At 35.3% G+C, this 72,089-nt stretch overlaps 1 protein-coding gene and 4 long non-coding RNA genes across 8 annotated transcripts; all 5 read right to left on the bottom strand.

The window, feature by feature from the left end:
- Positions 1 to 3,811: 3,811 nt before the first annotated feature.
- On the bottom strand, positions 3,812 to 5,577 carry LOC139858031 (uncharacterized). Its single transcript, XR_011762790.1, has 4 exons — positions 5,479 to 5,577; positions 5,346 to 5,401; positions 5,200 to 5,254; positions 3,812 to 5,061 (listed from the first exon to the last, which is right to left on the bottom strand). It is a non-coding gene; the product is annotated as an uncharacterized lncRNA (long non-coding RNA).
- Positions 5,578 to 18,077: 12,500 nt separating this feature from the next.
- Positions 18,078 to 18,943, bottom strand: LOC139858023 (uncharacterized). Its single transcript, XR_011762785.1, has 3 exons — positions 18,825 to 18,943; positions 18,406 to 18,507; positions 18,078 to 18,300 (listed from the first exon to the last, which is right to left on the bottom strand). It is a non-coding gene; the product is annotated as an uncharacterized lncRNA (long non-coding RNA).
- Positions 18,944 to 20,182: 1,239 nt separating this feature from the next.
- LOC139858017 (uncharacterized) lies at positions 20,183 to 22,556 on the bottom strand. The gene is made up of 6 exons (XR_011762784.1): positions 22,418 to 22,556; positions 22,260 to 22,320; positions 21,886 to 22,168; positions 21,333 to 21,599; positions 21,064 to 21,200; positions 20,183 to 20,865 (listed from the first exon to the last, which is right to left on the bottom strand). It is a non-coding gene; the product is annotated as an uncharacterized lncRNA (long non-coding RNA).
- A 363-nt stretch (positions 22,557 to 22,919) lies between these two features.
- On the bottom strand, positions 22,920 to 23,970 carry LOC139858010 (uncharacterized). Its single transcript, XR_011762777.1, has 4 exons — positions 23,825 to 23,970; positions 23,658 to 23,699; positions 23,453 to 23,511; positions 22,920 to 23,355 (listed from the first exon to the last, which is right to left on the bottom strand). It is a non-coding gene; the product is annotated as an uncharacterized lncRNA (long non-coding RNA).
- A 1,268-nt stretch (positions 23,971 to 25,238) lies between these two features.
- LOC139857984 (uncharacterized) lies at positions 25,239 to 33,622 on the bottom strand. Of its 4 annotated transcripts, none has more exons than XM_071846844.1 (7): positions 33,386 to 33,622; positions 33,089 to 33,269; positions 32,938 to 32,968; positions 31,475 to 31,534; positions 31,269 to 31,382; positions 30,691 to 30,785; positions 25,239 to 25,543 (listed from the first exon to the last, which is right to left on the bottom strand). In XM_071846844.1, exons 4-7 carry the CDS (start codon positions 31,526 to 31,528, stop codon positions 25,456 to 25,458), a joined length of 351 nt encoding a protein of 116 aa, XP_071702945.1. In that variant the 5' UTR covers positions 31,529 to 31,534; positions 32,938 to 32,968; positions 33,089 to 33,269; positions 33,386 to 33,622; the 3' UTR covers positions 25,239 to 25,455. The 4 variants fall into 4 exon arrangements, with proteins under 4 accessions (XP_071702945.1, XP_071702961.1, XP_071702953.1 ...); XM_071846860.1 differs by having other exon boundaries at positions 33,089 to 33,306; positions 33,401 to 33,622; XM_071846852.1 differs by having other exon boundaries at positions 33,401 to 33,622.
- Positions 33,623 to 72,089: the final 38,467 nt, after the last annotated feature.

The following is a 72,089-nucleotide window of genomic DNA, read 5'->3' as shown; positions in this document are numbered from 1 at the left end:
TCTTTCGACATCAAAACCGCTAAGCTTCAACCCGATCTCCAGTTACTAACTTGGGCCATTCGGTTTCTTGCACCACCATCTTCTTACACAAGAAGATCAATTGAAGTATGCAACTCTTCAATTATAGGATTATTCATGAGATTACACCGCCTCACTGATCACTCTAGACATGTCCAATCCCGAACCCACATGTCAATGATCACCCTCGTACAGAATTTCCCGTCTATCTATGATTTCCTTTTACCAGAAATCAAAAAATTCAACAGACGTCTTTGTTGACTCTTCATCAAGGCTCCAGTGAGAACAACCTCGAAATCTACCACCTTTTTAACTTTCCGCTTTCTCACTGGTACACTGACCTCCTCATAGCTATGAATATCACAAACCCCATCTTGGGATCAAACCCCATCTTCTCATCCCAAGCACGCTCCCACTGTACGAGTAAGAAATAAAACCATGGCTATCTGAGAAGAATCTGGTTTGTTCCACCGGTCAGTTGCAAATCTATTTGCCATTCGAGGGTATGTTTGCAGCATCCAAGTACCCTAGTGTTATACACACTAATCATGTGAATACTAGAGACCCACGTTGCATAATAGTCTCCATAACTCCCATTAGTCGTCAAACTCCCACTAGCCCGGTACTTTCGTCGAATAACACACTCACATCGAGTTCTCGACACCCTCTTGAAAGCTCAAGTTCCAGGACTTACAAGATTAGCCACTTCTAACATCACCTAAAGATTCCTAATTTGCCACCCCGAAGAAAACCGCTCGCTTTGTTGAACAAATCATTAACCAAACCCGAGCCACAGTCGAACGTGTCCTTTCCGACAACTTCAAACCAATTTCTTTAGTGAGAGAAGCTCTAACCCTGCCCACATACTCCATATACTATAGAATATCCGACTAAATACATTAGTCGACCCGTTCAATAATCTGATGTTGGACTTTGGTTTGCGCCATAACAAACCTCCCCTCAAACCCAAGTTCAACTCGGCATCCCTTCAATGATAGTCAAGATACAACCTTCTTTAGTACCTACCGCAACCACGAAACACAACTTGAATGGGACCACATCAAGTCTACTTACGTACAAGGCTCCAAGATCAACTCATCCACCGAGGGTGCACAACCGCGTGTGCCAACCAAGGGGTTAAGCCAACCGTTGACATGCTGCAAATGTCACGTTGCGCTATCCACACATCGAGACTACAACCTGCGAGTATCCAACCTTCTCGATAACTCCTACTTTCGATTTGTCCCAGTGTTTGCTACCTTACCGCAAAAACTAGAGAGAAATCACCTTTTAAGCACACATTTGTTTCTACCTCATATCCGATGTATGACTTTGGTTTGTACCCAAGACAAACCTCCCCTCAAAACCCAAATCCATATGGGTCTCCCTTTCAACGATAGTTCGGAACCAATCTTTACCGCCGCCATACGGAACTCTCAACTGTCTGTGTGCGGACCAGTGAGATTTCGATACAAGACTTCATGATCAACTCAACGTTACCAAGAGAACGCACGCACGCTGAGAGGTGCGCCCACGACGCCATCCATCACATCCGGAATATATTTTGGCTCTTGTAACAAGCCTACTTCTCTAAAAAACACAGCCTTTATCGCCCGAAGATTCGCAAAACAAAACGTCTCGCCACTCACTTTATCAAAAAACCGGAACTCTCCCATAAAAAACTGCCGCCACTTAAAAAATCGTATCTCAAGATCCAACGGTCCGATCATCACCAAAATTTTACCACACTTAGATCATTACTTCTGAAACGTACAGTCCAAGTTTCAAGTCGATCCAATGGTAGATGAACAGCTCTAAACCTAAACGACTGCAACTTCGAAAAAACATAACTCAATATCTAACGGTCCGATCACTGTCAAATTTTGACCACGACTATATCTATGAGTCTAACATCTAAAGTAAAATATTCAAGGCGATCAAACGGTTAACGAACCCGTAGGAATTTTTCTCCTCTAACAACTCTGTAACTAAACCTTGAACAGAAGCATTCGAAAAATCATATCTTGAAATCTAAAGGTCCGATCTTCCTCAAATTTTTACAGCTACTAGATCTATGACTCCAGCACCTTCGGTAAAAATTTCAAGCCGATCCAACGGCTAACGAACCCGCAGTAATTTTTCTTCTCCAGTTGCGCATTAGAATCCGAATTTTGAAAAGTTCATCATTCCCTCGAACGGGACCGCAAGGAATGATAACTTAGATCCGATACCCGGATCTTCCCAAAAATCTCTTCTTTGTCTTCAGCAACAAATCTTCGATATCTCGACACAAGTTGCAAGACACAAAACCCTGTCGTTTAATCTAACCTTGATGAACACCCGAATCATCAAACATTTCGAATATCTTGCTTTCAAATCGCCATCGTGCTCGTCTTCGAACCTTGAAGCTCTGATACCACTTGTTAAAAATTCGGTAGGCCCTAACAAGACAGGTGATTCATCAAACCACCAAACCCACAAACGACAAACGATTAATAAAGCTAGAACGATAAATAAAAACAATAAACGACACAGGGTATTTAACGTGGTTATATCCCAACTCCAAAACACGGAGAAGAGTTTACTCCACGGGCGCAAACCGAAGATTTTCTTGTATTATTTTTGTGCACACATTACAATGAGGCTAGGAGTTACAATTTATAGGAAGAGTTAAACATGTCCACCAAGTTAAACTTGTCCTTCAAGCAAAAGACATTTCATAAATATCTATTACTTGCTCCATACTAGAAGATTTAATTAAGGCAACAAAATCTCTACGACTTGTTCACCAAGTTAAGCTCCCTAAGACTTGTTCACCAAGTCAAGCGCCTTGTTCATCAAGTCACGTCTTGTTCCTTTGATCAAATTCTTCACACCTTCAACATAATTATCATTCAAAATTAACTTGAACATGAGTTTGTTCCTGGACAAATAGATTTTACTAACACACTCAATCAACTGAGGTTGATAATAATAGTAACTTTTTCACTTGAGTGTATAAACAATCTCATAAGATTCACTTTTCACTTTTGATGTCAACTAGTGGAGCCCTCGCTTCGCGTCGGGGGCTCTGTTTTGAATGCGAGTTAAAAGGAAAAGTCTTGATCTATTTTTCAAATAGAATCTTTTTCGACATCTAACATTGAAGGGTTGTTCCTTTTGTGAAAGTTGCTTCTTTTAGCGTTGGTTTTTTTTTTTAGAAAGTTAATTGATCTATTTTGTAAAAAAGAATGTTTTTCGACATCTTTTGGTAGCATTGAAGGGTTGTTCCTTTTATGAAAGTTGCCACTTTTATCGTTGAAGAGGGGAAAAAAAAAGTTAGTTGATTTTTTTGTAAAAAAGAAATTTTTTTCGACATCTTTTTGGTAACATTGAAGGGTTGGTTCTTTTATGAAAGTTGCTTCTTTTATCGTTGGAGACAAAAAAAAAAGGTGAAATGACAAAAATACCCCTGATTACTATTGGTGAATAGTGCTACAGTATTTTTTCTATTAGATATATAGATAATTAGATTTAAGAGCCCGTGCGTTGCACGAGGACACTTCCGCTATTAATCTTGAATATTAAAGTGACATATCAATTAACGATATTATACTGAACTTTTGTGGATGAATTCGTTAAGTATTTTTTTTTAAACAAAACACATCACTAAGAGTTGGATAACTTAAACTTTGTTTTAGACATAATCACTTCCATTGCAACACGCACGAGTTGTAACAATCCTTCAATGTCTTGAAAGTGGAAATCAAGATCCGGTTTAATTACTCTCATTATTTGATACATGATTCTGCAAAAATTAGCCAAGTTTACACCTTTCATCACAAATAAATAAACATGGCAGCTAAAATAGTCTTTAAGATTAAAACTTATAGTTACCTCTTACGTTTGAAAATAAACATACCCACTTTCTGCGCTCCGCTGCTAGCGTTTGAAAATTTTTTAAAAGCATAATGTATCAACAGTGCATACTCCCTATATAAACATGAAATCATACATACGTAACAGCCATGTAAAAAAACATATTACAGCTACAATTAAACATCTTAACATGAAGATAACTACAATTTTTTTTTTTTTGTATACCATCACCATTTCACCATAAACTTTAATTTAACTTTGCATATTAAAACATCTTTCAATCAATAATTCTTAAAAGTTTAAATACATTCTTAAAGATTAAATAAACTCATGATAGACAACCCACCTTAGCAACAAAGTTACTAAGAAGACACCCATCATAAACAATCCACGTTGGTCCTTATTATCCTGTAATTATTTATCGAATTAAGTTTGCGACATAAGAATAAATACTACATTGATAACTAAAGATGAATCTCCAATGCTAAATGGGCCCATATTTCTACAGTAGCATGAGTATCACTACATAATACAGACACAGTTGAGATATTAATACTAAACAAGTCAGCATTGACACACAGGCAAATCAAAACTTAAAAATAATGACCAACATGATTCGAATATCTATTCTAAACTTATATTTAACTGTCTATATTTAAACTGACGGAGTTCATTTTTTACTTTAGGGAAGCTAAAAAGGAAAGCAATGGAATTCAAAACTTATAGTTACCTCTTACGGTAGATTAGCAACATATGAAACGGGTCAAATGGGCTGAACAAATCTTCTTTAGCTGCATAAAACCTCCTTAGCATTTTAATAAAAAGTCATATCATTATGGTAATCATATCTAACATAGTTATGATGTAAAACAGAAAGTATAAGTTATGGAGAAATATTGTATCTTGGGTCAACCCAATATAGAAGTTTACTCGTTATGACTTAAACTGACATATCCATATCCATTCATCCACCTCTAAACTAAATTCAGAAGAAGCTTGAGGTATTCATGTAGCTCGTACTAAATCTATTCTTTTATGATTACTAAAAGTTTTATTAACTCTAACAACGATTACATATCTTCTTCTTCTGATGAGATGAACTGATAGTTTGATATATCATATAGGTGCCCCATTTATAATCGATTCCTGGATAGACGTTACTGCAACTATTTCCATCTGCAAGATCTGCTATATAAAAAGTAAATGTATGACCTTACACATATTTAATGTTTTGGTTAACCTCCCAACCCACCCATTATGTCTACTCTACCATTTATTGAAAGTAAATTTTACTTTAACTGCAAGTAAAACAGTAGTACCCACCTCCTTCTCTTCACATGATTATGCGGTATCTTGATTGCCTCTATCACTATCAATCCTTCAATAATAGGCTAATAGCATTGATTGTTTCCATTGTATCACAAAACATTCTACCCTCATCTTTGAAATTGTAATTGTCAAAAACTTACCTTAGAACAAACATAGAGGCTTTGTTCTTGATGGAAGTTTTACACAATATGTCATTCTGCAAAATTGTTAACAAAAACATAAAGCTTACATTCCTTGGTTAATATATTGAGAAAAGCAAGTCGTATTGTGTACCATGGATTTAATATAGAAGCACAAACCACAGGCTTTTTATTTTGATTGCTACATAAAAGAAGCAGGTCATTCTAATTCACAGAACAACACGCTGCACATCTCAACATAAAATTATAATTTTAAGGAACTAACATAACCATTCCAGCATCATAAAAACAAACTCTAAAAATAAAAACCCAGACCTGATATCTTTGTTTGCTTATTGCTATTGCATTTTGCATACTGATATTTGATCTCAAATGCTGTGTGGTCAAATTTGGATGAAAAATGTTTTAGTTATGTAAGTCACAATTGGGTTGAAAAACTTCTGTGTACCTGTGTAAGTCATTGGGTCCTTCTTGGATGTCATCTTCATGTAGTGTTTCTACACTTTCCTTTAAATCAATACTAGTTAAAGACCCGCGATTTCGCGGGATTTTTTAAAGATGAAATTATTTATTAATATCATATTATATTATATTGTATTTGTTATTTTGCTTTGAATTTGGTTATACAAACAATCTAACAATAGAAGATGATTAATATGAAGTTGATGTTTCCATAACAATACTATTTGTAATATATTTATATTGGTAATTTTTTTGTAATATACAGAAGAATAAAATTATACAAACATAAGATCACACATTTTAGTTGTTTAGTTACAACTTGTGTTTAATGATAAGATCTGTAGCATATCAAAATTACCATCATTCATCAATTGACATATCATAAAGTTCAATTACATGGTTACTAAGCTACCATAAGTTATATCTTAAAGTGTTTAATAATTAAATGTCTAAGCATCAAAATAGAAAGAAACTAAATCCATATTCATTAACACTTCTACACAAACTAACGGACATCCTGCAGAATCAAAAGACTTTGATACCGAAACAAACTGTTACACCGGGTGAGTTCCATCTAGGACCATGTTGAACCCGGGTTCGTCACGCAAGAACACAATTAAACACTTGTCGTCCGGAACATACCCATTTACAGTTAAGAACTTTAGTCACCCTTTAGAAACATACTTTTTCTTTGATCTTTTTTCTTGCTTGAAACCCCATATATGAGTTTTGTTGTTTAGATCGACACACTCATAGTCACAATTACTTTGTAGTTCAGGTAGTTTTTGAAGCTCTTCCGGCAGCCGCTAAATCACATTCATATTTTAATCGTTAAACAGTCCATAAACATTTGCAATTGTTCATCTATATCATTCATGCTTTTTTGATTATAATTAAAAGTTTGTTTATTTGATGATCTTTCGATAGTTAATAAATACGAATTCTCGTTAAACTTTGTAAGACCCGAATATTTATCTTGCTTGTTTGTGTATTAAGACGTTCGAGATTGGGTTTCGCGGATTATTTATATAAAGTTTAAAATGCAAAAGAATCTGTTTCAGTTAGGTCGCGCGCCGCGCGGGGATTCGGCGCGCCGCGCCGTTTGCTGCTGACAGAATCCCTTGTTTTTAATTGGTTTAAATGAAGGGCAAATGGGTAATTTCACTTGAGGCCGGATTTGTGAGGCTTATGAGCTAGTTTGGATCAGTTTTGGATCCCATTCACATCCACTCATCATCTTCATCCATTTTAGAGAGAGAGTAAGAGTTTAGAGAGAGATTGGAGGTTTTGGTGAGGAAGAAGCTCGAATCGTTCTAAGTCTCGGGTTTTAAAGTTGTTCCTTTCGTTCTCGGCTACACGGTGATAGTATTGGTAAGCTCAAACTCCGAATTTCAATTATTTAATTTGATATTCAAGTTAGGGTTTTGAGTTAATTAGTTGTAAAACCCTTTTATGTGATGAAATGGATTTATGGTGACTAGTTATTCTTGTCACTTGGCGGGTTTTGGGTTGATTGACGATTTGGCCTTGATTAGGCTTTAATCTTGGGATTTATCACTTGGATTAGTGATTATGGAAGTGTTGAAACCTATTTAGGGTTAATTGATTGACTAACTTTGACTTTGGGTCAAATTAGGGTTTGGTGGTGATTATGACCCATTTGGTGACTTAATGAGGTTTACGAACTTAAAATGGATTAAGTTGAAGTATAAGTCCGAGTTAAATGTGTTTTGGTGTCAAAACTTATAAAGGACGAGATTTTGACCTTTATGGGTCAAAATTAGGGTTTAAGTGTCTAAATGGGTATGACACGTGTTTGACACTTGAGTTCGGGTTTAATTGGCTTATTAGGACCATTCTCACTTGTGTTAGTGATTATTGGTTAGTTCGGGCACGGTTTGTGCTTGGAAGTGCAATTGGGTCGAAATTGCACTAAGTGTTGAATTGGGTTGGTTTGTAAATCCATCCTAATTGTATTGTTGTAATTGTGATAATGGAATAGGTATTTTCCATTGGCGAGTTGCGGATTACTTGGAAGCTTTCTTCAAGACTTCAAGGTGAGTGATATTATCCTATGTGCATATGTATGTGTAGGATGGGTGCGGGTCGGGTGAAGTGATTTTCGGCTATAGAGCTCACTTCACATGTAGGTGGACTTGATGGACTTTTGTATAAGTCCAATTGGCACGGTTGTGCGTTTTGGTTGACCATCTTTGGCGAAGTACACGTTCGTGTGTACATTATCACACGTGATTGTGATTTGGATGTTGTGGCCCCGATGTGGTGGATTATATAATCCCGTGACCGTGGGTTTGAGTTGGAGAAGTGAATCGCGTGTGGTTTCGGATTCACGATGACGCGTGTAGTTTCGGTCATCTTATCGAATGAATCTCGTGTAGTTCGGATTCATGGTGACTCGTGTAGTTCGGTTATCTTATTGAGGTAGTAATCTCGTGTGGTTTCGGATTACTAAGGCTCGTGTAGTTCGGCCAACCTCGATGTTGTGAAGATAGTAATCTCGTGTGGTTTCGGATTACTAAGGCTCGTGTAGTTCGGCCAATCTTCATTGTGGTATTTGGTTCTCGGTATTGGGTTAAGGTGTTAACCTTGTTCGTTTATATTGTTATATATTAATGTATTGTTGTGTTGTAGCTAACCCTCCGGGTGTAGCTAATTGGCGTTGTTCACATCGTCGTTGGTGAACTTATATTGTTATTGTATCTTTAGCTCGTTGCTTAGAGATCGTACGGTATGCTTAGTGTAGTTGCTTTATATTTGGATGCTACGGTATGCGGTATTTGTTTGTGTGGCGTATTCATTTTATACATATATATGTATGTAGTATATTATCATTCACTAAGCATTAGCTTACCCTCTCGTTGTTGACTCTTTTTATAGATTGCATGCGGATGGTGGCTCGGGTAAGCGCGAGGATTAGAGGACTTGCATAGTTTGCGTAGAAGGCTTGCTTTTGGATTTATTAGGATTGGGTAGTGTATCCCCAATCGCCATGCTCGGCTTTGTTTTGTATTAAGAGTCTTATGGTTTAAAATTGTATTTTTATACTTAAGGGGTAATTTGGGCACGTGTGGGCCCCACTTTGTAAAACTCGCTCAAACCTTAGTTATGTGCTAGTTTTACATATATTAATGTACGGTTAAAAGCGTTTTGGCTAAATGTGTCGGGAACTAGTCAAACATTTTCGTTAAATTGACTTCCGGGGACAGCGGGCTGTCCAGGTGATTTGGCGCGCCGCGCGCCCACCTGGCGCGCCGCGCGGATGAACTGCACCAGAAATTTTTTTTATGTTGTAAAAATTAACGGGGTTTTGACGTGGTTTGGTTCGGGTTGTTACAAGTGGTATCAGAGCATGGTCTAAGGGATTTAGGTGACTTGAGATAGGTGCCTAGACTTAGACTTTTGTGTGTGCTTAATTTGTTGCGGGACTTGTAGGATTACGGGTCGGAATGGGTTTAGTTAGTGCCTTGTTTATAGGTTGACTAACGTTTATATTAGTAATGCGGGTATTATTAATATGCTCTTGTGTTGTGATGGTAATTCTCGCGTGTGTTTGTACCGCGTAGAATTTTGGTTGTGTTTGTTTATATCATCGAGCGAGGCGGTCGTTGTACTAACAAGTCGATGCGGCGTGTGTGCGTAATAAGAACTTGCAGACCTTATTACGGGTGCAAATCGTGTCTAACGAGTGATGTACGACGAGTGCTTAGCAAGATGGGTCGGTGTTGTGCGCGTTTACTTATACGTTCGTGATCTAATCGCTTTGCATTCCTTAGAATGGCGACGGGAAGTGGGATCGATACGAACAACGCGGAGGTTAACGCTAGAGTTGCAGCCGCCGTTGCGGAGCAAATGGGTGCGTTGGAAGAAAGAATGGAAAGGAAGTATTCCGAACTTCAAAGTAGTGGTGAAATGGAGCGTTATCTTAAGAGCTTCATGAGGACTAAACCCCCGATGTACGACGGAAAACCGGATCCTTTGGTGAGCACAACATGGATTTCGGATGTCGAAGGGTGTTTTCGTACTATTGATTGCCCTCCCGAGAGGAAGACGAGACTCGCTACAAGTTTGTTGCGGGGTAGGGCAAGGGATTGGTTGGATGGTAAGATTGATCTTGTCGGTGGTGAGACGTTTATGGCCTTATCATGGGACGAGTTTAAGGAAGAATTCTTTGAGGAGTTCCGGACTTCGGCCGATTTGTGGGAATTGCGTAATGAGTTGCGAAATTTGCGACAAGGATCTATGGATTTGAGTACTCTTAAGACGACCTTTATGGCGAAGGCTCGTTTTTGTCCGGAGTATTTGGGGAATGATCGTTTGTTGATGGGGGATTTCTATCGGACCTTGAATGATGACTTGAAAAGTAGGATTAGTCGGGGTCAAGCGAAATCGTTTTCGGAATTATTCGACTTGGCTAGAGGTTTCGAGTCGTATTCACGATCGAAGAGGGGTGAATCTTCAAGTGAGAAAAGAGTTGTTTCTTATGGTGCTCCGAGTAAGAGGACTAAGGGTCCGAGTGTGAGCACGGGTGGTACGCGAACGGGTATATCGGATTCTAGTACGGCTAGATGTTACAATTGTGGCGTAAGGGGTCACAAGTCTTGGGAATGTTCGGTACCAAAGGGTGGTAGTATGGTGTGCTTCAATTGCCAAAAGGAAGGACATCGTAAGTCGGAATGTCCCAAGTTAGCGGGGACGGGTGCGGCGAGGAGACGTTAAGGTACGTTTAATTTTGATAAATATGTCTTTTGATTATTTATTAAATGCCGTTTGAGTTTGAGTTGCATGCCTTTGTTGTGTATGTTATGCTATGGGTGACGTTCCTAATGGAAGTACCCTAAGGTGATGTTTGATTGTCGGGCGAAGGGCGTAAGACTTGGTGCAACCAAGCATTCCTTAGTATTTGGGGTATGTTTCTACCAAGCCACGGAAATGGTTTTGGTGTTCGATTGTTAAGTGCGTGTTCGCTTGTGTGTTGAAGTTGATGAACCACGAGGTTCGTCGGGTGATTGGAACCTTTGAGATCGAGTGTTTAAAATCTTGATGTGTGTTGGTAATGGAGTCTTTATGACGCGACATTAGGTGCCTCTTTTATACCTACTAGCGTGGTGTCGACTCCGATTGTGTTGTAGTTACATTGTACTTAGGGTACCGGGAGGAACCCTTAAGTACACGAGTGACTCGGTGAAATTGACAACTATGGTAATTGGATGATTGCGAGGGTGTAGTTTGTGTAATGCGTGGTACACTTTTCGTTCGAAACGTTTAAGGATTGTTTGAAATCCTTCGTATGCTCAAGGTTGGAGCAAGATGTGGTAATGGGTCGTGTGTACCCAATCGTTGGTAAAGTCTACCTTTGGTAGCATTGTACGGTTGTACGAGTGTGATATAGGAACGTGGTTCCAAGAGGGGGAGTCGCATTTCCGCACGAGGAAGTTTTAGTATGAGATTTCGGATGATGTTTTTGGTAGATCCGGAAATTTCGTTGAGACCTAGTTTTGGTCAACTTGTGGTAGAGTACAATTTTGGTTAAATTGTACTTATGATATTGGATTGGAATTACCACTGAGGTGGTAATGTGGTAAATCTCGTTGAGAGATAATGGACGTGTTTGGTGAGCAAGGTGAAATCCTTCGGTTAAGGGAGGTGTGTGTCGGATTCTCTTTTGGGGAATCATTGTTTGGTACCTATGTTTGATATAGGTGGTTCTTGCTCGATTGTGGGGATGGTTAGTGGTATCCGTTAGGATTCACTATAGTGTAGCAGGGCGCGATGTTGCACTACTCGTTGTTTGAGGCCGAAAGTGCGTATGTGATCGATGAAGCATGATCTTTAGGGTCCGCTGACTTCATCGTGGTATTGATGATTAATGAAGCATGATCTTCGGGTCCGCTGACTTCATTATGGTACGGTTGAGTGATGGAGCATGATCTTTAGGGTCCGCTGACTTCATCACGGGAGTACGTGATCGGTGAAGCATGATCTTCGGGTCCGCTGACTTTATCCGGTGTTGAGATTTGGTGAAGCATGATCTTCGGGTCCGCTGACTTCGCCATAGTAGTGGATCGCGTGTGGTTTCGGATTCACGATGACGCGTGTGGTTTCGGTCATCATATTGTGGAAGTGGATCGCGTGTGGTTTCGGATTCACAAATGACTCGTGTGGTTTCGGTCATTGTATTGAGGAGTGAGTCTCGTGTAGTTCGGATTCACAATTGACTCGTGTAGTTCGGTCATTCCTCCGGGATAGTGACTCTCGTGTAGTTCGGATTCACTATGGCGCGTGTAGTTCGGCCATTCCCGATTGTTGTTGTGTTGAAGGTAGTGAGTCGCGTGTAGTTCGGATTCACTAAGGCGCGTGTGTTTTCGGCCAGCCTTCGTGTGTTGTGTGATCCATTGGTTGTTTGATACACCGATGGTGGGGTCGTAAGGACCGTGTTGTTTGATCTATCGGTTGTTTGATACACCGATGGTGGGGTCGTGAGGACCATGTTGTGTGATTAGTGATGCGATAGCCGTGTTTCGCTTACATGTTGTTACGGGTGTGACGAAAGTCGATTTTGTACACCTTGGTTTAGCGTTGCCATCATCGTTTTGGACGCTATCGGTTTTAGCCGTTTGTTATGATGTTACGGTAGTTGCGCTTTGGTCGTATTGCGCACTACAAGGGATGTTAGTGGTTGGTGTTGTCCGTAAGGATTCGTTTGGTTCGGTCTTCATCGTTTCGGGTTGTTGACCTTAGGTTGAGACTTGGTTGCTTTTAGCGTTGTACTCGGTAATAGTACGCTAAGGGATTTATATCTCGGTACGAGATTGGTTGAGTTTTCCTGATGTTAGGGAATGAGCATGGTTTTAGTGCTCGGATTGTGGTTTTGATAAATCGCGGGTGACGATTTAGTTGTGGAAGGCGATTCGTTGGAAAGGAATTGCTTAGGAAAGTCGGATTGGGACTTATGTCGAGGACCGTAGGGGGAGGTCCACTTGGTTAAGTGATGAGGATCACGAGGACGTGATCGAGTTTAAGTGGGGGAGAGTTGTAAGACCCGAATATTTATCTTGCTTGTTTGTGTATTAAGACGTTCGAGATTGGGTTTCGCGGATTATTTATATAAAGTTTAAAATGCAAAAGAATCTGTTTCAGTTAGGTCGCGCGCCGCGCGGGGATTCGGCGCGCCGCGCCGTTTGCTGCTGACAGAATCCCTTGTTTTTAATTGGTTTAAATGAAGGGCAAATGGGTAATTTCACTTGAGGCCGGATTTGTGAGGCTTATGAGCTAGTTTGGATCAGTTTTGGATCCCATTCACATCCACTCATCATCTTCATCCATTTTAGAGAGAGAGTAAGAGTTTAGAGAGAGATTGGAGGTTTTGGTGAGGAAGAAGCTCGAATCGTTCTAAGTCTCGGGTTTTAAAGTTGTTCCTTTCGTTCTCGGCTACACGGTGATAGTATTGGTAAGCTCAAACTCCGAATTTCAATTATTTAATTTGATATTCAAGTTAGGGTTTTGAGTTAATTAGTTGTAAAACCCTTTTATGTGATGAAATGGATTTATGGTGACTAGTTATTCTTGTCACTTGGCGGGTTTTGGGTTGATTGACGATTTGGCCTTGATTAGGCTTTAATCTTGGGATTTATCACTTGGATTAGTGATTATGGAAGTGTTGAAACCTATTTAGGGTTAATTGATTGACTAACTTTGACTTTGGGTCAAATTAGGGTTTGGTGGTGATTATGACCCATTTGGTGACTTAATGAGGTTTACGAACTTAAAATGGATTAAGTTGAAGTATAAGTCCGAGTTAAATGTGTTTTGGTGTCAAAACTTATAAAGGACGAGATTTTGACCTTTATGGGTCAAAATTAGGGTTTAAGTGTCTAAATGGGTATGACACGTGTTTGACACTTGAGTTCGGGTTTAATTGGCTTATTAGGACCATTCTCACTTGTGTTAGTGATTATTGGTTAGTTCGGGCACGGTTTGTGCTTGGAAGTGCAATTGGGTCGAAATTGCACTAAGTGTTGAATTGGGTTGGTTTGTAAATCCATCCTAATTGTATTGTTGTAATTGTGATAATGGAATAGGTATTTTCCATTGGCGAGTTGCGGATTACTTGGAAGCTTTCTTCAAGACTTCAAGGTGAGTGATATTATCCTATGTGCATATGTATGTGTAGGATGGGTGCGGGTCGGGTGAAGTGATTTTCGGCTATAGAGCTCACTTCACATGTAGGTGGACTTGATGGACTTTTGTATAAGTCCAATTGGCACGGTTGTGCGTTTTGGTTGACCATCTTTGGTGAAGTACACGTTCGTGTGTACATTATCACACGTGATTGTGATTTGGATGTTGTGGCCCCGATGTGGTGGATTATATAATCCCGTGACCGTGGGTTTGAGTTGGAGAAGTGAATCGCGTGTGGTTTCGGATTCACGATGACGCGTGTAGTTTCGGTCATCTTATCGAATGAATCTCGTGTAGTTCGGATTCATGGTGACTCGTGTAGTTCGGTTATCTTATTGAGGTAGTAATCTCGTGTGGTTTCGGATTACTAAGGCTCGTGTAGTTCGGCCAACCTCGATGTTGTGAAGATAGTAATCTCGTGTGGTTTCGGATTACTAAGGCTCGTGTAGTTCGGCCAATCTTCATTGTGGTATTTGGTTCTCGGTATTGGGTTAAGGTGTTAACCTTGTTCGTTTATATTGTTATATATTAATGTATTGTTGTGTTGTAGCTAACCCTCCGGGTGTAGCTAATTGGCGTTGTTCACATCGTCGTTGGTGAACTTATATTGTTATTGTATCTTTAGCTCGTTGCTTAGAGATCGTACGGTATGCTTAGTGTAGTTGCTTTATATTTGGATGCTACGGTATGCGGTATTTGTTTGTGTGGCGTATTCATTTTATACATATATATGTATGTAGTATATTATCATTCACTAAGCATTAGCTTACCCTCTCGTTGTTGACTCTTTTTATAGATTGCATGCGGATGGTGGCTCGGGTAAGCGCGAGGATTAGAGGACTTGCATAGTTTGCGTAGAAGGCTTGCTTTTGGATTTATTAGGATTGGGTAGTGTATCCCCAATCGCCATGCTCGGCTTTGTTTTGTATTAAGAGTCTTATGGTTTAAAATTGTATTTTTATACTTAAGGGGTAATTTGGGCACGTGTGGGCCCCACTTTGTAAAACTCGCTCAAACCTTAGTTATGTGCTAGTTTTACATATATTAATGTACGGTTAAAAGCGTTTTGGCTAAATGTGTCGGGAACTAGTCAAACATTTTCGTTAAATTGACTTCCGGGGACAGCGGGCTGTCCAGGTGATTTGGCGCGCCGCGCGCCCACCTGGCGCGCCGCGCGGATGAACTGCACCAGAAATTTTTTTTATGTTGTAAAAATTAACGGGGTTTTGACGTGGTTTGGTTCGGGTTGTTACAAACTTAGAATTCGTAAAATACTTTTCATTGAAATTGAAAAGGCTGCGTACCCACGTATGTCCGCCTGGTACAGGAAAGACAACTTATCGGTCGTAGAGATCATTGTTGGGCTGTGCAGGTCGGTTTTCTTCATTTATTTACTGTGTATCATATTCAGGATCCAATTCTTCATCACTTTGATGTCTCAAGTAAATTAAACCTGAGTTGCTGTCATTTTCATTATTTTCATCATTAGTGATAGGATTATTCTGATACTCGTAATGGACATCAATGTTGGTTTGGCTAGTGTGATCACCCGGACTTCCCAAGTTTCTAAAAGTGAAATAAAAACATGTATAGTAATATTAACATTAACATAATATTTAACGAAACATTGTAATTAGATATGATGTGTGTAGACTAAAGAAAATACCAGTTGATGCATATCAGTATCCGTAATGTGTTTGATGCAAGATTGAAAACGCATGTGTGGTGTCATTGTAAGTCGTTTAAGGTGGGTTGATGTATTATTTATATGTGTTACTTCATCTTCAAACTTGGTTAAGCACATTTCTACATCATAAATCGTTAAATACCAATAAGCTTATTGTATTACAGTGAATCAAATGAAATTACCATGTTTTAAATTTAATTGCTACATTATTGAAGGTCAGCCAATGCTTATGAATCCTATCTCACATTTTTACGTATTTTTAACTTTTAATTCAACACCGTTACAGTTGATATAGGCTTCCTCTTTTTCACTGTTTTCTTAAACTGTTGTTAGACAAAATGTTTGGGAAGTTGTTGTAGATTAATCATTCAACAAAATAACATTGATCAATATGTAAACTTTGAAGTTGAAGTACTATAAACAAATGTATTAAGTGATAATTGTATTAAGTTTACAGAAATACCGTTTGTTCTTTTTTGTGTGAACGATATGAACAATTAAACATGATAGAGGGGTTACAGTTTAGACCATATTGTCAAATTAATTGGGATTCGGTCAATCGGGTTACGTTTTTATCTAATATGGGTTGATTGGAGAAGTTTTAATCTTAAATTAGTTTAATGGGTCGATTGGAACATACGAGTTAAAAACATGAAACAAATGGGTCAAAAGATAACCCAAATTGTACTTTTACTTTCAGCTTCATCAACATATCTCGCTCCTTAAACACTAAACCCTAAACCTAAACTCTAAATCTAAACCTTAAACATACTAAACCCAAAACTCTAAACCCTAAACGCTAATCAATAAACCCTAAACCCTAAAACCTAAACCACATAACCTAAACCCTAAATTATAAATTCTAAAATCTAAACCCTAAACCCTAACCCGTAAATAATAAACCCTAAACACTAAATCACAAACCCTATACACAAAACCCTAAACCCTATATCTAAACCCTAAACTCTAAAACCTAAACCAACTCTAAACTCTAAACCACCAACGCTATACCCTACACACTAAACCCTAAACCCTATACACTAAACTCTAAACCCTAAACCATAAATCCTAAACCCTAAACACTTAACCCTAAACACTAACCCTAAACCCTAAACATTAAACCCTAAACTCTAGACTCTAAACCCCAAACACTAAACCCTAAACACAAAACACTAAACCATACACACTAAACCCTAAATACTAAACTCTAAACCCTAAACACTACACACTAAACCCTAGACCCTAAACCCTAAACCATATACACTAAACTTTAAACCCTAAACCCTATATGTAAACCCTAAACCCAAAATGAACCCTAAACCCTTAACCACCAACCCTGAACTTTACGCACTAAACCCTAAACCCTATACCTTAAACACTATACCCTAAACCATAAATTCTAAAATCTAAACCCTAAACTCTATGCTCTAAAACCTATACCCTATAAACTAAACCCTATACATTAAACCATAAACCCTAAACCCTATATGTAAATCCTAAACACTAAACCATATACCATAAGCCAAAAAACCCTGAACCCTAAACTTTATACCCTAAATTCTAAAGCCTAAACTCTAAACCTTAAACCCTAAACACTAAACCGTAAATCCTATACACAAAATCCTAAACCCTAAAGCATAAATTTCAAAATCTTAACCCTAAACCCTAAATCGTAAACTGTAAACCATAAACCGTAAACCCTAAATAGCAATTCTTTAACCTTAAACCATTAACTCTCAATGTGAATCCTTTTATCCGTTAAGCTTATATTAGTTGTCAAAATGAATCTAGTTTGTACTATAAGTATATATAATTAGAGTTGTAAGAAAAATACATTCTTGACCCATGTGGTAGTTAAAGACTCGCGGTTTTGCGTTTTTTATAGTATGATGATAATGTAACTTTTTGATGTTTCTCAATTCTACTAATGGTTTCCCACAAATTCGTTAATGTCATTAATGTTTTTGAGCTGTTCATGGATTATAAATAAATCCATAGCTTGTTGTCTTCGGGTGAGTATCTTTTCAATCTCCAACAAAGCTTTGGCACGTAACTCGCGAGCCTTTAAAAATCGGAACATTATATTTCTTAAAAATGTGTATATTATATTTCATTAACATTAAGGCATTATCGAGCGATAGCATAAGGACATCACGAAACATATTCTCGTCATTAACATCGTCTATTTCCATCGATGGAGCAGATAACGACGTAAAAAATAGCAACCGAACAGAAAACGCTAGTGATGTCAAAGCCGTCTTAAACTGATTAGTAGTTGTCACCTAACAATAGAAAGTGAGAAAGGTGAGTGAAATCGGTCACACAAGACATAAATGAACGATTAGGTACCAAAACTAACAATATTGGTAGCATTTTCAGCCCGTTTACATAAAATGGGGTTGGTTTTTGTTGTATTCTATCTCCAATAGTAAACTATAAGCAAATAGATAATTGCTACAACACTATATGTTGTAAGATGTTATTAAATTTAATACATTAATAATTAAACGATATCAAATGATGGACAAAGAAATGTTGGCAAGTTGGCCCAACACAACCCGATCCTGATTCAATCTGCTGCCCAGACAGAATTCAATCTGTCCATTCCTAAATCGATAAAGCATCATATTATAAATTTAACAATTTAATAAATTACATATAAAGCAAATTTAAAGAAGATAATAATGTCATACAGAGGATCAAAAATCTTACTCTTTCTCTTGTTGTAAAAGTTTCTGAAGTGCATAAGCCAAATGTGACAAAAACCTCTCTAGTGAATACGTCCATCGACCGCCATTAGAAGAGTGGTAATATCTGCACGAAGTATCCAACATGTAAATGATACACATCCTAACAACACAACACAACACATCAAATAATGCAAGGAACGAAATCTAGAATCTAGAATGAGTTGGAAGTTGTCCAAAGTTTATTTTTAAAGCATACAACCTCCTAAATCACTAAGATTTAGATCATTATTGCATCTATTAGTTGTAACTAAAAAATTATTAATTGAACAAATTCATTTGTAACTGTATCTATCATGACCTATTACCCGACCCATCCATCTTGTCACCTCTAGAATTAGTAATTGTGGTCTTACAAGACTATGAACTACATATTAAACTTACAATTGATTTTGCAATGGCTTTAGACGGAGTTTTTGATCTATTCGTAAAAAAAAATCTTGTATTTCTCAGGACATAAATAGAAAACGGGTACGATCCACCTCCACTTGCCACATGCACCTAGGGATGGCAATGAATCGGATATGGATCGGATGAGGCCATATCCACATCCATATCCATTTAATTTTTCCTCATCCATATCCATATCCATATCCATTTAATTTCAGTTCATCCGTCCATATCCATATTCGATGGATTGAGCGGGTTAATGGATATCCGTTGAATATCATATAATGTGTTAATCTAACGATGAATTTATCAACTTAATATGGATTATAACAAATGTAAATATTTAATCTTTATGTTTTTTATTTGTTACGCATGTTTTGATTGTAATTTGTCGCTGATTGTGAATTCAATTGAGCAAAATACGTTATAATGTAAGTAAATATACGTTAAAACTAATGTAACTTTGAATATTTTTGGTAACCATTTAATAATTGTGACTACCCCAACCCTTATTTTCGTTAATAATTTAGTAATTTATAGGTTATAGGTTATATGTATATCGATATGTAGATGTATATGCATATATTTCAATACGTATATATGTATGTATAAATATATTTCGAGTGATAATGGATATATCCGTGGATGATAAATTGTCATCTATATCCGATCCACGAAATATTTAAATCATCCATATCCATATCCGTATCCGTTAATCGTCCATTTACATCATCCATATCCATTATAAATGGATCGGATCGGGTGAATGTCTATGGATGGAACATCCATTGCCATCCCTGCATGCACCTGCACAAGTAATACAACTTGCAACATTTTGCCTATACTGTTGCTAAGATATTACTACATTTTATTATATTATTATATGTTGTAAGTACCTCAAACATATTCATAAATAGACTAAATATCTCGTCAAAAAGATCTTCAGATTGATAATTCTTTATAACACGAGCCATTATTGCTGCCCATTGGCTATTCCAAAACTGACAATTCGCTATTATAGAACTGACCGATTGTACTATTAAAGAAATAACATAACACAATCCAATTTATTAAGAGGATCAAAGTTGTCACATTTTATAAGATAGTTGAATAATTATAACCCTTTAAGTGTAAAAGGAGATGATTTCCATGTAAAGCTGGAAGAGATTTGCAAAACTTCAGCTCAAAGTCATGTTGGTAGATTTTATAAATACGTTTGTAGTCAATGTCAAGTTTTAATAATAATAAATTAGATATAAAATATGTAACGTTTGTATAAAAATTCTGAATTTTTATATAATGAATCCATACCTGTTTCATACACATCGTTTCTCAATCGAAACACGTCGACATTCACTCGTAATCCTAGATGATATCATAACACAATCTGTGCTTCCATCCATTGGTGTCATGAAAATATTAGAAGAATTTGTGGATTAGTGTAATTTGGCTAAATAATAAATGAATTAAAAGGATAAAAGATAATACACTGATTGAATGAATGTAATATCTAAAACCACCCATTGATTAATGTTCTCATCGATTAACAGCTATGCAGCGATATCGTTTTCCTTGATTGTATTTGTCAAAAGCTATGCAATACGTAATAAGTTATCTCTTTTAAGGTAAAGAGGAATCAAATCCCTCAGTTCGAACTAAACCAAATGATCGATTGATATGCAGGACATTTGTATGTCGTGCAAAGAATTCTATGAAGAGTATGTTAAAAAACAGTTATACATTTCGAGTGTCCGAGTTAGTTCTTCATAAATAGCATGTGAAAAGAATTCTACGAAGAGTATGTTAAACAACAACCAACACCTGAAGACGTCAGACTTCATTTAAACTGCGAGCGCAAACAAATTTATAAGCAGAGCAATTTGTACCCCTGTTCCTACAGCAAACTACTTTTCCCAAGCTTAACAAATCTTAAAAGTACTATTTAAAAGAAGCCCTCACAAATTTAAAGGTAAAGCAATGCGTACCACTATTCATGCAGTGCATGTCACCCAAAACCATCTCTTCATTCATCACCCTGTACAAAGACGATTATATCCTTACATTACAAAATATATTGCTATATTGTTAAAAAGAACTATTTGAATGCTGTGTTATTTAATATCCTTTTCAAAAGTGTTGATCAAGTAATTTTATCATAAAAAGATAGTAGCAAGGAATATAAAAGTACTGTATTCTATTAGAGTGTAAACGTTTTATAACAACAAAATAATACCATGGGATTTTGCATCTGGTTGATAAATCTGGCATGAGTCTGATCTCACCGGTCCCAGTCAGATTGGTCTCATCACCTGGACTATCCGTTGCTGAACTCATGCCCATAGCGGCACAGGTTAGACCTAACCCATTTTCCTTCACAATATTATTGAACCGTTTTTGTGGGACCACCTGAGACCAAATGTATTCAAATTCTCAAAGGCTTTAGGATTACGTACGGCTAAATAAATAAATAACAACTTAATCTGCAAAAGAGAAACTACATACACGGCACCTATGTTGTCCAGGAGCGTCTACCCATAGAACGCGAACAAGCACAACATCTTGTTGGGTAAAGTTAAACTCTTCTTTCGCGTGATTATCCAACTTTGATAACGTATCAAAAACATGTGTAGCTGTCACAATGCTATCGATTTTGTATAACGCTTTTGCATTTTCAGCAAAGATGTCTTTAACAGCTTCAAGAGCTTCGGGAATTGATAAATCACCCTCATTACATGCATCGCGTAGAACAGAAAATACTTCCCGTGCTCTCTTAGCACCTGCCGAAGTAATTATAATGAGAGTAAATATTAAACCTATCCACTTTGTAATCTTAGTCACTAAATAATTAGTGTGCCAAATATGATTTCACTTGGTAATCTTCTTAGTCATTAAAATAAAATTAAAAAGGTTTTATCTTTTCGAATCGTTCAAGTCATCGGAATGATATATGAGTTAAGGTATCACCCTTTTGACCTTTTAGAGATATAGACCTTTTAGCTATATTCGTATGTATGTACAAGTCATGGGGAAAACACATAATTCGGGTTTCACAAACCTAAGTAAAATGCTTCAGGAAATCCAACGCATCTGATCTGAACATCACCTGCGCATACAATGTCCAAAATACAGATTAGCTTAATATATTATTACAATACTCACAAGCTTATTCAAAGTACATCAAACACAATCTTATACAATACACAGAAACTAAGCTAATACAAATCTTTTGTTGATGAGATCACCTTTTTTAGTGGTGTGAGATCCAAAAGTTCTTTTAATGATGGTGTCATGCCATGGACACTGAGTTTTGGAATAGCAAGACCAAAATCAAGGTACACCTGTAATTAAAACAAATCTTAAAATATATAAACATAAACAATACATCAATAGAAACACAATCAGAAACGGAATGAGATGAAGATTGTTAACCTAGATTTAATACCGAAACAGGTTTATTTGGATCTGCAGATATCAAACATATCCCACGAACCTGTTAATTCAGATGAACAAACCAATTAATTTAAGTACCAATTCGATAAACCTGAAAAACTAAAACCTAAATAAAGAATGAGATGAGAATTAAATACAAAGTGAGTTGTATGATCGCTTTGTTTGTAACATAATAATCTCGCATCGGTTTAAGATTGACGCTTGAATTATGCGGCGACAATAGATATGAGCGATGATTAAGAGTAAAATTAGAAGACCGATTTTTTCTCATTAATCAGGGATTGAAATCAGGGGTTTAGGGGTAATTCATGAGTCGGCAAGATTTTGTTTAGGTGGCTGGATGTTATTGATAGCAGCTTGAATCTGAATCTTACGGAGTAATTATTATTAGTAAAGGGTATTTTAGAGATGGAGTGCATGTAAAATTGATTTATTAGTTAATATTTTCAGTGAATGATTATGAACTATTGTAATGTAATTTTCTAATCTAACGGTGATTAAAGGGTTTTTGAAAATATTTATTAGCTAATCGAGACTCTCTTTTAATGTATATAGTGAATAGTGATAGTGATAGTGATGTCAGCTTATTTAAAAAAAAAAAAAAAAAAACTCCGGATAAAAATCTGAGGTTACCTCTCACATTTGAAGATCCAATTGATGAACAAACATGTTGTTCACAACTACCAAACATAACAGAATTTAAACACCCAGTTTTTTTTTTTTTTTTTTACAAATAAAACTAATAGTCATAGCTGGACAACACAAATTGAACTGCCGATTTAAGCAATATGTTGTAATATAAGTGAGTCATGAAAAGGCAGGTAATTAGACAAATGTATACAACAATACCACGAAAGCAAATTAAAAAATTGTGTCAAAGAATACATGACCCCTAGAATGCCAAAAAGTTAAGCTCTTTTGAAAGCCTGACAATAAAACTTGATCATGAAAAGATATGAGGAGATTATAAGTTAAAAAGGAAAAGTAAGAAAGCAACAATATACTCGTTAACCTCTAAATACACCCACTGCATATGTTCAGGGTTATCTGGATCAATAGTTTTTTCACTATGCACCTGAAAGGGTTAGCTTAATAATGAATATAGAACAAAAAACATTAATGAAAAGGTTAAAGAACAAAAAATAATAATAATGAATTGCATTGTAGAGTACCTCATCCCATTTAATTAGGTGGGCATACTCTTAGCAATGAGCTGCGGTTCTTGGAGTGTCTGCTAGTGTACATAAAGGGAACTTTAAAGTTCACAGTCAAATGAAAATCTATAAAACCCAAAAGCATATTGATCTGGATTATGCTTTTGTTAAGGACAATTCAAATGATAACCTGTAGAACTGAAAATAAAGAAAAAAAACTCACCGGGAATCGTATGCGTTATTTCATCGAACACCTTGAGGGCACCTAAAAATCATTTCATAAGTAGTGTATAACTCAAGAAAACCCCATGGAATTTAGCACTTCACACATGTTAATACAAAAACTAAATAGAATACGCTAAAATATCTTCCATTTGATTGCATGATTACCTCGAAGAACTCTATTGAAGGTGGTTACATTCATCTTTGGAGAACCTACTATGTGTAATGTAGCAAAGTTTGGCCTGAATATTATAACACAATCATTAGACGTCATAAAGCAATTGATAATGAATATAGTTATAATCGCAAACGCATCATCACCACATCATAATATAATTACTCCATTAGATCAAGAACGTACCTGAAATGTTAACAAAGTAGCAGAATTGGTTGTTCCAATAACATACTATTAAACTTCTATACTATGAATACATAAAATATTAAAGTGATATAAGCATTACATTTGATCAAACAAAATTTATTCAATAGATGTTTAGAACGGGCTAATAAAATATCATCAACTTCAGGCTACAATTACAGATTATGCATTATTTATTGCTGTCAATACATATTATTCATAAAATTCAAATATATCAAAATACCATGATAAAATAAATAACAGGGATATTGAGTTACATATTACCATCAAGATGTCTAATGTCAAGGAATAGGTTCATCTTCCTTTGAATTTCATACGATAATGTGAAATGCTGATGAACAACCTTTCCTGAAACAAATTTATTATCCACTGAATCATTAACCTAACCTTAAACACGAATTGTGGAGTTTCACAATACCGCGTTGTACTGAAAAAAGAAGTTGATAATGTTTTCAAGAAAGTGGAAGTTGACAATGAATTTCAGAAATCTTTAGGCTTCGTGTACAGATTATAATAAATTTTATGTGTAAGAAAATTCAAAAAGACAACAATATCGACAAAACAATACAAACAATAATAATTTAAAACCAAATCAAAACACAAATTGATTCATCTATACGTTTGTCAATCAATTGAATATTAAGACACACATTTAATTACATACCTGCTTACCCAGATTCGCTGATTGAAATTCTGTAGAAGAGAGACGATGAGCTGTAGAAATACGGGATTAGTTATTTGGGTTATCAATCGTATTTGATTGATTCAGAATCAGATATTAACTGTGTTTTGCGGCTCTATCGACTGATTTATTAGGTTTGAAGCAGATCGATCAAATGGGTTTTAATCATTTGACGGGCTTAATGTACTGGACACGTGGCGTTCAGAGATAATTAGGGATAATTAAGCAAGATTAATTAGAAAATTCTGTGGGACAATGGGAGTAGGACACGTCGGATTTATGTTACTGATTTAGTGATATATATATAATATATAATATATAATATATAATATATATATATATATATATATATATATATATATATATATATATATATATATATACTAGCCTTTAAGAGCCCGTGCGTTGCACGGTGAGCCCTAATAAGACTAAGTATAAAATCAAAACGAACTTATCAACATTATCGAAGCCACATAAATATAAGACATCACACTTGATAATAAAACAAACTATGTTTTTCATTCAACCAAGAGACCACATATCACGTTTTTCATTCAACCATCAACTACGTTTGTCATCATGCGTGTTAATGACAGTTATGTGCATATTTAAAAAGAGACCACATAAATATGATAAATCTTACAAATAGGATCTTAGAGTATTTAATGGTTACCATCATCAAAGTTAATTGTCATCACCAACTTATCAAGAAACACTTCAATAGGCCAAAAAATAATGTTAATCCAATGACGTATTGTAATTAGAAGTGACATGGAAATGGGAGATTGACTTTATAGCACCAAGAGCAAAGAAGAGGCATGATAATCTGAAACAACAATATCAACCGTCGTAAGGGTGAAAAGGCTAGGTATTTTTCACGTGGTAAGGGTATTGATTCTGCGATAAATATTGATCGGGGTAAAACCAAGCGGGTGAGTCGAACGAATTCTTCAAAAAAGGACTGCTGTTTCTCGAAGTTACAAGATGGAAAACCTCATCGCGACTTATGAACTCAAAGAGGGCTGCCAAGATTGATCATCAGAAGAACGAGTTTCTTAAATCTACCAGCTCTTCGTGCGCTAAGCAACCTAATTCTGCAGTTTCCAGGAGATCAACATCAAACACAAGGCAGGTATCCAATTCGAATAATTCATCTTTTTCAATTTCCAATAGTGGTTTAAGAGACTTTGGTGATCAATTAGGTCTCAGGTGGGTGGAAAAAGCCACCCATTAAATCCCTGATCCTAATCTTCTCGTTATATTTATATGTTTTATGAAGTTCCTGTCATTAAATATTAGAGGGTTTCGAGTTGGTAAAGAATGTAAACTCGGTTGGCTTAAAAGTATTTGTCGTTCTGAAAAACCTAACTTTGTGATTCTACAAGAAACAAAACTTCACTCTGTCGATTTACAATGGATTTGTAGTTTGTGGGGGAACCATAATGTTAATTATATTCAAAAGGAAATGGTTGGCAAGTCGGGTGGGCAATTGATTATATGGGATAGTAATGATTTTATTGTTTCTGATTCGTTTGTTTCAATTTTTTTTATTGGTGTTCGAGGTGTATGGAAGAGTTCCGGAAAGCAATTTAATGTGATCAATGTTTATGGTCCACATGATGATCAAAGTAAACAACTCTTTTGGGATCAATTACAAAGAAAAATCTCAAATGAACCAAATGTTCCATGGGTGATTTGTGGGGATTTTAATGAAGTTAGATCCGAAGATGAAAGACTTAATTGCCATTTCATTGAAAATAGAGCTACTAGTTTTAATGATTTTATCAACGTTTCCAAGTTAATTGATATTCCGTTAGGGGGTAGATTGTTCACTCGTATTAGTGACGATGGCACCAAATTTAGCAAATTAGACCGCTTCTTAGTCAATGATAGTTTTAACAATTTATGGAGTTGTCTTTCGGTGGTTGCTCTAGATCGTGGTAAATCGGATCATTGTCCTATCATTCTTAAGGATGATATCAAAAATTTCGGGCCAAAACCTATTAAAGTTTTTGATGAATGGCTAGACATTGCAAATATCGATCATGTTATAAATGAAGCTTGGGCCGAAGATGGTGGGGGTGGAGCCCGTAAAGATTGTTGCTTACGAAACAAATTAAAAAAGACTAAACTCGCGCTAAAATCAAAAAGTTTTCAAAAGTTTGGTAATTTAGAGGGTGAAATTGAAATATTGAAATCCATTGCAAGTAACCTCGAACATAAAGCCGAATTGGGTCTCATAAATGATGATGAAAGAAAACAATGGCTAGATGCGAGAAAAGAATGGTTCCAAAAGGAGAAAATTAATGTTAACATGCTAAAACAAAAAGCTCGAGTTCTTTGGATTCTAGAAGGTGATGAGAATACTAAATATTTCCATTCGGTGATTAAAAGAGGATACAACAAAAATAATATCCGAGGGTTATCCATTAATGGGGTATGGTGTGAAGATCCAAGTGATATCAAAGAGGCGGCTTTTCAACATTTTAAGAGCCGTTTTGAAGAACAACAGGGTGTTAGACCTAGTCTTATTAACCTTACTTATCCCACTCTATCATTCGAGGAGGCATCGGGGCTTGAATCTCCCATTAGTGAGTCGGAAGTTTTTGAAGCAATACATGATTGTGGTAGTTCGAAAGCCCCCGGACCCGACGGTTTTAATCTTAGATTTTTTAAGAAGTTTTGGGATATTATTAAGGAAGATGTTCTTAATGCTATTACATGGTTTTGGGAAAAAGGTGAATTTTCGAAGGGATGTAATGCTTCTTTTGTTACCTTAATCCCTAAGAAAAGTGATCCTATTACCCTTAGTGATTACCGACCCATTAGTCTCATTGGTAGCTTTTATAAAATTGTAGCAAAGATTCTTTCTAATAGACTAAGAAAAGTTATACCAAAATTAATCGGGTCGGAACAAAGTGCCTTTCTAAAAGAAAGATATATCCTTGATGGTGTGTTGGTCGCCAATGAATCTATTGAATATTTGAAGAACCAAAAGAAAAAAGGACTTGTTTTTAAGGTTGATTTCGAGAAAGCATTTGATAGTCTTAATTGGGACTTTCTAATGGAGGTGATGACATGTATGGGATTTGGTAGTAAATGGTGTAAATGGATCCTTGCTTGTCTAAAATCGGCTAGCATATCTATTCTTATTAACGGATCTCCCACTCGTGAATTTTCCATTGGTAGAGGTGTAAGACAAGGTGATCCGTTATCCCCTTTCTTGTTCATTCTTGCAGGGGAAGGCCTCAACATCCTAACTAAAGCCGCGGTTGATCGAGGTTTATTCAAGGGGGTGGAGATAGGAAAAGATAAAGTCATGATATCACACCTACAGTATGCGGACGATACGATGTTTCTAGGTGATTGGTCAAGTTGTAATGCGCGTAATCTTATCAATATATTGAAGTGTTTTGAACTTGCTTCGGGTTTAAAGGTTAATTTTCATAAAAGTTGCCTTTACGGTGTTGGTGTTAGTGCGGGGGATGTGGAGAACTTAGCAAGGCGTATGGGTTGCAAAGCCGGCAAATTCCCCTTTATTTACCTTGGTTTACCAATTGGTGCTAAAATGAAGAAAATTAGTGATTGGTCCCCGGTTATTGAAAAGTTCAAAAAACGACTATCGGAATGGAAAATGAGAACGATGTCTTTTGGGGGTAGATTAGTTCTTCTTAAATCGGTGCTTAATAGTCTTCCGTTGTATTACTTCGCGCTTTTTCGTGCCCCGCCTTGTGTGCTTAAATTTCTTGAGAGTGTGAGACGTATTTTCTTTTAGGGCGGGGATTTTTCGGGCTCAAAAATTTCTTGGGTAAAATGGACCCATACATGTTTACCTTACGGGGCGGGGGGTCTTAACATTGGGTCATTAAAAGCCAAAAATCTTGCTCTTTTGGGCAAGTGGTGGTGGAGGTTCAAAAACGAATCCAATTGTCTTTGGACTAACATCATTCGAAGTATTTATGGAATTGACGGTGGCTTGAGGTCGGGAGATGGGCATGCCCGTCAATCGGCCTCGGGTATTTGGAAAAATATTATTTTTGCAGGAAATGCAATTGAAGATTGTCATGTTGCTTTCAAGAATTCTTTCAAAAAGTCAATCGGAGATGGCAAATCTACTTCATTTTGGAAGGATATTTGGTGCGGGGCAGTATATTTTAAGGACATGTTCCCGAGACTTTATATGCTCGATTCAAACAAGGAAGCTATGGTTAGTGATCGTGTTGCAATACGTACTGCTGTTGTTTCTTCATCAACAACACGCCTGAATTCTGCTGTTGCTGCTTCTGTTTTGGATCAGAATCAGGCAATTCTGAGTGCCGATGCTGCTGTTAATGTGCCTCAACATCTGGGCCGTGACCCTACTGCTTCTCATCGTTCTAGTCCAGCCTCAAATCATCAGAAAGTTGCTCAAATCCCATGTTTAGCCGCTGATCAGAATTTTTTGGTCTCTGCTGTTTCTACGTCTGTCCATTCAGGCTCGCTTCCATTTTGCTTTCCAACTTGGAATTGGATCCGGCCTCCCACAGGTAGAACACTTAATGAATTGATAGAAATCGAGAACCTTATCAAGTCTTTTCATTTTGATTTAAATGCTCGTGAAGTTTGGAAGTGGAATCTCACGTCTAATGGCATATTCACTGTCAAGAAATTAACGTCCTTGATTGATAGTCATATCCTTGGTAATACTCCCGGTATGAAAAAATCCTTGAAAAACAACCTTGTGCCTAAAAAGATAGAAATTTTCGTGTGGAGAACGTTGAAGAAAAGAATCCCTGTTCGGATAGAACTCGACAAAAGGGGCATTGACCTTCATAGTGTTCGATGCCCCGTTTGCGATGATGATCTTGAATCGGTCGAACACTCAATTGTTAATTGCAATTTCGCTTCGGATATATGGTCTCGGATGTTTAAATGGTGGAATTTAGGTCCGTGTTCCCTCTCAAATGTTGACATTCTTGAAGGTTCTTTGGTTCATTCATCTTCCGACCTTGGTAAAAAAATTTGGCAAAGTGTTGTTTGGGTGTGTGCATATTACATATGGAAAAATCGCAATATGAAAGTCTTTCGCAATGATTCGTGGTCCCCTTCGGTTTTAGTAAGCGAAATCCAAGTAAAAGCTTTCGAATGGATATCGGGTCGACTTAAGGGGGCATCCATCGATTGGCTAATGTGGCTTACAAGTCCTCAATCTTATCTTGTTTTGTAACCTTTGTTTTGTTTTTTTTAGGGTGGTGCTTATTTGCACAATTCATATAATCGTTTGCATTTTTGGGTTGGTCATTCGTTTGTGACCGGCGCCGTGCCTTGTTCATTCTTCGAGTTTTTATTTAATCATCTTGCTTTTCAAAAAAAAAAAAAAACAATAAGACAATGAGAGTTAAAAAAAAAAAATAATCACTTCCACTCATATGCCGAGACCACTTAATCATTACCAAAGGTGGCAATTTTGACCCATTTTCTCATAGAAGGATCAATTTGGGTTTCCTTTTATCTCTAACAGTTGATCAGCCAAAAGAGGACCATGCTGAAAGTTGGCTGAAGTCTATTTTATCTATAACGCTTTAAACAGTTATTCTAAGATTCATATAGCATTAATTTATATAATGAAAAATATTAATAATATGTATTGTTGGATCAAATTGCTTAAAACCTTAATTCATAAAATTCTGAAGCTTTACATTTTGCACCATAAACCTTTTTTGTGCAAACCCATTAACGTAACTCATTACCTATCCTTAAGGATAGTAGCAACAATGAAGGACCATTAATTGGTGGATTTGAGTACATGGGCCTTATCACAAGATGAGGTATCAAATAACTCAATATCATCTAAAACCCACCTGATATGCAATATCAAAAAAGGTAAGTCTTTTGGATCTAATTAAACTATAGTGTGTAAAGCATGAATCAAAAACTATGGTAACTGATATTTAATATCATATATACACAAATATATTTCCAAATCAATGTTACCTGTTGACAATACTGTTTGCAGAGTTATTGTCACTTTGATCTTTTCTTATACTGTCATTAGGCTTCGTCTCCTTATCGTCACTCTCCTGAACCACCTAAGTTACTGACGAAAAATAATTAGGATGAAATATACATTTTCAAAGTTGAAAAACATACAACAAAAATCGAGCCAGACAAATAATGACAATGAATGTACGCTATATCAGCACGAAGTTCTTCAAGCTACACAAAACAAAATTTGTTTTCATTTTCTTTGTACTAATTAATAGTTAAAATCACAATGCTTTATTGGTAGTGGTAGCAATTTTGGCCCATTTAAGGAATTTTTAAATTGGTTCTGTTTCCTTCAAATTGATCATAACAGTAGGGACAAATGGGTCGCTCAGGCATTCATACAACTTTCTAAGTCATTTTATTAAAAGGTTTAGACAATTAATGTCAAAATATTGTATTTGCAATCATTATTAACATGAAATATATATAAAACAAATCTAAAAAATGACAAAAAGGTGCTTAATGATACCCAGACATGTGTCGACCCGTACTGGGAAGCGACCCGTTTTGACACGTAGTATTACCTGTTCATCTCGTTCACCCATTAACTCTAATGCAGCTGAGTGCCTGACTTTTAGTGAGTCTAGCTCTGCCTTAATTCTAGGCAGAAGAGCAACTTCAGACCGTAGTTTTTCACACTGCAACAATAATACATGAGCTGTTATAAACAAAATAAGAAAATAAATAAATAAAAAAAAATATGGGTCAATCTGGGTGATGATTTACATACCTCCTCAGTCATTTTAACCAACTCCTCAGATAGAGAGTCGCGAATCGATTCCATGGATGCCTAAACAATTAACAAAGCGAAAAAAAAAAAATTGAGTTACACACAAGGATGAGGATCGAGGACCTAACTTCGACTCGTTTCCTAATATATGGGTCAATCTGGGTTATGATTTCATTAACGGGTCAAGCAGGTACAAAAAAATTAAAAAAATTAAAAAGAAACATGTCAAACTGGGACAATCCATTTTTCCTCAATAATTCTACCAGAAACTAATGAATTATTATTGAATTTTAAATACTTTCTAATTATATCTGATACACTAATTATCAAAAGGAAAGAACTTGGACAAAAAACGTGTTTCAGGTCACCCCGCCCATTTCGACCTACAAAAAAATGGGAATTCCATTATGACCTGAACCATGTTTAAATCATTAACCAACATTATTCTATCAGTTCTTCACGTCACTTTGTTCATAGTATAATTTTGCATTCCATCAGGAATCCTACATCCACCCACACCTAGATCCACTCAATCAAGCGAGTTAATCATATTAATTATCTTTCATTAACATATGAAGAACCAATGGTAACGAATATTGATGTATTAATATTTATCCTTAGTGTGACAAAAGTTGACCAAATGTGAACCGTGCAAATCCATGAAGTAGAAGAAGGGCTGATGTCTTTTAGATTCTAACAAATTTATTTTCGCCTGAAAAAGACAACACGGCTGAAACATCGTCGGTGCCAATGGCCTTATTCAATCAAATGTAGTAGAAGAAGGGCTCATTTGATTCCAAATTTTTAGTATAATTAGCAACTGAAAATCGTATTCGAAGACTAATATGTGATCTATCCCATTCCCCAACTCTTGTAGGTATTATATGAAAATAACCAATCAAAGAGAGTCAATAAAGAAAATCTATACGAATCATGGATATGCATTACATAACTTATTATTTCGGTTGAGTTCATTGCGAGTTTAATTGCTATTATTAGTTTAACATTAGACATGTTCTAACCCAAACCATTATGAGTTAATACGTACCCAGTATTTTCCCAGGGTCTGGGAACCTACATTTTTCAAAATAGATATCTAAAATCAATAACATGAAAACCAAAGACATGTTGATATCTATCGAAATATCATGCTTTCCCCATCACTGCATATTCCATTCACAGAAGAAAGGTAGCAGTTTAATAAACAAAAGTATCATGAGAACAAATTGAGGTTGTTGAACAAATTATAGTTAGTTTCAGAACATGTTGAGCAATAATTTGTTAATAACTTTTTTGCATATGACTGATGGTGATAATAGGAATATTTCTAAACCTAATGCACGAACTATACAAATCACCAAATATAGTATGAAACTGAATGATAAAGATCTTACAAATTAAGAACCACGACAACAGTTTATTCAACCCGACCTAATTAATCGAACAAAAAGAATAGGTATTACCTCCAAACTCAAGCTAGAATTTTTTAACAGCCTGCAAAAAAAATCGATAAACAAATAATACATTATTACACCACAAACATTACTTTCCTTTACAACAACAAATAAAAAAAGAGAACTTTAAAAAGGATGTAACATGAACAATAGTACTTACCCAACATATAATTATGAATATCGAACACTTTTTCTTGTTGTAAACGTAAAAAAAAAAAAAAAAACACAAAATCCCCAAAGTAGCATGAAATTACCAGAGAAAACGCAGCAAATAGAAAACGACGGGAATAAAATCTAGCGAAACTTACTTGATGAAATCCAATCGCAAAATTCAATTATTCCTACAATACAATTTCGACTCAATCAGTTGATCAGGACCTGCTGTAAAGTAATCATGAACAATCACACAACCCTAATCGTGAAAGAAAATCACATATTCAAAATAATATAAGTATACCGTAAAAGTTAATACATGAAATTGGATCGGGTTGAATGATTAGAAGAAAAGAAATTAGGGTACTGACAACGAAGAACCCTAATGCAGCGTAGGTATTGTTGATTTGGATAGCTGAAAGTCAATAATGGATTGTAGATTGGGCGATTTCGTAACTGATTTGTAGATAGAATGAAGAACCCTAGTTGATTGTGTTGTTGTTTTGGATCTCTGGAAGAAGATGAAGAGTACGGGTTCTGTGGAAAGTGTGATGACTCAGAAATTTCGACGATTCGCTGTATGATTAACATTTCCGACTTAATCGTTGTATGATTAACATTTCCGACACGATAAGCAAAGTCTGTAAAACTGAATCTCAAAATTTTTGAATTACTTTTATATATTTAAATACCTTTCGATTGTTTTCGACGATTCGCGAACAATTATATGTAAATAGATACATATATACTATAACATGAAAAGGTAACAATGTATTAATTGTTTGATACCGTACATTAAACTTATTGGTTTAAATATCTATTTGAATGTATATGATAAGTTGAAATATTTATTATTAAAATTTATTTATAAATAACTTCCAATGTGTATTTAAAAACTGATTTATGTATATTAAAAAGATATATACATATATATAATAAACGATAGTAACATTCGTTTATTGATTCAATTGATATTTAGATAAGTTAACTAAAGCGTTTAAGATGAACCAGTTAAACACTAATTTGCTACAGTGTTTTCAAATTGCCACATTACTCAAAATGCTACAGTGTTTCGAAAATCACTATTTGCTACAGTGAAATTGACTTTGCTACGGTGAATTACTACAGTAAAATTTGACTTTGCTACAGTAAAACACTATTTCAAAATGAAAATGTATATATTATATATATATTAACAAATAGCGAGACGATGATTTATAGAAGTAAATGACCAAAACATTTGAAAGTTTAAGTTATACTATGAGTGGTATAGTTTATGAATAATTTAAGGCTATATTTTGACACGAAACGTAAAATGCAAGTGTTCTAAAGGTACGAAAGGACATTCGAAAAACCGGAACCGGGACATAAGTCGAGTGATGACGTACGACTTATCGGAACAAAAATTACAAGTCAACTATGCACGTGAATTTAATATAATATATAATTAATTATATAAATTATATAAATTATATTTATATTAATTTAATATTATGTCGGCTGTGATGACCCGGAAATTTCTGACCAAATTTAAACTTAATCTTTGTATGATTAACATTTTCGACACGATAAGCAAAGTCTGTAAAACTGAATCTCAAAATTTTTGAACTACTTTCATATATTCAAATACCTTTCGGTTATTCTTGACGATTCGCGAACAATTATATGTATATAGATACATATATATATATATATATATATATATATATATATATATATATATATATATATATATATATATATACTATAACTTGAAAACGTAACAATGTATTAATTGTTTGATACTGTACATTAAACTTATTGGATTAAATATTTATTTGAATATATATGATAAGTTGGAATATTAATTATATGAATAACTTGCGACGTATATTTAAAACGTGTTTATGAATGTTGAAAATATATATTAACTTGGTCATAAAACGATTTGTTATTATATATATATTAACAAATAGCGAGACAACGATTTATAGAAGTAAACGACCAAAACACTCGAAAGTTTAAGATATACTTTGAATGATATAGTTTATTGATAATTTAAGACTATATTTTGACAAAGGTACGAGTCACAAAACGTAAATTGCGAGTTTTCTAAACGTACAAAAATGCGTTCGAGAAACCGGAACCGGGACATAAGTCGAGTGACAACGTACGAGTCATCGAAACGAAAATTACAAGTCAACTATGCACATGAATTTAATATAATATATAATTAATTATTTAAATTATATATATTATAAAATATTATGTCAACAAACAAGAAGTTAAAAATTTGTGAGCTGTCCCAGGGTGTCATGCGATCGCATGGCCTTGAAGCACAAATCCCATGCGATCGCATGGGGTACTTTTTCAGAAAAGGTTCTATAAATTCAAATGATTTCATTTCAATCACACACATATTTATTTATGTTACTTCCTCCGTATTTAAATTATTATTATTATTATTATTATTATTATTATTATTATTATTATTATTATTATTATTATTATTATTATTAAGATTAATATTATTATTAATCTTATTAATTATTAGTATTATTAATTATTAATTAGTAATATACATAAAATACTACGACGAGGTTATGAGCGTGTCACTTTCAAAAATGGGTTTTTGAGCGGGATAAAGTTAAAGAAATTATGAGTTATAGCTATGGAGGTTATGGGTAATGTTCATGGGTATTATTTACAAGTCAAACCTACTGTTATCATCTATGTTGTGTCTACATACTTTTCTGCAATATTGAATCACAATATTGATACGTAAGCATTTATATTTTATCTTTTATACATTAATTGTGTATCCATGTCTAGTGCTCGAGTATATATATTTATACATGTTTGTATGCTAAATTTCGTCGTTAAACAGTTTATAATGAATCACGAATTAAATACATATATTACTGGTAAAAGGTATATGATATACATGTTTTCGGAAAGCTGGCGAAAAATCAATAACTTTTCATTTAGACACCGAATAGTTTCGATGAACGGATTAAAAGATATGATCAACTGAATTATGATTGACGTTAATTGAAATTGCTTTTGAATCTGCAATTAAGATTTAAACAACTTGTTTACGAGATTGATAAAGTGAACTTTTAAATATTACCAACCGAGTAAATGACTCCTTATATAAGGTATGTCTCGTTTTGTTGAACTATTGTCAAAATTGACTTTTTGAAACGACTTTGGATAACTTTTGTATGTCGATCTCGAGCATTAGGATTATGATGCACTATGACCTGACCTAGCTTGATAGACATTTATTGACCAGTATATGTTCTCTAGGTTGAGATCTACGGTTATTTGGTAATCCGAGTTTCAGTCACATTTTGGTGAACGACTTTATATGCTGCTAAGGTGAGTTTCATTGATCCCTTTTTAATTGTTTTTGCAATATATATTTTTGGGCTGAGAATACATGCACTTTATTTTAAACGCAATGGATACAAGTACATACTAAATTCTACACTGAGTTTGAACCGAAAATCCCTTAGCTTTGGTAACTGTTAACTGCCAGTTATAAGAACTGGTGGGCGCGAGTAGTAGTATATGGATCCATAGGGCTTGATATCCCCGTCCGAGCTAGAGCACTAGCCTTTTAACGGACGTATGCTATTTGAGAAGCGTACACGTTGGTTTGTGTGTATTTATTAAGATGATTATACAAAGGGTACAAATTATATATACGTTAAGTTTAGTTACCAGGGTGCTCAATTTCGTAGAATATTTTGATAAACGTTTTTAGATGAAACAACTGAAATCTTGTGATCCACCTTTATGTACAGATTATGCAAAACATTAAAACTATGAACTCACCAACCTTTGTGTTGACACTTGTTAGCATGTTTATTCTCAGGTTCCCTAGAAGTCTTCCGCTGTTTGCTTACATGATATACAAGCTATGTGCATGAAGTCTTGCATGCTTTATTCAAGAAAACGTTGCATTCACAAAACCATCATCATATATCTATTTTGACTGCATTGTCAACGGAAGTATTATTGTAAACTATTATTTACGGTGATTGTCTATATGTAGAAATCATCAGATGTCGAAAACCTTGGAATTAAATATTCATTTATGGTATGCCTTTTCAAAAGAATGCAATGTTTACAGAACGTATCATATAGAGGTCAAATACCTCGCAATGAAATCAATGAATGATGTGTTCGTCCATATGGATTTGGAGCGATCGTCACAGTTGGTATCAGAGCGTTGGTCCTAGCGAACCAGGCTTGCATGAGTGTGTCTAACTGATAGTTGTTAGGATGCATTAGTAAGTCTGGACTTCGACCGTGTCTGCATGTCAAAAGTTTTGCTTATCATTTTTTGTAGGAAATTACCTGCTTATCATTCCTAGTCTAGACACGTTTTACTGCATTGATTGCATGAATAATGTATAGACAAAATTCATATCTTAGCGTATCTGTTACTGTAAACTTTTCCTGACATCTTCCGAAAATTTCTCCGTGATTTATGGAATTTGGTATTATATATACATATGTAAATTATGTATTGAAGAATACCAAACTAAATTTTATAATCTATTTCATATCAAAAATCATCCCTCTAATTATACAAGATGGATCATGTATCAAGTTCAAATTCCTTAAACTCCGACAGCTATTCCGATATGGATATTCACCTGAATTTCGAAGACAGTGTAACCGGAATGGATCAACCAATCAGCCATCACCTATTCTGGATGAATTGGGGATGGGTTCGTAGCCTGCTTAGTCATTGGAGACAAGAAGAAGGTGATCCCTTCCATCCACCACATTGCCCTCTTGACGAAGAACCTGAAGCACTTACCGGCGAACCTGTTCGAGACACCATTTTCTCTCTCATTTCCAGAGTGTCTCGTCACGATTATATATTATCTCAAATTCTAGATCTTATTCGTCCACTCGTCCGAACCGACAATCACCCCGGTGTAATAGAAGAAGTCAACGAGCTTCGCGCTCGGGTAGTGGCTTTGGAGAATGTGGTGCAAAGGTTACAAGCACCAGCAGCAGCACCGACTGCAATAGTACCACCATCAGCAACACCAACAGTACCATCACCACCACCAACAACAACATCCGCATCCCACATCTTAACATCACAATCTGTACCTCGAACATCAACGTCATACGCACCATAGATACCAAGGAATACCAACAACAACAAACGATGAAGTATTGATTCATAACTTCATCGAAGAAATATTCTGCAGAGAATATGTAGTTTCTAAAAGTTTTAGAGATTATATATTCTAGTCCTAGTCGAAAACCAGATGAGAATAATATTATGTTAACTCATTTAAATCATGATTACATCTAACGAAAATATATATGTAGGTGTATTTTCATAAAGAATGTAATTAAAAAAACTCTTTTGTACAAACTGTTAATGGTGAGAATATTTTAACGGGTAGGTAATACCCGAGAGATATATAAATTCACTATTAATATGTTACATTCTTCGATTCTGATTCAACAAATCATCAACTATACTCACTACTTTCACAACAATATATATTCTTTTATAAAAATCAAAACAACCATCCTCATCCAAATTTGATTACATATTTTGATTTTGACAAATCAAAATCCAAAGTCAAGATTTAATAAAAGACATCATTCTTAGATTCCTACATCTTTCGAAGCTATACTTTGACCTCAAAACTGTGCAAGATCCTTTAGCGTTGTTTTTACCGAAAATAACCTTGCAATCCCTTTTCAAAGTATCCAGTATTATCAACCATTCAACCAGTCAACGACAACCTTTCAGACTTGAAACTTTGGTATATACGTTTTTGTTACTGGGGAACCTTTTATGTTCCACCACATTAGCAGTAAATTTACCAACAAATTCATTGATCTTTGACCTTCTGAAAAATCCTTATACTCATTGAAACTGTATCATGTACTCATCCACATCTTGTAACAATAATTGCCATATCAACTACTGGGAATTAGCAATCAGTATTTCGAATATCGCAGCAATTCTACGTCAACAGTTATATATACATATAATGTCTATCTTCTAGACTTACATACTTCGAATGTGAAGTTTCTAAAAAAAACATCCCAAACTATGAACTAGTTCTCTGAAATTGGAACAATGCTGATGAAGCAGCAAAAACTGTAAACGACCTTAACAGTCAAAAGTTTAATGATAAAGAATAGTATGGTGGTAAAGCTGAGAAAAAGAGAAGGTTTGGAACTGGAAAACGGATTGAACAAAGTATGAAGGAGGCTGTGGATAAATCACAAAGACTGAACCTGCCTTCAAAGAATCCAATTGATTCAGTGTCTGCTGAAATCCTTAGTAAATACCTTTCTCTTTACTCTAAAACCTTTGCAGACAATATTCTTCATCATCATCATTATCTTAAATATTCTAAGATATCATCGTACCTTTCATTATAAATATCCTCGATAATTCTTGAGGTATCTTCATAACTATTCTTATCTGAAATCATTCATCTTTTCGCGCTATCTGTGTTACATCATAAAAGAAACTATTTTAGTTTCTAAATTCTGAAACCTTCAAGTTTAAAATATGAATGTTTTGAAGTAGTGTTGGGAACTGAAGCATGAATTAGTATAATATAATGACACTTGATCAACGTGATTATATTACAGTAAGTCATGCTAAGTTTCTAATGGAACGTGATAAAGGTTCACAGATCCCACCCTCATCATGAACCATGTTACATAACTCTTTCATTCTATTTAACCTCTAAACATATCAAGAAAATATTTTTCTTGATGATTCGGTTTTTTCGAGGTATTCTGGTAATTTGACAAGTCAGATTGTGCCATTACCGTTTCTTTCTTAGAATATTAATTATGTTCATTCCGAAATTCATACCTACGAATTCTGGACCATTATTCGCTTGACTTAAAGTCGAGAAGAGAAAACGAAAGCATGAAGCTCCGATATATAATGGAAAATATAAAGCCCGAAAACAACCCCGGAATTACAAACCGTGTATATCAATGCGTATAGCAATATAAAGACACGGGAGAATGAAAAACAATATAACCCCAAGGTAATAGTAGAAGAAAATAACCTCCTCTGGTGGCAGATGAAAAAGAAGAATGAATGATATGATAGCCAAGAAAATATCAAGAATCAGAACTGGATGAAGCATTTTCATAAATCTTTTGTAAGTATGAAATAAGGAAGAAGATTATAGGAGTGGTGAAAATAAATGAAACGGAAAAGGTCAATTTATAGCAAAATATCAGACATAGCAATCGAGGCAGATTACGCATTTAATCAAAGGAAATCCTAATTTCTTTAAATTCCGAAGAATCAAATCTTATTTAAATTATGAAGATTTTCTATTCCTTAAATTCCGAAAATCAATCGTTACTACGTCAAGAGATAAGACGAATCTCTATTCTCCATTTCACTCTATTACGATAACTTCCCTTATACGCTTCGAGTAATTGGATTTTTTTTATCTATATTATTCAACGGTGATAAAAATTCTATTTATCAACACATAATTGTCATGAAAACATTTTTATTGTTAGCCATGACGACCTCACTCAAATTTCGGGACGAAATTTCTTTAACGGGTAGGTACTGTGATGACCCGGAAATTTCTGACCAAATTTAAACTTAATCTTTGTATGATTAACATTTTTGACACGATAAGCAAAGTCTGTAAAACTGAATCTCAAAATTTTTGAACTACTTTCATATATTCAAATACCTTTCGGTTATTCTTGACGATTCGCGAACAATTATATGTATATAGATACATATATATATACTATAACTTGAAAACGTAACAATGTATTAATTGTTTGATACTGTACATTAAACTTATTGGATTAAATATTTATTTGAATATATATGATAAGTTGGAATATTAATTATATGAATAACTTGCGACGTATATTTAAAACGTGTTTATGAATGTTGAAAATATATATTAACTTGGTCATAAAACGATTTGTTATTATATATATATTAACAAATAGCGAGACAACGATTTATAGAAGTAAACGACCAAAACACTCGAAAGTTTAAGATATACTTTGAATGATATAGTTTATTGATAATTTAAGACTATATTTTGACAAAGGTACGAGTCACAAAACGTAAATTGCGAGTTTTCTAAGCGTACAAAAATGCATTCGAGAAACCGGAACCGGGACATAAGTCGAGTGACAACGTACCAGTCATCGAAACGAAAATTACAAGTCAACTATGCACATGAATTTAATATAATATATAATTAATTATTTAAATTATATATATTATAAAATATTATGTTGACAAACAAGAAGTTAAAAATTTGTGAGCTGTCCCAGGGTGCCATGCGATCGCATGGCCTTGAAGCACAAATCCCATGCGATCGCATGGGGTACTTTTTCAGAAAAGGTTCTATAAATTCAAACGATTTCATTTCAATCACACATATTTATTTATGTTACTTCCTCCGTATTTAAATTATTATTATTATTATTATTATTATTATTATTATTATTATTATTATTATTATTATTATTATTATTATTATTATTATTATTATTATTATTATTAAGATTAATATTATTATTAATCTTATTAATTATTAGTATTATTAATTATTAATTAGTAATATACATAAAATACTACGACGAGGTTATGAGCGTGTCACTTTCAAAAATGGGTTTTTGAGCGGGATAAAGTTAAGGAAATTATGGGTTATAACTATGGAGGTTATGGGTAATGTTCATGGGTATTATTTACAAGTCAAACCTACTGTTATCATCTATGTTGTGTCTACGTACTTTTCTGCAATATTGAATCACAATATTGATACGTAAGCATTTTTATATTTTATCCTTTATACATTAATTGTGTATCCATGTCTAGTGCTCGAGTATATTTATTTATACATGTTTGTATGCTAAATTTCGTCGTTAAACAGTTTATAATGAATCACGAATTAAATACATATATTACTGGTAAAAGGTATATGATATACATGTTTTCGGAAAGCTGGCGAAAAATCAATAACTTTTCATTTAGACACCGAATAGTTTCGATGAACAGATTAAAAGATATGATCAACTGAATTATGATTGACGTTAATTGAAATTGCTTTTGAATCTGCAATTAAGATTTAAACAACTTGTTTACGAGATTGATAAAGTGAACTTTTAAATATTACCAACCGAGTAAATGACTCCTTATATAAGGTATGTCTCGTTTTGTTGAACTATTGTCAAAATTGACTTTTTGAAACGACTTTGGATAACTTTTGTATGTCGATCTCGAGCATTAGGATTATGATACACTATGACCTGACCTAGCTTGATAGACATTTATTGACCAGCATATGTTCTCTAGGTTGAGATCTACGGTTATTTGGTAATCCGAGTTTCAGTCACATTTTGGTGAACGACTTTATATGCTGCTAAGGTGAGTTTCATTGATCCCTTTTTAATTGCTTTTGCAATATATATTTTTGGGCTGAGAATACATGCACTTTATTTTAAACGCAATGGATACAAGTACATACTAAATTCTACACTGAGTTTGAACCGAAAATCCCTTAGCTTTGGTAACTGTTAACTGCCAGTTATAAGAACTGGTGGGCGCGAGTAGTAGTATATGGATCCATAGGGCTTGATATCCCCGTCCGAGCTAGAGCACTAGCCTTTTAACGGACGTATGCTATTTGAGAAGCGTACACGTTGGTTTGCGTGTATTTATTAAGATGATTATACAAAGGGTACAAATTATATATACATTAAGTTTAGTTACCAGGGTGCTCAATTTCGTAGAATATTTTGATAAACATTTCTGGATGAAACAACTGAAATCTTGTGATCCACCTTTATGTACAGATTATGCAAAACATTAAAACTATGAACTCACCAACCTTTGTGTTGACACTTGTTAGCATGTTTATTCTCAGGTTCCCTAGAAGTCTTCCGCTGTTTGCTTACATGATATACAAGCTATGTGCATGGAGTCTTGCATGCTTTATTCAAGAAAACGTTGCATTCACAAAACCATCATCATGTATCTATTTTGACTGCATTGTCAACGGAAGTATTATTGTAAACTATTATTTACGGTGATTGTCTATATGTAGAAATCATCAGATGTCGAAAACCTTGGAATTAAATATTCATTTATGGTATGCCTTTTCAAAAGAATGCAATGTTTACAAAACATATCATATAGAGGTCAAATACCTCGCAATGAAATCAATGAATGACGTGTTCGTCCATATAGATTTGGAGCGATCGTCACAGTTGGTATCAGAGCGTTGGTCCTAGCGAACCAGGCTTGCATGAGTGTGTCTAACTGATAGTTGTTAGGATGCATTAGTAAGTCTGGACTTCGACCGTGTCTGCATGTCAAAAGTTTTGCTTATCATTTTTTGTCGGAAATTACCTGCTTATCATTCCTAGTCTAGACACGTTTTACTGCATTGATTGCATGAATAGTGTATAGAAAAAATTCATATCTTAGCGTATCTGTTACTGTAAACTTTTCCTGACATCTTCCGAAAATTTCTCCGTGATTTATGGAATTTGGTGTTATATATACATATGTAAATTATGTATTGAAGAATACCTAACTAAATTCTATAATCTATTTCATATCAAAAATCATCCCTCTAATTATACAAGATGGATCATGTATCAAGTTCAAATTCCTTAAACTCCGACAGCTATTCCGATATGGATATTCACCTGAATTTCGAAGACAGTGTAATCGGAATGGATCAACCAATCAGCCATCACCTATTCTGGATGAATTGGGGATGGGTTCGTAGCCTGCTTAGTCATTGGAGACAAGAAGAAGGTGATCCCTTCCATCCACCACATTGCCCTCTTGGCGAAGAACCTGAAGCACTTACCGGCGAACCTGTTCGAGACACCATTTTCTCTCTCATTTCCAGAGTGTCTCGTCACGATTATATATTATCTCAAATTCTAGATCTTATTCGTCCACTCGTCCAAACCGACAATCACCCCGATGTAATAGAAGAAGTCAACGAGCTTCGCGCTCGGGTAGTGGCTTTGGAGAATGTGGTGCAAAGGTTACAAGCACCAGCAGCAGCACCGACAGCAACAGTACCACCATCAGCAACACCAACAGTACCATCACCACCACCAACAACAACATCCGCATCCCACACTGTCATAACCCGTCCTTAACCATAAGAACGCGTTAGATAACGTATGATTTCATTGCGAGGTATTGACCTCTATATGAGACATTTTTAAAAGAAAAACTGCATATATTATACATTACAAACCACAACCATTATTTTTGTTACAAGCTTAAGACAATAAAAAGAAGATTAACGTTTAGCGATAATCTTCGACTTACAAACTTTACAAATGATGACAACAACACGGTTTCTAGCATATTTTACAATACAACATCTCGGATATGCAGTTTTATTTTTGACACAAACATGCGTACGCAAGATCCTGGTTAGATCCAACATGATGCAGCGGAAACTTCTAATTATCACCTGAGAATAAACATGTTTAAAACGTCAACATAAAGTTGGTGAGATATAGGTTTAGTGCCGGCAGCAATATATATATAGACCACAAGATTTCATATATAAACAGTTTAATAAAAATATTCTAAGTGGTTGAGCACTTGGTAACCATACTTAACATTTAATCACGTCGCATATTCCCTTTATTATGAAATCTTACTACACCGTACCAAATGTAGTCACGAAACGAAGTACTGTGCAACCGTTGAATACTGGTCGTCCAGTCCGGTTGGGGTTGTCAGGCCCGATAGATCTATCAACAGGATTCGCGTTTACAATACCGCTGTAAATATTAGTTACCAAGCTACAGGGAAGTATGCCAGTGGTACAACTCAACGTAGAATATATTTTTCAGTTACTTGTGTCCATAATGTAAGACATAAAATACATGTATTCTCATCCCGAAATATTTAGAGTTTAAAAGTGGGACTATATACTCACTCTTGTCTTGATGATATATATAATTTGACTCGGTCTTCCGGTTGATATCACGAACCTATCCATATATAATATATCAATATGTTTTCATTTTAAAACAAACGTTATATATATATACTTGTTATACTTTTAATACTTAGAATAATTCCTTAGTCCGTAGTTAGCATTTCTTTGTTAGTAACTCAATTTTAATGGTTCATTTTTAGATGTTTAATATACCCGCAATGAAATAAACCAAACCCCCAACGAAATAAATAAAACCCCAACGTATATGAATTGGTCGAGATTAATCTTGACCCACGGTACCGGTGTTGTCAAATGACGTATTGCGTACATAAAGTACCGGTGTTATCAAATGACGTGTTGCGTACAAACATGGGATCTTATGATTAATCTTCTCGTGTTGCTTACGGGTGATCCTGAACCATATGAAATTGAATTATGAGTACATATATATAAAATATCATGTTATCTTATAAAGATGTGATTTTATGTAAATTTTTCCAATGAATCCCGAAGTCAATTAAGTCTTGGATAACCAATTTTGTTTCGGTCATAGTTTCTTCGTTACAAGTCCGTTTTCGTTGATTCAAATTGCCATCTTCTTGGATCGAGTTCTTCTTTAAGACTATGAACTGTAAATACCTTGGTTTGTATTCAAAATCATACGGCATAGGTGAAAGTTTAGTGAAACATATGAAGTTAAACATTTTTGTTACAACAAAATCATTTAATGACCATTTTTCCAAAAATACTTATACTTTGAAAAACCAAGTTTTACCTTGTTAAATTAACATATAAATAAGTTATGTTACATGTCTTGAAGTATTTTAAAAGTTAAGTTAGAAGGATCTATTTAGTTTGCAAACAAGTTTGAAAACATTCAAACTATGTTCTTGTTGTTAAACTTTTGTACCACAAAATAAGATAGCTATATATATATGAATTGAATAAGGTTATGAACATAGATTCTACCTCAAGTTCCTTGGATAAGTTTGCTGTAAAAGAGGAGTAAGAAAGAGTGTGTGTTTTTGATAAGAAAATGGTAGTAAAAATGGATCAAAATGAGCATGTATATATACACCAAAAAAACGTGTATCATGGTGTATATGGACAAAATTTTCAAGTTATAATTTTATGTATCTAGTCCTAATTGCTTCCAAATTCAATTACCTAGCCCTCATGGCATGAACAATGGCTGGTTAGGTGGTGATTTTGATGTGTATTTACTATTAGTAAATACGTATAGGAGCTGGGTATGATACGGTACATATACCGTAGATATACGTATAGAAATTTTGTGAAAAATGGAATGAGGATTCAAATATAGCTATCTTTTGTGAATACACTTATATGGTTTTATGTATTTAAGTCTTTAAAAGTGATTAAATACATTACTTATACAATATATGTATAACATTATAAGTCTTAAGTATTTATGTCAAATAACGTTACGTATAGTTATCGTTTTGAAAACTTAAGTTAGTAGTTTCAAAATATACTTGTAACTTATTGTTATTAATACAAAATGAGATATTAAAACCTTCTTTAATCATGTTAAATATGTATATATACATATATATACACAAACGTATAATTATCATATATTGTATAGTTCGTGATATCATCGGTCAAACTAGACGGTCAAACGTTGTGTAAAACTCTTTTCGGAAACATAAGTCTCAACAATTTGGATTGCTTATCAAGTTGGTAATGTTTAATTTATGTAAATATCAATCTTATAAGTATAGAACGATCGAAAAAGTGCGGGTCGTTACATTACCTCCCCGTTAAATAAATTTCGTCCCGAAATTTTAAAATTGTACCTATTTTGCGTTATCGAGAAACAAGTGTGGATACTTTTGTTTCATTTGATCCTCTCGTTCCCACGTAAACTCGGGACCTCTTCTAGCATTCCAACGAACCTTAACAATCGGTATATTGCTCTGTTTGAGCTGTTTAACTTCACGGTCCATGATTTCGATTGGTTCTTCGACGAATTGTAGTTTCTCGTCGACATGGATTTCTTCAAGAGGAATGGTGAGGTCTTCCTTTGCAAGACACTTCTTCAGGTTTGAGACGTGAAAGGTATTATGTACTCCAGCGAGTTGTTGCGGTAACTCGAGCCGATAAGCTACCGGTCCAATGCGTTCGTTGATCTTAAACGGGCCTACGTACCTTGGGTTCAGTTTACCCCTTTTTCCAAAACGTATCACACCTTTCCAAGGTGACACCTTTAGCATAACCATGTCCCCAATCTGAAACTCTAATGGTTTCCTTCGGACATCGGCGTAGCTCTTTTGGCGACTTCGGGCTGTTTTCAATCTCTCCTTGATTTGTACTATCTTCTCAGTCGTTTCGTGTATGATCTCGGGACCAGTTAATTGTCGATCTCCTACTTCATTCCAACAGATAGGAGATCTACACTTCCTTCCATACAATGCTTCGAATGGTGCAGCTTTAATGCTTGCATGATAACTATTATTATACGAAAATTCTGCTAACGGTAGATACTTATCCCATCCGTTTCCAAAATCGATCACACATGCCCTGAGCATGTCTTCAAGAGTCTGAATTGTTCTTTCACTCTGCCCGTCCGTTTGCGGATGATATGCGGTACTCATATCCAAACGAGTTCCTAGTGCCTCCTGTAGTGATTGCCAGAACTTTGAGGTAAATCTACTATCACGATCAGATATAATGGAAATAGGTATTCCATGCCTTGAAACTATTTCCTTTATATATAATCGTAATAATTTCTCCATTCTATCTGTTTCCTTTATAGGCAAGAAATGTGCAGATTTGGTAAGACGATCAACAATTACCCAAATGGTGTCGTATCCCCAGGCAGTCTTTGGTAACTTCGTGATGAAATCCATGGTAATACCGTCCCATTTCCATTCTGGAATTTCTGGTTGTTGAAGTAACCCTGACGGCTTCTGGTGTTCTGCTTTGACTTTGGAACAAGTTAAACATTCCCCAACATATGTTGCAACGTCTGTCTTCAAATTAGGCCACCAATAATGCGTCTTAAGATCTTGGTACATCTTTCCAACTCCAGGATGTATCGAATATCTTGTCTTATGTGCCTCGTTCAATATCAACTTCCTTAATCCACCCAACTTCGGTACCCAAATACGATTTGCAAAATATCGAATTCCATCTTCCCGCATAACGAGTTGCTTCTCATACTTCTTCATTATTTCATTTCCTATATTTTCTTTAGTAAGTGCTTCTCGTTGAACTTCTTTGATTTGTGAGTTGAGATTCATGCGAATTTTTATGTTCATCGCTCGTACTCGAATTGGTTCTCGTTCCTTTCTGCTTAAAGCATCGGCCACCACGTTCGCCTTCCCAGGATGATAACGAATTTCACAATCATAGTCGTTTATTAACTCGACCCACCTACGTTGTCTCATGTTCAGTTGTTTCTGATCAAAAATATGTTGAAGGCTTTTATGATCAGTAAACACAGTGCATTTAACCCCATACAAGTAGTGTCTCCATATCTTCAATGCAAACACGACTGCTCCCAGTTCTAGATCATGCGTCGTATAATTCCGCTCGTGAATCTTCAATTGTCGGGATGCGTATGCAATAACTTTCTTTCGTTGCATAAGAACGCAACCAAAACCTTGTCGCGAAGCGTCACAATATATTTCAAAATCATCGTTCCCTTCAGGTAACGATAAAATAGGCGCCGTAGTTAACTTCTTCTTCAGTAATTGAAATGCGTTCTCCTGCTCCGAGGTCCATTCGTATTTCTTCCCTTTTTGCGTTAATGCTGTCAACGGCTTAGCTATTAGGGAAAAATCTTGAATAAACCTTCTATAATAACCGGCTAAACCCAAAAATTGGCGTATCTGCATTGGTGTTTTAGGAGTCTCCCATTTTTCAATGGCTTCAATTTTTGCTGGATCAACCTGAATTCCTTTGCTACTAACAACGTGGCCAAGAAATTGCACTTCTTTCAACCAAAAAGCACACTTAGAAAATTTAGCATATAGCTGTTCTTTTCTTAACAACTCCAATATCAACCTTAAATGCTCTTCATGCTCTTGCTCACTCTTGGAATAGATAAGAATATCATCAATGAAAACGATAACAAACTTATCTAAATACGGACTACTAACTCGATTCATGAGGTCCATGAATACAGCTGGCGCATTTGTCAATCCAAACGGCATGACCAAAAATTCGTAATGACCATAACGTGTCCGAAAAGCAGTTTTCGGAATGTCCTCTTCTTTGACGCGTAGTTGATGATAGCCCGATCTTAAGTCGATTTTCGAATACACACATGATCCTTGCAATTGATCAAATAAGTCATCAATTCTCGGTAGTGGATACCGATTCTTGATAGTTAACTTATTTAATTCACGATAATCTATACACATCCTGAAAGATCCATCTTTCTTCTTAACAAACAAAATTGGAGCTCCCCACGGTGAAGTACTCGGTCGTATGAATCCACGGTCCAGTAATTCTTTTAACTGACTTTGAAGTTCTTTTAACTCGGACGGTGCAAGTCTATATGGAGCACGAGCCACTGGTGCAGCTCCTGGTACTAAATCTATTTGAAATTCTACCGATCTAAATGGAGGTAATCCCGGCAATTCTTCCGGAAAAACTTCAGGAAAATCTCTTGCCACAGGCACGTCGTTGATGCACTTTTCTTTCTTTTCGACTTTATTAACATGTGCTAAAATAGCGTAACATCCCTTTTCTAAACACTTCTTGGCTTTCAAACAGCTAATGAGTTTTAGCTTTGAATTACCCTTCTCTCCATAAATCATCACCGGTATTTTATCCTTACCAGGAATACGAATTGCCTTCTTAGCACAAACAACTTCCGCTCCTATTTTGGACATCCAGTCCATGCCGACTATTACATAAAAACCTCCTAATTCTACGGGTATTAAGTCGATTTTAAACGTTTCTCCGGCTAGATTTATTTCACAACCACGACAAATTTTATCGGCTTTAATTAGTTTACCATTAGCTAACTCAATCAAGTACTTAGCATCTAGAGGTAATGATGAACAATTCAATTTAGTGTAAAAATTTCTACACACATAACTTCTATCGGCGCCAGTATCAAATAAAATAGATGCTGATAAGTTATTAATGGTAAACGTACCCGTAACAAGCTCCGGGTCTTCTCGTGCCTCTCTAGCATTAATAACAAACGCTCTTCCACGTGCAGGTCCGCCATTCTGATTCGGGCACTGGCTCTTATAATGACCTTGTTTTCCACACCCAAAACAAGTAATGTTAGCCAAAGCAGTTCTATTTGCGTTGGTGGCAGGAGTCTTGTTACCATTTGCATTTGTAACGAGAGCCTTACAATCTTCAGCAAGATGTCCCTGTCGATTGCATTTGGTGCACAACACACTACAGTAACCAAAGTGATGTTTGTGACAACGGTTGCATAAAGGACTTTGTCCTTTGTAACCGAAACCTGAACCACTACCCGCACCTTTCAGGGTTTCTTGTTTCTTAAAAGTTTGTTGTTGATTACCTCGATCATAGCTTCCATTCCACTTTCTCTTGTTACCTGATACCTTCACATCAGTATTGAATGCCTTCTTATCTAAAATGACCTGATCTATTAGCTCGTTTGCCATGGTTATAGCTTCATGAATTGTCTTAGGTTTCGATGCTGTAACATTTGCCTTGACCTTTTTGGGCAAACCATCTTTGTACATTTCAATCTTCCGTTCTTCGGTTGGAACCAATTCAGGACATAGCAAAACTAATTCCATGAATCGCTGATTGTAGTTGGTGATTTCAGTACCAATAACCTTCAGACTTCGTAACTCATCTTCCAACTTCCTAACCTCGTTCCTTGGACAATATTCGTTGATTAACATTGTTTTGAATTCTTCCCACGGAGTATCATAAGCTGCATCTCCTCCTACAGCCTTCACATAATTTTTCCACCACGTGAGTGCACTATCTTGTAAAGTGCACGATGCATACTTGGTCATGTCCTTTTCAACACAACCACTGATTTTAAACACAGTCTCCATCTTTTCTATCCACCGGGTTAAACCGATTGGTCCTTCTGTTCCACTGAATGATGAGGGCTTGCAAGCTTGAAAAGTTTTGTAAGTGCACCCCACACGAGGATTTGGGTTAACTGCAGCACCTCTTGCAGCCTCGACCCATAACATTCTGTCGTTCACTCGTTGATTGATGAGTTCTTGGATTTCTTGTTCCGTCATTCGGTTCAATCGCGCCATATTCTTCTATAAGAATGAAAAGAAAATAATTATTCACATGGAATATTATAGATGTAGTGTATATTTACAGTACATTATAGCTTATTAATAATATGAACCAGGTATTATTATAAAAGCCTTTTCTTCTTATTAGCGTTTTATAATTATATCTAGGGTAGTACCTACCCGTTAATGTCCATACTTAATAGCTTAGTACAGAATCAATTACTACCATCTAAATAATACTTAACCATGGAAAATTATTGCATTTCACACTTCACTATTTTACATATGCTTATCTTACATCGAACATTAAACAAACCACACTAATAATATTATACAAAACATTATATGATCCCATGGTTTAATACGGCAGCGCATCGTTTGGTCTATTTTCTAGGACGTTTAGGTTCAAAGAATCGCTTAACGCTTATCCTGGCTGTCTGCCTATATTTTGGCTGTGGAACTAAAGAACTGGATGCCGGGATAGAACGAATAGGAATAGCGGGAATAGGGGTGGTAGTGTCTAGTGGAGTTGGTCCCACATCATCCTTACTAAACTCGGGATTTGAATTTTCTAATTCATTAGCCTTTCGTTTCTTTCCTAGTTCGAACTCGACTTTTGTAATTTCCTGTATTTCTTCCTCGGGTTCACTTTCCTCCTCGGGTTCACTTTCCTCCTCGGGTTCACTTTCCGGGTTCTCTATAGTCGGTTCATCCGGAATTTGTGAGTCTTCCCCAAAGATATTATTTTCGTCATCGGATAGGTTAATGACTGGAACTCCATCTGAAGATTCTGGTTCGGAGTCGCTGAACGTGATGATAAGTTTTGAGCCCGACATCTATCACACAACAACTAACCCATTAGTACTACATAATATTTACATATAAATTTTAACCAACAATGATAAGCAATGGTTTTTAAATCAAACCCGGTCAAAGTCCAGACTTACTAATGTATCCTAACGACTTATCAGTTAGACACACTAATGCAAACCTGGTTCGCTAAGACCACCGCTCTGATACCACATGTCATAACCCGTCCTTAACCATAAGAACGCGTTAGATAACGTATGATTTCATTGCGAGGTATTGACCTCTATATGAGACATTTTTAAAAGAAAAACTGCATATATTATACATTACAAACCACAACCATTATTTTTGTTACAAGCTTAAGACAATAAAAAGAAGATTAACGTTTAGCGATAATCTTCGACTTACAAACTTTACAAATGATGACAACAACACGGTTTCTAGCATATTTTACAATACAACATCTCGGATATGCAGTTTTATTTTTGACACAAACATGCGTACGCAAGATCCTGGTTAGATCCAACATGATGCAGCGGAAACTTCTAATTATCACCTGAGAATAAACATGTTTAAAACGTCAACATAAAGTTGGTGAGATATAGGTTTAGTGCCGGCAGCAATATATATATAGACCACAAGATTTCATATATAAACAGTTTAATAAAAATATTCTAAGTGGTTGAGCACTTGGTAACCATACTTAACATTTAATCACGTCGCATATTCCCTTTATTATGAAATCTTACTACACCGTACCAAATGTAGTCACGAAACGAAGTACTGTGCAACCGTTGAATACTGGTCGTCCAGTCCGGTTGGGGTTGTCAGGCCCGATAGATCTATCAACAGGATTCGCGTTTACAATACCGCTGTAAATATTAGTTACCAAGCTACAGGGAAGTATGCCAGTGGTACAACTCAACGTAGAATATATTTTTCAGTTACTTGTGTCCATAATGTAAGACATAAAATACATGTATTCTCATCCCGAAATATTTAGAGTTTAAAAGTGGGACTATATACTCACTCTTGTCTTGATGATATATATAATTTGACTCGGTCTTCCGGTTGATATCACGAACCTATCCATATATAATATATCAATATGTTTTCATTTTAAAACAAACGTTATATATATATACTTGTTATACTTTTAATACTTAGAATAATTCCTTAGTCCGTAGTTAGCATTTCTTTGTTAGTAACTCAATTTTAATGGTTCATTTTTAGATGTTTAATATACCCGCAATGAAATAAACCAAACCCCCAACGAAATAAATAAAACCCCAACGTATATGAATTGGTCGAGATTAATCTTGACCCACGGTACCGGTGTTGTCAAATGACGTATTGCGTACATAAAGTACCGGTGTTATCAAATGACGTGTTGCGTACAAACATGGGATCTTATGATTAATCTTCTCGTGTTGCTTACGGGTGATCCTGAACCATATGAAATTGAATTATGAGTACATATATATAAAATATCATGTTATCTTATAAAGATGTGATTTTATGTAAATTTTTCCAATGAATCCCGAAGTCAATTAAGTCTTGGATAACCAATTTTGTTTCGGTCATAGTTTCTTCGTTACAAGTCCGTTTTCGTTGATTCAAATTGCCATCTTCTTGGATCGAGTTCTTCTTTAAGACTATGAACTGTAAATACCTTGGTTTGTATTCAAAATCATACGGCATAGGTGAAAGTTTAGTGAAACATATGAAGTTAAACATTTTTGTTACAACAAAATCATTTAATGACCATTTTTCCAAAAATACTTATACTTTGAAAAACCAAGTTTTACCTTGTTAAATTAACATATAAATAAGTTATGTTACATGTCTTGAAGTATTTTAAAAGTTAAGTTAGAAGGATCTATTTAGTTTGCAAACAAGTTTGAAAACATTCAAACTATGTTCTTGTTGTTAAACTTTTGTACCACAAAATAAGATAGCTATATATATATGAATTGAATAAGGTTATGAACATAGATTCTACCTCAAGTTCCTTGGATAAGTTTGCTGTAAAAGAGGAGTAAGAAAGAGTGTGTGTTTTTGATAAGAAAATGGTAGTAAAAATGGATCAAAATGAGCATGTATATATACACCAAAAAAACGTGTATCATGGTGTATATGGACAAAATTTTCAAGTTATAATTTTATGTATCTAGTCCTAATTGCTTCCAAATTCAATTACCTAGCCCTCATGGCATGAACAATGGCTGGTTAGGTGGTGATTTTGATGTGTATTTACTATTAGTAAATACGTATAGGAGCTGGGTATGATACGGTACATATACCGTAGATATACGTATAGAAATTTTGTGAAAAATGGAATGAGGATTCAAATATAGCTATCTTTTGTGAATACACTTATATGGTTTTATGTATTTAAGTCTTTAAAAGTGATTAAATACATTACTTATACAATATATGTATAACATTATAAGTCTTAAGTATTTATGTCAAATAACGTTACGTATAGTTATCGTTTTGAAAACTTAAGTTAGTAGTTTCAAAATATACTTGTAACTTATTGTTATTAATACAAAATGAGATATTAAAACCTTCTTTAATCATGTTAAATATGTATATATACATATATATACACAAACGTATAATTATCATATATTGTATAGTTCGTGATATCATCGGTCAAACTAGACGGTCAAACGTTGTGTAAAACTCTTTTCGGAAACATAAGTCTCAACAATTTGGATTGCTTATCAAGTTGGTAATGTTTAATTTATGTAAATATCAATCTTATAAGTATAGAACGATCGAAAAAGTGCGGGTCGTTACACACACCTTAACATCACAATCTGTACCTCGAACATCAACGTCATACGCACCATAGATACCAAGGAATACCAACAACTACAAACGATGAAGTATTGATTCATAACTTCATCGAAGAAATATTCTGCAGAGAATATGTAGTTTCTAAAAGTTTTAGAGATTATATATTCTAGTCCTAGTCGAAAACCAGATGAGAATAATATTATGTTAACTCATTTAAATCATGATTACATCTAAAGAAAATATATATGTAGGTGTATTTTCATAAAGAATGTAATTAAGAAAACTCTTTTGTACAAACTGTTAATGGTGAGAATATTTTAACGGGTAGGTAATACCCGAGAGATATATAAATTCACTATTAATATGTTACATTCTTCGATTCTGATTCAACAAATCATCAACTATACTCACTACTTTCACAACAATATATATTCTTTTATAAAAATCAAAACAACCATCCTCATCCAAATTTTATACATGCAAATGCTTTATTAAACGATATACAATATTTATATGTGTGAGTTTCATTTGCTCCCTTTTTAATTGCTTTTGCAATATATATTTTTGGGCTGAGAATACATGCACTTTATTTTAAACACAATGGATACAAGTACATACTAAATTCTACACTGAGTTTGAACCAAAAATCCCTTAGCTTTGGTAACTAGTAACTGCCAGTTATAAGAACTGGTGGGCGCGAGTAGTAGTATATGGATCCATAGGGCTTGATATCCCCGTCCGAGCTAGAGCACTAGCCTTTTAACGGACATATGCTATTTGAGAAGCGTACACGTTGGTTTGCGTGTATTATTAAGATGATTATACAAAGGGTACAAATTATATAAACGTTAAAGTTTAGTTACCAGGGTGCTCAATTTTGTAGAACCGATTGATAAACGTTTCGGATGAAACAACTGAAATCTTGTGATCCACCTTTTATGTAAAACCTATTGATAAACGTTTTGAATAAAACAACTGAACTTTTGTAATCCACATTGATATACGGATTATGTGTAATATTAAACTATGAACTCACCAACCTTTGTGTTGACACTTGAAGCATGTTTATTCTCAGGATTCTAGAAGTCTTCCGCTGTTTGCTTATACGTGATACAAGATATGTGCTTGGAGTCATACATGCTATATACAAGAAACTTGCATTCACCAAACCATTACCATGTATCTTATTTTGACTGTATTGTCAACAGATGTATTATTGTAAACCATTTAAATGGTGATTGTCTATACGTAGGAATCATCAGATGTTAAAAAACCTGGAATTTATATATTCATTTATGAAATACCTTTTCAAACGAATACAATGTTACAAAATGTATCACATAGAGGTCAAATACCTCGCAATGAAATCAATGAATGACGTGTTCGTCCATATAGATTTGGAGCGATCGTCACAGTAAGAAAAAAAAAAACAAAAGAAAAGAAAAGGCTACTGATTTGGGAGTACGTGTCGGGTGTGTGTTGGACTAATTAATTAATTTAATTTTTGCTAAATGGTGGATGTGTACACGTGGACTTAACATTCCTGAAATCATGGACAGTGCGACACCTCAGCATTAAACCACACGGTTTGTAATATGTAAAGATTTTATTTTATATTTTATATATATATATATATATATATATATATATATATATATATATATATATATATATATAGCTATGAGTTATATTGGTTCTCTACATACTCTAGTTCTCTAGGGATCCTTTCAATATATATATATATATATATATATATATATATATATATATAAGTAGAAAGTAGATTCAACATCAACCCGTGTAGTAACAACGGGCAATCTCCTTATCTTCCATAATGAAAATTCATGTCTAAACTATACTGAATTCAACGCAAATGTTACACATCAATCAATCCAATATTATACTTAAATTACCTTATTACTTGCACCATAGGCACATTTGTTAGGATGCACAATTTTATGTCTGCACTGAGGCATCTTCCTTCTTTCTAACTACACAAAAAAAAAAAAAATAACATATTAAACAGATACATCATTCCTAGAACCAAGAACCAACTTACGGTTTCAAAACATGGTGAAATGTTATTACAGTACAATAAAGTATTAAGAAGCGTAAGTATTTGAAATGAAAGATTTTAACAACTTACAAATCTTTCAAAAGAACTTGAAGCAATACACTATTGAACATTGCGTGTGGTGACTTTAAGGCTTGCACTACACCCGAGAGTTATTGATTTGCAATATATATTATTTTCATTTAGGCATTTCATTGAACAGATCGTGCTCATAAGACAACAATAGGCTTGTTCTGCAACAAGACAAGTGATTTACACTAATCACCAACCCACGAACGATAATCGAATTAGCTAATGCATAAAGACAATAATACAAAAATAAAACGACACAAGGATTTAACATGGTTATATCTCAACTCGAAACACGGAGAAATGTATTTTCCACGGGCGCAAACTAGAAATATTCTAGTATAAATTCCATGCACACAATTGCATGGTACAATAGGATTATTATTTATAGTGCAAACTAAACAACGAAACGGAAACGAATTAGGAATCTTAGTCTCAAAACAATTTCTGTTGGACGCCATTTACGCGACCGTAATTATTTTCTCGCGGTCCCAAAAATGTCAGGTCAGAATCTCCAATTATGTTTATACCTCGTGATCGTAATTGCATCTTCGTGGTCGCGAGCCTCTATTTCATTGCTACCAAAATTAAATGAGAAAAGAAACCTCATTAGGAACCTGTTTCTAGAGGAGTCAAAGAAAAGAGGTTTCAAAAGTTAAAAGGAACCGATTTATGTAGTTTGAAAACGAAACCGGTCTCTTTATTTGACTTAAGAAACCTCTTTTTTAACAGAAACCGATCCCATACCTTTAGAACCTCTTTTTACTTAAAAAGAGGTTAATTTTCTTCAACTTTAGGAACATGTTTCGTTAAAAAATCGGTTTCATTTTTCAAAACACGGCAACTTTTTGAACACACGGTAAATTGAAGTTTTTATCTCTTACTAGATTTAAGAGCCCGTGCGTTGCACAGCAACTCTATAAAATAGTATTTGAATACTTTAGTATTGGTACCGAATACCGATATACAATTACTATGACGAAACCCTTTATTATTATTATTATTTGTATTGAAACCAAATTTACTGAAAATGTCATTAGTGTGAACGCTATGAATTAAAACAATTATAATGTAACAATGAATTGTTTATAATCATTTGTACTCAGTTTCAACTGCTTTCTCCATGACACCAAAAAAATGAATATAGTATAGATAAAACAACTGCATGTCAATGAGATTGCTTGTCAATGAGATGAGATAGAAAGAAAAAAAACATTCTGGGTATACAAATTTCCAAAGCAATGTTCATGGTAATTAGCCAACGATTTTGAATATATGTAGCACTTTTTTCGGTGAATTATTAAGAATAGCATTCCAAAAGCATCCATAATGAAAAAGGAATGTAGTTTACGGAGTTGCTACGTTGTATCGATGAGTATTGTTCCTCTGGAGAGGCAGGAAAAAAAAGCTTGTATTAATGTGGGATAGATGGTAGTATCATTGTTTGTATCTTTAGTTTGTCATTACAAATGTGACGGTTGATCAAATGTTTAGAAATAGATTTTTTTAATCTATCATCAATGTTTAGAAATGCTAGTCTAGAAATAAGCTTGTGTTATGTTCATTTGTCATTTTTAGGTGATGGATTCTCATTTCCATCTTGTTTATTCAAAGCTAAACCACTTTATTTCCAGAGAGTTTAAACGACTAAAGGTTGGTCTTCTTAAATCTATCATCACGGCTAGCTAAGTCTACAATTGTTGCTTTTGAGCGTATGAGGGTATGTGGCAAATTTAGCCCAGGTACTTAAATAATGCATACATTGTTAATGTGGGTATGTAATATGCAAAACAGAAAATAACATGTCGCAACATGTAATTTATCACTACGCAGAATAAAGTATGAAAACATGAGTGACTTTTACATCTGTACACAATAATAAAACAATAAACTATGAAAACAAAATTTATGCTACATAAAATTGTCGCGACTGAAACAGGTAAAAAGAATATACCACTCATTACACATTTACACGTTATTTTGAGAAGCTGAAACTTGCAATGCAGAACGTGTTGTTGCTTTCTCAAACCATAGAAGAAGGAACGCAAAAGGATATTTCGGGAAGCTTACTAATGGGCAGGTGATTCATATAATAATGGGACAATGTGTACCTGACCGGCTTTGCTTTCATTAGAGTTTCAAACAATGCTTTTTTGTGCTTGTCTGTAAAAACTGAAAGTAAATTTCATCATTTTATTCACCAAGATTAAACCACAAAATTGGATATCCGATTCAAGAATTAAAATGAAGTATCACTATTTCTATCTTTTTATTTAGAATTCCAATTTTTTTGAGTCAACAGGATCAAACTAAAACAGTAATAATTCAATAGTAATAATTCAATAGAAGGAAAAAAACCCATATCTACCAAGACATTTGATGTTGTTGGTGCGGGTATCCGGTTTGCAGCAAAGCAATACAGAGAATAAAATAGGTGGCAAATGAGTAACTCGCAAGATGGGTCAAAAAAGATCATTATTTGGCATGGGTTGAAAAATGGCCAAGTCAGGCATAAAGAATGGCATATTAATAATTTGTGTTCAATACATAATAATTTTAGAAGAATAACCTACACTTTCTAATAAAAGGATTTAATAAGTTGTAAGCCTTAAAAAAATACACTTGAAAATCAGGATAGACTCAAACTGGTTTCACGCCTTCAACCCACACAAATTTATATCACACTGATGTATGCAGCAGCGTATACGAAATAGTTATATTTATATTGCGAAATATTATTAAATACGATACAATTTTACACAAGTTATTTATTTATTTACAGAATGAATATACCTAAACCTTGCTACAACACTTATAGGCAGTGTACCTAATTGTACAGTAGTGTAGTTTTTAGTAAGTCCGGTTCGTTCCGCAGGGAGCTAGCCAAGTTTAACGCTATATTTTTAAAACTATATTTGTATATATATATATATATATATATATATATATATATATATATATATAAGTATTATTATTATTATTATTATTATTATTATTATTATAAAGGGGAGTTTTTACCGTTTAATGACCGGTTTGTCATTTTTATGTCCTAAGTTGCAATTAAAACCTAATGTAAAATATTAAATACACAAATGACTTAATTTAAAGCGTAAAGTAAATAACGATAATTAAAGTGCGATAATTTAAAGTGCGATAAATAAAATAAAATTGCGATAATTAAAAAGTACGATAATTAAAAGTGCAATAAATAAAATGACAGTAAATAAAAGTGCGATAAAATATGAAATAAAGGAATTATGCTTATTTAAACTTCTGTAATCATGATGTTCGACGTGTTGATTTTAGTTTATTACCATGGGTTAATTGTCCTGGATTATTCGATACGTCCATACGGTTTTGTCCATAATAGTCCATAAATATAAAGTGCGGGAGTCTTCGTCAAATTATCCTTATACCCGAAGTCAAATATTCTAACTAATTGGGGATTCGAACTGTAACAAGGTCTTAATACTTTGTTTAATGAATACACCAGGTTATCGACTGCGTGTAATCCAAGGTTTTACTACTTTGTTAACAGTTACACCAATTACCCTTGAATGTAATCCACCCCTGTTTTAATGAGTCCATTAACTATTAATCCATTCCCGTGTCCGGTAAAATGAACGATAATTCGAATTTATAGATATCCCGCCCACCGTACCCGATTAAGCGTATGTGGTTATATATAGATACGTCAAATTGTAATCTTTATATTAAATTAACAAGGTATCATTTAGTTAATATAAAGCCCATTAATAGTCCATAGTCCAATTTCCACAAGTGTCGGTCTTTTGTCCAAACCCCAATTATGGTACAAAGCCCAATAACCCCGTCTTTAATATTTAGTCCAACATCACGATTACTTCGATTTAAATAAGCATAATAATAACTTAGCTACGAGACATTAATTTAAAAAGGTTGAACATAACTTACAATGATTAATAATAGCGTAGCGTTACACGGACAGAATTTCGACTTACAAACTTAAAACATTCGCTAACATAACCTTATTATTATTAATCTTAAATTAAAATTAAAATTATATATATATATATATATATATATATATATATATATATATATATATATATATATATATATATATATATATATATATATATTTGTGTGAGAGAGATTGATAAAGGATGTGTAAAATTCGGCCAAAACTCGCAAAATTTATAAACCTGGCCAAACTTTTGGGGCCATGCGATCGCATGGGCTTCCTTTGCATTTGCCATGCGATCGCATGGAGTCTAGGGACAGCTCACAATCTTTTGTTTTCTTGTTTGCCGACGGTTTTTATTTTAATATATAAATATAATATATATATAATTTATAGAATTATTTATATATTATATTATATTCGTGTGCATAGTTGACTTGTAATTTTAGCTCGGTTGCGTCGCGCGTTGATAGTTGGTTCATGTCCCGGTTTCGGATTTCCGAACGTCCTTGCGTACAATTTAATATCTTGTACTTTGCGTTTTGCGGCTCGTACTCTTGTAATTTTTAGACGTTTCTCATCAATAAATTGAACCACTTGGATTGTATTTTGTACTTTTTAGCTTTTTGGTCGTTTGCGTCTTCAAATCGTCGAATCTGTCTTTTGTCTTCACCTATTAATATTTAAACGAATATTACTTGTAAATAGAACAATTGCAACTAAAAGCTTGTCTTTCTTGAGGGATAATGCTATGAAATATAAGTTCATTTTTAGCATTATCAAATATTCCTACACTTGAGCGTTGCTTGTCCTCAAGCAATATAGAACTTGAATATAACTTTACTAGAATCACTTCATTATTCTTCACACTTTGTACATCAGTGATTTTAATACGGCGGTATGAACAATGATAGTAACGATGTGGTTTACAGTCCCACATGACTATGAAAATTTAGATCCTTAAGGAAATTGGATCTTTATGAAAACATTTGATTTTTTGAAAATTCAATCTAGATTTTAACCTACACAAGTTTTCCGGAATAACCCTTTACCGGTGTTTGCAAAATGTTTTTGTGGGTTTTGTGGGTTTCAGATTTGAAAATTTTAGCTCAAAACTTGCGGTTTTGTATCACCCACTTGCTAACCTTGTATTGGGAAAGCAACACGTCCAGTATACTTGCTCTGTATATTACCTTTCGGTAAACTACCATCCAGTTGTAAAGGAAAGCGTTGAACAAGCAACTGTTAAGGCAATGTCCCGTGACATGCTTTTGATTATGGTCTATATCGTGTCGGATGCAATTACTATCCTTTGTAGGAGCAATAGTAAAGATCACCCTATAGTTTTTCGGTCTGGCACGAGGTCCTGTCTTCGACCATGCTATGCAACCACCGTTCTTACGGTTGATACCTGATTTGGTTCAAGTGACCTAATGAATTCCAGGTGAATTCCTAGGATTTTACGTTCAATGGTAATGAACGCATTGAAAATGGGTTTTCAGAAAACAAATCGGTTTGTGATTTGATCAAAATATTTTCTCGTTCAAGCTCGAGTTTAGATATCATTGAATTCCATGAGTTTGTAATTCTCAATCTTTAAGGTCAATCTCAAGGATTGAGTAATATCAGGCTTAAAAGCTGATTTTTGATCTTTTATGAAGATTATCCTTTCTGGGGATCTGATTCATTAGTCTTATAAGCTAATTTGCATGGTGCCCCCCATTGTATGAGACAGATCCTCTCATGGTTAGGATAAGTCTGACCACTTGACGACCCTGTTTGATGCTGAGGTCCGTGGATTTCCAGCTGATTTTCGAGAAAACTTTTCAAGGTTTTTCGTAGACTCTACAACTGGTCTGGACGACAACTTCCTGACCTAAATCAAGAAGCGTGTGTATTTTTCTCTCGGAAGATTTTACTTCCTTTTAAATTTCATTTATATTATAATAAACTGGGTAAAACTGATTAATATCGTCCAAAACAAAAGTACCTTCAATTATTTATACAAAAATATGTGATATATGTTTTAAATAACTTGGTAACTTTTTACCACACTTGGCTTTTATTTTCCTTTCTTTGCCTTTTTATTCTCCTTTATTCCATTTTAAATGAATTCAAACATTTTGAGTTGTTTCTCAATTTATGTCCTTTCCGAGGCAACAATAATTTCGGTGTTAACACCTAGTTTTATCGTTCATAAATATGTATAAACATGATTTTGAGTTCATTTAGTTGAAAATTTTGAAAATTTTTACTAGAATTGGGTAGTCAGTATTTAAGACTAGGACTGTTCTTTATTATCAGAGAGCACTAGATTCTAATACAACTACTGCGTTACTAGTATTTTTAATGGTAACCAAGTGTTTAAATTTAAAATTTTAAAAATTCGAAAGAATTTAACCCCTTCTCACACTTAAGATCTTGCAATGCCCTCATTTGCAAGAAATCAGTAACAATTTAAATTATTGAGGGTGATTAGCGTAGAAAAATGATTAAATTTTACCAAAGTTTTCAAACATATTGTTGTTTATGTTGAATGATAAATGGTGCACATTATTTGTTCATTCCGTCTTGTTGTTACATCACATCTGTTTTTCGTTTTGTCGTCAAAATTAGTAGCTTTTGCTGAACTTAATGCCTGTCTTTGAAAGTTCGATGTTTTACACTGTTGTGTATAATTGACAATATACATACATACAAATAATAACATGCATGGTAATTTGAAATGAGACTTAACATCCCACTTTCAAATTATAAATACGAAATATTAGTAACAAAATAAAAAAAATGTTAAGAATTACATAAAAGTATCACAATATTATATGTTTTAAACATAAGTAAATAAAAATAATAAAAGATAAAAATCATCAACGGGAACTGTATCAATCTGGATAGGGGTTCCAGTTCATGTCGTCGGTCGGGTTCCACGGTTGGTTATAGGTGTACTGATAGGCTTGGTTGGGGTCGTAGAGAGTAAATGGTGGTCGCATATCGGGCTGGTGTGGCGGATAGTAAGCAGGTCGGGTTGGTACGTAGTTATTTGGTACCTGAGGTGATAGCTGGCTCATGATCTGATGCTGATGATAGTGCCATCTATCATGCTGTCGTTGCCTGGAATGCTCGTACACATTTTCGGCGTGCCACTGCTCGTACTGACTATGTCTAGCCTAATTTGTCATTTCTACCTCATCTATACGCTGGTAAACGTCAGTAACAGCCTCCCTAATGACATCCCTAATGTCATCTGCTTCCTCCATTTCCTCATCTGATCCTCTCTCTACCTGTGGATGAGGGCCCTGATATGGTACTGCCTGATTGCATCTGCTCTTTAATACCTTTGCACCCTGATAGACCTGTAATCCTAAAGTCTCAACCTGTTCCCTACACACCATCAGTGGTCCCCCTTGATCCCTATCTACGCCTAAATACTCTCCAATGAGAGTAACAAAAATACCCCCTCCTATTATTCCCCTGTCCTGTAATCCTTCCACCATTTTGGACAGATAAAAACCAACACAGTAGGGAATATTAACAAAGCTTCTAGTGTTTCGAATACACTTAAGGTAAAATAAATCGTGTAGAGTCATTTTCTCCTTGTTGTTACCTCTTTGTGTAATCGAGTTTGCTAAGAATCTATGTATTATACGAAGCTTGGATTTGTTAATATCTAAATAGGAGTGTCTTCCTCCCCGCGTAAAAACATTATAATTTGACATACACCTCCAGACGGCGTCCGCGTCAAAATTCCTATCTACCCTTTCACCATGATAAATCAAATTTGTACAATCAGGTAGTAGTAATTCAGAAGGAGTGTAAATCTGTAAAGCCCTGGCCATGTCCAGCATGGACATCCTATACATCTTACAGCCAAGTAAAAATCTAAGAAAATTCCTATCGTCTAACCTAACTACATCTGTATCAAGTGATATAGTACTCATAAGCTCAACACACCATTCCTTATATACAGGCCTACGAATGGTGAATAAACTTTCCCAATCGGGAAAAGAAGAGTTTTCATACCTTTGGATTAGATGCTGCCTAACTGAGTTAGCTAGTTGGACCCTTTCCAAGGGCTCTCAATCGATTACCCTTGGTACTTCTACATTTTTCGTTACCAGTTTAAATTTGTTACTTTGGTACGCCGGGTAATCTCTCCAGCTTCGATCAAATCTCAAATTAGGATGCAACAGCTCTTCATGAATCGTTGGGTGTTCTATTATTGGATGAATTGGAAATTGTACGTAGGCATTAACATATTCTTGTTGCGGATCATAATATGGTATGTGTTGATCATTATGATATTGTTGTTCTTGTTGTTGTTCCTGTTCAGGTTCTGGTTCATATTGTGGCTCATATTGCATTTCTGGCTGTGGTTCGTTTTCAGGTTTCCTGGATGATGATGCACCGCCAGATTCGGTATATTTCTACAAAACACATTAAACACAAAATTTGTGCATCCAAATATGCATTAGTGTTAGCAAAATAACAACTTGAAACAATTACAATGACATGTTTAATCCATATTAAACTCATGCTCATTTTCATATTTTTATCAATTCTACACTTTTTCAAATAAGCATATATGAAAATATTTACAAAGTTCATAAGCATTCAACTCAAATAACATATCAAAATAATCATTACTAGCAATTAAACAAGTTTCAAATGGCATTTATATCAAATTAATCAAGTTCATGAATTTTAGACTTGAAAAGTTCACTTTAATTCTCAAAAATCATGTTTAGGATCAAAGTTTGGATCATTTAGCTACCTAAACATGTTACACTACTTAATTTAGCAATAATTCATGACAAAATTCGGCCATAACCTGTTTATATCAAAAAGCCCTAAATTGCTCAAGAACACAAACCCTATATTTCTAAAATTTTTGAAGTTTTTGGCATCAAATCATGACAAATAGCATCAATATAGGTTATACATGCATAATATACTAACAATTTAACTCTAATTACACTAGAAATTAACAAAATTAAATTAGATAAAAATTAGCTAAAGAACATTAAAACTGAAAATTTTAAGAGTTTAGGGGTGAAATTTTACCTTTTTGCTTCCCCATCTGAAGAAAGGAATGATTATAGCTAATTGTAGAATGAAATTTGGTTGAATTTGGTGAAAAATTGATGATTTTAGGGATGTAACGACCCGACTTTTTCGACTTGCTTTTGTGCCTTGTGTTTTTGTGAAAATGCGTATTTGTGCGTACTGTGCTACTTTATACTCTGGAACCTTTATATACATGGTTTACTTTCATTTATATGTTAAAATGTGCCTTAGAGTACGTAGGATACTTAACTTGTTTACCGGAAGCTTTTATGACCGTTAGTGTCACTTGACGTTTCGAATAAACTGCGAACCGCGCACACGTTTAACTTTTGTCGTAATCAGAATATTATAACTACGAAATCTTAATTATTATTTCATAATAATAATTATTTGGGTTTTTGGATGCTTAATTATGCGTAGTAATTTACTTATGCTTACTAGTCAGTCTTGTTGGACTTTATACCTTGTTGGACTTAAGCCCACCCTACTCTATCTAGTAGCCCATTTATTTAGCCCACTTATTAATTACTAGTGACCCATTAATATGTAAGACAAATGCCCATTTATTAGAGGGAATATGCTAGCATTTATGTCAAGTATTATCCTTAATGTTGCATGGGATCCTAACATAAACACCAACTTTAGACAACCATTAACCAAAAAGCAAAATTTTGTCCCCCTTGTCCCCCCTCCAAATTTTCGGCCAACTCACCCCACCCTCACCCCATTCACCTATAAATACCACCCTTATTCCATCCATTTAACACTTGCTCTCATTTGTATTTCACACACACTTACTCTCTTATTTCCTTTCTAGTCTTTCTCACTCTAAAACTTGTAAGTTTTTGCTTTTCTTCTTCTTCTTCCTTCATCTTTCACGTGACCATCATCATCATCAAAGGGTCTTGCTTTTTAGCTTTGATCTTGATTAAATCTTGTAGATTCAAGCATGAATCCTTCAAGAACATGGAAGATTCAAGCTTTCTAGCTTTGAATCTTCACCAACTTTGTAGATCTAAGACTTTTTAGCTTTAATCTTGTTATTTTGTTATAAAGATTCAAACTTGTGTTTGTAATCTTCATGTAACTTAAAGATCCAAGCTTTATGCTTCAAGATCTTCAAGAACAACCAAGATGCAAGCTTTCTAGCTTGGATCTTCATATCTTTTGTTGGATCTAAGTTTTCTAACTTATGATCTCATTATTTTGTTATAAAGATTAAAACTTGTGTTTATGGTCTTCATGTAACTTAAAGATCCAAGCTTTATGCTTCAAGATCTTCAAGAACACTAAAGGTTCAAGCTTTCAAGCTTTGTAACCTTATAACTTGTGTGAAAGGGATCCAAGCTCTCTAGCTTAGGGTTCCATCACCTCATTTGACTTAGATTATGTTCATACTTGTTTGATTGATGTAAAGTTTGTAGCTTTAGTTGTAAATGTAACTTGTAATTGTGTTAAGACTAAGGATATGATGTAACCTTGGTTCATCATCCATCTAAGACTCTTAAATGAGTTGTGTTCTTACTTGGTCTTAACATATTGTGTGTTGATGGTAGAATCTTGGTCAAGATGATGCTAACCCATCAACGAGTTGTACACTTGAAGCTATATGCATCAAGGATGAGAACCGTGATGAGCATCAAGCACTAAGAACCCCACCGGAGCACTTGTTTACTGTTTTTGGGATCTAATCAGTAACCTAGGCTACTTTAAAGTTTATTTTCAGTTAGTTCGGTTCGAGTAGATAATTTTCCGTTTAGTCCTCGTCTTAATCCAAGTTACGGTTTAGGATTTATGGCCCTCCGAAAGTCGTTACACCCTATTAACGTTGTGCGGAAATTTCTGACCTACTCGCACTTAAACCGTCGCCACAGTCAAACGAAGACGAGTTTGGTTCTGGAAATTGGTTAGCAACTAGGGGACTCATATACGGATCCATAGCGACTGATTACGTGTCTTTTCGATTTACGTAGAGGTCGTACCAGCTGACCGAAGTCAGCCTATTGTTTTGATCTCTATTCTTGTCAAACTTACTTAGCTTTTATGATGATGAATGATGATGATGATGACACTTAAACTTATTTTATGCACTAATAGAAAATAAAGATAACCTAATGACCTAGTAACCTTTGATTTAGGTTGACGACCTTTCGGACCGACTTACTACTTGCATACTTTCATTACCGACTTTACCGCTTTTATCACTGTGAGTTATAGCTTCCCTTTTTTACTTATACTATTTTTGGGACTGAGAATACATGCGCTTTTTACATTTTACTTACTTGATACGAGTACTTAAACTTTACATATGTGTGGGTTATATAACGGCATAAACTTTCCCCTTAGCACGGTAACGTTTAACTATTGGTTTTTGAACCGGTAGACGCGAATCTTAGATATGGATCCATAGGGTTTGACATCCCCACTCGGGCTAGTCGCGCTAGCATTTAACGGGTGTTTAATACTTCGAGGACATACGCACTCGCCAGGTGTACTTTTAGGGGGTGATATTTATATTTACGTTAAGTCTAGTTACCATGTGCCCACGGTTATACATGTACTTTTCATACTGTTTTGAAACATTGAAATCTCGTGGTCAATCTTATATTACTGTTACAATTTAAACTATAGCTGACCAGCATTATTGTTGACGTTTTTAAGCATGTTTTCTCAGGTGCTTAGAGGTTTGTTGCTTCCGCCATTTAGATTTGCTGTCTTGCTATTTAGATTTGCAGTCTTGCTGTTTAGACTTGCTGTTAAGGACCTGCTGTGTTAGATATCCGCTGCATAACTTAGAGATGTCTCAATTATGGAACTTTTCTTTTGCATTCGTAATTTATGTTGTTTTCAATTAATGACTTTGTAACGACCTTTGTATTATGTTATCTTTTGTAAACGTTATGTCTTTTTACGAATGCAAACTGGTTTTCAAACAGCATATAGAATTTGACCGTGTAAAGATCCTGTTGTTGACCAATCGTACACGATGGTTTTGTACGGGGCGTCACATTTGGTATCAGAGCATTGGTTGTAGGGAATTAGGTTGCATTAGTGAGTCTAGACCGGACCAAGTAGGATTCACTAATAGGACTAATCTGCAACTTGCTAGTTTACTTGTTTCTGCGAAACTTACTGCATGCTACTGATTACTTTTACTGCTATGTGATATTACTTCATGCTATTGCTTATCTTTACTGCTATGCGAACTTGCTGTATGCTTATTTCCGCTATTGCATGATTACTATATGCTTTCACATGTTATTTCTGTTTAGCGTTGTTATTATTGCCATGCTGTATACTATTTTAGACAACCTAGGTTGCTGTAGTGCCTAATACGTGCTTGATTTATGACTTACTGACACGGAAAAAGTTATTTTTCCTGTTCAGATGTCGGATGTACCGCCCGTTATCATTTTGGAGAGCGACTGAGACTCACCCTCCACCTCGCCTGCCATTGTTGCCGATTCACAGATCCAGTCGTCGACACACTCCAGTGACTCTGGCGCTTCGTACTCTGGAGCCATTGGCCATGCACCCGACCCAGTGATCACCTCAGACGGACACGAGGATCCACCAGAGATTCCAGCTCCACTCATCCCACGACCCTCGGAGCCACAGCACCATTCCAGTGATGTTGTGATTCCCGGGGAATATGGGGACGTTCCGTTCCGTAATGAGCATAACCATTGGTGCCGACGCCTTCCTGATGGACGTGTCATACCGATCCCACCTTTTAGATACCGGATTATGACTACTGGCCGAGCAGAGCCACCTCCAGCTGTTTCGACGACTTATCATCCGACGACTCATCCTCTGATGACTCCAGTGATGAGGATTCTGACGAGGACCCTGAGGAGACGCCCGTGTAGCCACCCTCTACCCCGCCGAAGAAGCGGTATCGTTTCGATGGTACCATTATTCCAGGGGTTAATAGAGGTAGGTCGTTCGTTAGCGCACATGGACTGAGGACTAGGGTCACCGCCCGCAAGCGGGTTGTGCCGTATCCTGCCGATCCATTTGTGCGTAAGGCTTACCATTGCGCACCATCTACTTCTGGCGCTGGACCACCTACACCACTTGCACCACCTGCACCACCTGTACCGACTGCACCGCCTACCCCACCATCTCCCTCCGTCGAGGAACTGACGAGGGAAGTGGAGATCCTCCGTGCTCGCGTAACTGAGCTCGAGGACCAGATGTCCCACGTAATGGACATCCTTTACCCACAGTCACCATAGGGCATTTTAGTAGATTTCATTAAGTAATCTCGTTGTAATTTCAGGTTTTACTCATGTATTGTACGAACTTATGCGGATGTATGCAACTTATTATTAATGAATGAAACTTAGTGTTGTTTACTTTTTGTACGGTGTTCTAATTACGTTACTGTATGTTGATTCTGTAGTATCTGTATCTAGTTGCATTGCTTAGTTAACATGTGTTGCTCTGATTCCATGTTGGTTGCCTTATACTATATTATTATTTATTAAATACTGGATTTTGACTTAAGTCAAAATTTCTGTTTAGAAGAACAATGGCTAACGGACGAGCAGCACCCACATCAGCCCAAATCGAGGAAATGATTGCGGAAAGAGTAGCCGCAGCTATTGCGGAAATCATCCCCCCAGCTCCACCAGTTAACCAGCCCATTCGTAACGGGTGCACCTACAAAGAGTTTCAAAGCTGCAAGCCCCACAACTTTAGCGGTACTGAGGGGCCAGTTGGTCTGACTAGGTGGTTTGAGAAATTAGAAGCTGTGTTACATGTAAGCAACTGTTCAGAGGCGAACAAAACCAAGTATGCTTCATGTACGCTGTCAGACGGCGCCCTAACCTGGTGGAACACACTGGCTCAAGCTAAGGGTATTGACGAGGCTTATGCCACTCCGTGGGAAGAATCTAAGGGAGCCCTGATCGAAGAGTACTGCCCCAGAGCAGAGATACAGAAAATGGAGGCTGAGTTCTGGGAGTTGAAGGTTGTGGGAAACGATCTTGATGGTTACAACCGTAGGTATCTGGAATTAGCGCTGATGTGTCCCACGATGGTTACCCCGGAATTTAAGAGAATGGAGCGATACTTGTGGGGTCTTCCCAAGTCCATTCAAGGAAATGTCACCTCTTCTAATCCACCCAACGTCCCGGCAGCTATGCGCATGGCGCAAACCCTTATGAACCAAATTATCAGCAAGGAATCGGAAAAGGCAAAATCTTAATCGGGAGCCAGTGGTGAGAAGCGTAAGTGGGACAACAACAAGGGGAGAGTCTATGATCAAACCCCCGCTAAGAGGCATAACGACGGAAGGAACCCCAACCCGACCCCTAGCTCGAACCCCAACTATAAGGGTACTCTACCGCAGTGCAAGAGGTGCTACAAGCACCATACCGGGTACTGTAATGTGGTCTGTGAAAAGTACAAAAGGACCGGGCATATTGGCAAGGACTGCAAGATTCCCATCCCAGCTGTGAGGACCAACCCCAATGGACCAAGAAAGTGTTATGTGTGGACAACAGGGCCACTTCAGGAATGAGTGTCCCAACAAGCGAAAGGACAGCGGACCCCCGCGTGGAAGAACTTTCAATGTAAATGCAAGGGATGCCCGTGAGAACCCCGACTTGGTTACAGGTATATTCACTATCAACAATCTATTAGCTTCTGTCCTATTTGATACTGGTGCCGATAGGAGCTATGTTTGTAGACACTTTTTCTCTAAGATAGATTGGTCGCTAGTGCCTTTAGAGGAGAGTACGCTAGTTGAGGTAGCCAATGGGAAACTTGAGAAAGTCAACCAAATTGGCCGAGGAGCTATTATCAACATAGCTGGTGTGGATTTCGCAATTGACTTGATACCCATCAAAATGGGAAGCTTTGACATGATTGTCGGCATGGACCGGTTGACCAAAGTGAGGGCCGACATTATCTGTGGAGATAAAGCTCTTCGTATACGATAAGGATATGGTGAGCCACTGGTTATATACGGAGAGAGATGTAACTCGGAGCTGAACCTCATTAGTTGTATGAAAGCACAGAAGATCATGAAGAAAGGACGTCTTGCT

The sequence above is a fragment of the Rutidosis leptorrhynchoides genome, chromosome 1 (genome assembly GCF_046630445.1).
Source record: "Rutidosis leptorrhynchoides isolate AG116_Rl617_1_P2 chromosome 1, CSIRO_AGI_Rlap_v1, whole genome shotgun sequence".
Lineage (NCBI taxonomy): Eukaryota > Viridiplantae > Streptophyta > Magnoliopsida > Asterales > Asteraceae > Rutidosis > Rutidosis leptorrhynchoides.
The sequence above is the reverse complement of the archived record's forward strand: the minus strand, read 5'-3'. Positions and strand labels throughout refer to the sequence as shown.

Coding starts and splice junctions, on each gene's coding strand:
- LOC139857984 (XM_071846837.1), bottom strand. CDS start 33,000: ATGTATTATTTGTTTATCGATTTTTTTTGCAGGCTGTTAAAAAATTCT. Junction 31,383..31,474: donor TGGTTAAAATGACTGAGGAG/GTATGTAAATCA, acceptor TTATTGTTGCAG/TGTGAAAAACTACGGTCTGA. Junction 25,544..30,690: donor GCAAACAGTATTGTCAACAG/GTAACATTGATT, acceptor TTGTTGTTTCAG/ATTATCATGCCTCTTCTTTG.